Source organism: Lycium barbarum, chromosome 9 (genome assembly GCF_019175385.1).
Source record: "Lycium barbarum isolate Lr01 chromosome 9, ASM1917538v2, whole genome shotgun sequence".
NCBI lineage: Eukaryota > Viridiplantae > Streptophyta > Magnoliopsida > Solanales > Solanaceae > Lycium > Lycium barbarum.
Window position 1 is genome coordinate 81995636 of NC_083345.1, and position 72089 is coordinate 82067724.

The 72089-nt window shown below is 36.1% G+C and overlaps 2 protein-coding genes and 1 long non-coding RNA gene across 3 annotated transcripts; 1 reads left to right on the plus strand and 2 right to left on the minus strand.

The window, feature by feature from the left end:
* Window positions 1-25632: 25632 nt before the first annotated feature.
* LOC132611483 (uncharacterized) lies at window positions 25633-36363 on the minus strand. Its single transcript, XR_009571693.1, has 3 exons — window positions 36197-36363; window positions 26997-27047; window positions 25633-25972 (listed from the first exon to the last, which is right to left on the minus strand). It is a non-coding gene; the product is annotated as an uncharacterized LOC132611483 (long non-coding RNA).
* An 8391-nt stretch (window positions 36364-44754) lies between these two features.
* LOC132609006 (probable methyltransferase PMT23) lies at window positions 44755-50301 on the plus strand. The gene is made up of 8 exons (XM_060322835.1): window positions 44755-45804; window positions 47155-47304; window positions 48128-48398; window positions 48474-48584; window positions 48855-49029; window positions 49108-49350; window positions 49430-49624; window positions 49797-50301. Exons 1-8 carry the CDS (start codon window positions 45112-45114, stop codon window positions 49996-49998), a joined length of 2040 nt encoding a protein of 679 aa, XP_060178818.1. The 5' UTR covers window positions 44755-45111; the 3' UTR covers window positions 49999-50301.
* Window positions 50302-56174: 5873 nt separating this feature from the next.
* LOC132609007 (peptide-N4-(N-acetyl-beta-glucosaminyl)asparagine amidase A-like) lies at window positions 56175-58259 on the minus strand. The gene has a single exon (XM_060322836.1). The coding sequence runs from the start codon at window positions 58215-58217 to the stop codon at window positions 56412-56414; it is 1806 nt and encodes a 601-aa protein (XP_060178819.1). The 5' UTR covers window positions 58218-58259; the 3' UTR covers window positions 56175-56411.
* Between the last annotated feature and the right edge of the window lie 13830 nt (window positions 58260-72089).

A 72089-nucleotide genomic window follows, 5' to 3' on the forward strand; every position in this document is an offset into this window, starting at 1 on the left:
GTAGTTGTTGCAACAAGTTCTACACTTGTTGTAACAAGTAAACAATCTGTTGCAACAACTACAAATCTGTTGGACATAGCTTCAGTTATTTAGTTTTTTTGTTTTTTTTTGTTTTTTTTTGTTGAAGATATCCTATAGATTTGTAGTTGTTGCAACAAGTAGACAATCTGTTGCAACAACTACAAATCTGTTGGACATAACTTCAGTTATTTAGTTTTTTTTGTAGAAGATATCCTACAGATTTGTAGTTGTTGCAACAAGTTCTACACTTATTGCAACAAGTAGACAATCTATTGCAACAACTACAAATCTGTTGGACATAGCTTCAGTTATTTGGTTCTGTTGGTAGAAGATATCTAACAGATTTGTAGTTATTGCAACAAGTTCTACACTTGTTGCAACAACTAGACAATCTGTTGCAAGAACTACAAATTTGTTGGACATAGCTTCAGTTATTTGGTTCTGTTTGTAGAAGATATCCAATAGATTTGTAGTTGTTGCAACAATTTCTACACGTGTTGCAACAAGTAGACGATTTATTTATGAATCAGCAAATGTTGAGGAAAGATATAGTCAAATTGAACAGCCAAACTGACAATCAATCCTTAGAAAGAGATGAAGAACAGAGCAAAGAAGCAGTAGATACAAATGAAGAAAGTGAAGAAGAACTAGAAGATGAAGAAACTGATGATGGAAATAAAGGAGATGGAGTAGATCAAGGAAATCTTCTACACCTTAGAAGGAAGTTGCTGAACAAATTATTACTTAAGTTGTTGTATTTGGAGCCAAGGTTATTGTTGAACAATTTCTGTGTTTTTTATTTTATTTTGTCCTTTATGTTATTTGTGAATGATGTTTATGAAATTATTTATTTTGATTAGTTGTGGTATTTGCAACCAAGGTGGCTGTTGAACAATTTCTGTTTTGACACTACTAAAAAAAGGGGAAAAACCGACGACGAAAACCGATGGACCGCGTCGTTTTTTTTAATGAAACCGACGGGAAACCGACCCTTTACGGTCCGTCGGTTTACATAGCATCGCTTTTTGAAAACCGACGGACCACGTCGGTTTTTTCCGACGGACTGCGTTGGTTACGTGGTCCGTCGGGTTTTATCCAATAATTTTAAAAAATTAAAAAAAAATTAAAAACCGACGGACTGAGTCGGTTTTTTTAATTTTTGATTTTTGATCTTATATTAAAACAATATATATTTAATGAAAAAATCGACGCACTGCGTCGGTTTTTTATTTAATTTTTTTTTATTTTAAACTGTGTCGGTTTTTTCATAAAATTTAAGAATTAATTTCCAAAAAACCGACGGACTGAGTCGGTTTTCTAGAAAATTTCCAAAATTAATTTCCAGAAAACCGACGGACTGCATCGGTTTTCCGGAAAATTTCCTGCATGCAATTCATGCATTTTCTACAGCCACACCTGCACAGAAACCAGTACCAAAAGCTGCTCAAAACTAGCATTAAAATGCTCCAAATCAATTCTAAAAGAGCTACAACACATAAAATCACCTTAAGTAACAATCAAACACATCAAACACTATCTAAACACATTAAATACGATCTAAATAGACCTTCAAAGTTCAAAAATATTTAAATGTCCAACCAAAAGCACCATTAACTAGTTCCATAAAGCATAAAACATAAGTCCATTATGAAATCCAAACTAAAACATAAGCCCCACGACTATATAAATGAACCCTAAACGCTTCCGGTTTCAAATACTTCTTACACCGGCAACGAGAACAAGCACACCTAATTACCCCTTCATTTTGAAAAGGGTGAAGTGACATTGCATGTGTGTAAACTTGTCAACAAATTCATCGTGTACACCCACACAATCACTATTATTTATATTATACATCCACATACGATCCATCTACAAAAATATACCCACAAATTATTGAGGTTATAGAAATATATTTTAACTTAAGAATTCTAACTTAAAATATAACTTAAGAAAACACAATCCTAACCAATTCTAACTTTGAATTCTCAATAACAATTCTAACTTTAATAACTTATGGATTCTAACTTTAATATAACTTTTAAAAGCACAATCCCAACCAATTCTAACTTTGAATTCTCAATAACAAATCTAACTTTAATAACTTATGGATTTTAACTTTAATATAACTTTTAAAAGCACAATCCCAACCAATTCTAACTTTCAATTCTCAATAACAATTCTAACTTTAATAACTTATGGATTCTAACTTTAACAACTTATGGATTATAACTTCAATATAACTTTGAAAAGCACAATCCCAACCAATTCTAAAAATTAAAAAGTAAATCTAGTCAAATAAAGTCTACATTTTAGTTTTGAGGTTATAGAAATATTATGACTTAACAATTCTAACCTTGAAAAGCACAATCACAGCCAATTCTAACTTTGAATTCTCAATAACAATTCTAACTTTAATAACTTATGGATTCTAACTTTAATATAACTTGGAAAAGCACAATCCCAACCAATTCTAACTAAGCTAACACAAATACATTGACAATGAACATAAAAATTAGCACAATCTCAAGCAAATATATATATATATATATATATATATATATATATATATATATATGAAAAGTAAACTAGTCAAATAAAGTTTACATTTTTTCACAAATTTAACAATAATTTAAGAAAGCACAACACCAACTAATTCTAACTTTCAATTCTCAATAACAATTCTAACTTTAATAACTTATGGATTCTAACTTTAACAACTTATGGATTATAACTTCAATATAACTTTGAAAAGCACAATCCCAACCAATTCTAAAAATTGAAAAGCAAATCTAGCCAAATAAAGTCTACATTTTAGTTTTGAGGTTATAATATTGTTATAGAAATATTATAACTTAACATTCTAACCTTGAAAAGCACAATCCTAACTAATTTTAACTTTGAATTCTCAATACAATTCTAACTTTAATAACTTATGGATTCTAACTTTAATATAACTTTGAAAAGTACAATCCCAACCAATTCCAAAAATTGAAAAGTAAATCTAGTCAAATAAAGTCTACACTTTAGTTTTGAGGTTATAGAAATACTATAAATTAACAATTCTACTTTGAAAAGCACAATCTCAATTAATTCTAATTTTAAATGCTCAATAAAAATTCTACTAACTTATGGATTCTAACAAAAAGCACAACTCCAACCAAAAAAAAAAAAAAAAAAAACTAGTCAAATAAAGTATACATTTTTGCACGAATTCAACATCAATAATATTACAAACAATGATAACTAAGCTAACACAAATACATTGACAATGAACATAAAATATAGCACAATCTCAAGCAAAAAAAAAAAAATGAAAAGTAAACTAGTCAAATAGAGTTTACATTTTTTTCACAAATTCAACATTAATAACATTACAAATGATGTTTAACAAAGCTAAATAGACTAACATTAGGCCTAAAAGCTACAAATAAAACTAAAATTGAAAGAATTTTAAAAGCCCTAATTTAAAAGAAACTACCCCAAATTACAAGTTAAAAACGGGGCAGGGATAGGTGGGGTTGGGCTGCGTAGGTAGCGGCGGGTGTGCGGCAGGTAGCAGCAGGTGGCGGGCGTGGGCAGAAGGGGGTGGGCGGCGGGTTAGGGCTTTTTATTTTAGAGAGAAGTGGTTTTTTTTTTTTGGAAGATAGCAAATGATATGCCAAACCCGTTTCTATCATATTGTTAAAAGAAATCGACGGAAAAACCGACGCGGTCCGTCGGTTTTTTAAAAATGTTGACCAGCCTTTGACAAAAAAAAAAAAAAACCGACGTAGTCCGTCGGTTTCTTTAAAAAAAAAATCGTTTATTAATATTTTACAAAACAAAATGAATTATAAATTATTTAATATATTTTTTAAAAATTAATTTTTTTTTTAATAAAACCGACGTGGGACGTCGGTTTTTGTAAAAATAATTTGTCCATCGGTTTTTTAATTAAAAAATTAGAAATACACAAAACCGACGCATTGCGTCAGTTTTCCGTCGGTTTTTCAAAGCGACGCAGTCCGTCGATTTTTTGTCAGTCGAATTTTGCCATTTTTTTTAGTAGTGTGAACTTATTTATTTTGCTTACTAATTATTGCAACAGATGCATGCAGTTGTTGAAGAAGTTGTAATAAGTTACTAATTTGTTTCAATAAGTTACTAATCTGTTTCAACAAGTTACTAATCTTTTTAAGCAAGTTGCTTAGTTGTTGCAATAAATTATTCACCTTGTTGAAAAAAAATCAAACAATGGCTTAAATTATTGCAAAAACTAAAAAATTTGTCACAACATATGAGTTAATTGTTGCAACAGATCATACACTTGTTGAAGAAGTTGCAACAAGTTATTAATCTGTTTCAACAGATGGATCAGATGTTTAAGCAAGTTGCTTAGTTGTTGCAACAGATTTGAATTATTGCAACAACTTACTTATATGTTGCAGCAGATATCTCATATGTTGCAACAACTTACTCATATGTTGCAGCAGGTATCTCATATGTTGCAACAACTTACTTATATGTTACAGCAAATATCTCATATGTTGCAACAACTTACTCATATGTTGCAGCAAGTATCTCATATGTTGCAATAACTCCTCTATTGTTGCAACAAATTCACGATATTGATCACATTGAACTCCTTTGTTTATATTGAATAACATTGAATTCATTTGTTTATCACTAAATATGATTGAATTAAGTACTTCACATCAAAACACTCTAATGATCACTCGATTTAGGAAGAATACACTTAGAATTGCCCATCTAATCCATGAAATTACATGAAATTACTATCTAATCCATTAAGGCTATTAGTAGATATATATATTCATCACTAAATACCATTTATTTCCTTTGTTTAACACTAAATATGGGTGAATCAAGTAGTTCGCATCAAATTACTCTAATGATCACTCGATTTAGTGCATACTGACTTAGTAGATCATCTTTCCTGACTCAAAATACATCAAATTAATTAAGTATTATACATTGATCACTAGATATCATTGATTTCCTTTGTTTATCACTAAATATGTGTGAATTAAGTAGTTCACATCAATTCACTCTAATGATAACTCGATTTAGTGCATACTGACTTAGTATATCATATTTCCTGACTCAAAATACATCAATTTGATTAAGTATATACACTGATCACTAAATATCGCTGATTTCCTTTGTTTATCATTAACTATGGGTGAATCAAGTAGTTCACATTGCATACTGACTTAGTAGATCATCTTTCTGACTCAAAATACCATCAAATTGACTAAGTATTATATATTAATCACTAAATATCATTGATTTCATTTGTTTATCACTAAATATGGGTGAATCAAGTAGTTGATATCAATTCACTCCAATGATCATTGGATTTAGTGCTAACTGACTTAGTAGATCATCTTTCCTGACTCAAAATACCATCAAATTGATTAAGTATTATAAATTGATCACTACATATCGTTGATTTCCTTTGTTTATCACTAAATATCATTGATTTCCCTTTGTTGATCACTAAATATGGGTGAATCAAGTAGTATATGTTGCAACTACTGTAATATCTGTTGCAGCAAGTGTAGTATCTGTTGCAACAGCTGTAGTATCTGTTGTAGCAAGTGACATAGTTGTTGAACAAGTCCTTACTCTTGTTGGATAAACACAAGTTACCCAGTTTCTGTAACAAGTCACTCCACTTGTTGGAAAAACCCCAAAATGCAACTTAATTGCTGCAACAAGGCCTGTCAGTTGTTGCAACAGATTGCTTACTTGTTGAAAATCTTTTAGCAGTTGGATAAAACCCAACAAGATACTAGTTGCTGCAATAAGTCCTATTACTTGTTGGATAAAACACAACAAGTTACAGATCTGTTGCAACAGATTCATTAGTTGTTGGAAATTGTTCAGCAATTTATTAACAAGAATACACACATTTGTGATTGAACACGATCAACATATCATATAAACCAAGTTCACAAACACCAAGAACAGAAATTATCATTCTAAAAAAGAACAAACTTAAAATGTCATAAAGTTCCAACAAATAACTATTATTACAACACAGTGCAATTAACAACTATGGAGCATTTCGGTTTGGACATTTTGTTTTTTGTGCCAACTGTTTTGCATAAGGAGGATTTGTTTTTTCTCGTTCGCAATGATTCCCCGATTCCACGCCTCCTCTTTGTCCACCTTTTTCCGGGTTTGCTAGGATCAACATATGGAGGAGGTATCTCTCTCTCTAATTCAAAACTTCTTTTCAAGATTTTGTTTTGGTGGGGTGGTGCAAAAAACAAAAAACAAAAAACAAAAAATTTTCAAAATTTTTTTTTTAAACAATTTTTTTGGGGTAGGTGGGTGGAGTAAGAAACCAAAGAAAAAAAAAATCTTTTCAATTTTTTTTGCTGGGGGGGGGGGGAGGGTGGGGTGGGGGTGGTGCAAAAAATCAAAAACAAAAACTTTTCAAAACTTTTTTTAAAAATAAAATTATTTTTTTTGGGAGGTAGGGAGTGGGGGCGAGGGGGAGGGGGTTGGTGCCAAAAACCAAAACCAAAAACTTTTCAAAACTTTTTTTTTTAAAATAAAATTAATTTTTTTTGGGAGGGTGGAGGTAGGTGGTGCGAAAAAAACAAAAAAAAAAACTTTTAAGAATATTGTTTTTTAAAAATAGTTTTTTTGGTGGGGGTGGGGGTGAGGGCTAGAGAGGGGGCGTGGTGGGGCTGGGGGCAGGGGTGGGGTGGTGCAAAAAAAAAAAATTAAAAATCTTTTTAAAAAAAATATTTTTTTGGTAGGGGTAGGGGTGGGGGCCATGGGGGGGGGGGGGGCGTGGTGGGGGGCAGGGGGCAGGGGGTGGGGATTGTGCAAAAAAAAAACTTTTAAAAATCTTTATAAAAAAATATTTTTTTTGGTGGGGCGTGGGGGGTGGGGTGGGGGGCAAGGGAGGGGGCTGGGGGCAGGAGTGGGTGTGGTGCAAAAAAACAAATAAAAAAACTTTAAAAAAACATTTTTTTGGTGGGGGTGGGGGTAGGGGGCATGGTCGGGGGCTGGGGGCAGGGGTGGGGTTGGTGCAAAAAAACAAAAAAAAACTTTTCAAAATATTTTTCCAAAAAACATATATTTGTGGGGGGGGGGGGGGGGGGGGCAAGGGCAGGAGGCGGGGTGGAGGGATGGGGGCAGGGAGGGGGTGGGGGCGAGGGATAAAGTGTTAAAAATAAAACTTGAGGGCAAAGTGTTAAAAATAAAGTTGAGGGTCAAAGTGTCAAAAACAAAACTGTTGGGCAAGCTCAAAATCCCTTAATCACTAATCAAAAATCATCACTTCTACTCAATAATTAAAACTTAAATCACCTCCCCTCAATTTTAAAGCTTAAAGGTCACTTATATTTAAATGCCCCTACTAACTATTTCATCTGAAGCTAACAGCCGACGGAATAAACATACTTTGTTGCAAACATATTTTAATACTAGTGAAATCTACCGCGCTTCGCGCGAATTAGACTTTCGAATATAAATTTTCTATTTTTTTTTAAATATTTCAAGTTTAAACCAATTGTATTATTAACACTTCATTTATATAGTTTACTATGGTTTTTCGTTACTTAAAGGAGTTTTTAGTCTTCTAAAAAAACTTGTAGTATAATCTATGCAAGGGAAACAATATTTTTTTCCCTCTTAGAAAAAATAATCTTAAAATGACATAACCAAACATGGTTATGTCATTGTACATTTAATATATGCGTATAATAGGAAACAATATATGCTTTTATTAACTAATTTTGTATATTTTGTCTTGTTTTTTCTTTTCTTTTCCTCTTTTAACATCTTTATGTTTTATCCCTTTTATTCTTTTTCTTAATTTCTTACTTCCCGATATCAATTGCACATTTTCTTTTTAAAAAACATATCAAATCTTATTTTTCTTTCTTCCTTAACTTCCTAATATAAAAATAAGTAACCAAAAGATAATATTCTCAAGTGACAACATAAATAAATATATATAAAAGAAGATCATAAAGAAATAGTGCATAAGAACATATTATAGAATACAAAGAAGTATATATATTATTATCAATTAATTATTCAATTTACTTTGAGAATATGTAAAGAATCAATATAGTTCAGAACATGATTAAAAAAAAAAAGTGAACAAATTATTAGGAATACGAAAATTAAAGAACAAAAAAAAAAAATTATAAATAAAGTTAATAATTTTTCTTTTTTCTTTTTGGATCATGAAATATTTAAATTTAACCAATTTTTTAAAATTCCTAACATTAATCCGTAGCCTATTCTTTTCGTACCGGTAGTCACTTACTTTTTTTTTTTTAAGTTTTTGTTTTACTATAAGCTTTTGGTCCCTATAATTACGCATATTTCTTTTTTGGAAACTCCAGGAAAACCCGCAACCCTTCGGGTGCGCATTGGGTAAACCCCCCCATTGTGGAATAGCCTGCAAACCCCACAGGGGATGTAAACCACACTAGGCAGGCCCTGTGCGACAGGCTCGACTGAGAAGACATTAGGGAGGATTCGAACCCGCGACCTCCCTTAGGGAGGCCTCCCCTCAAACCAACTCAGCCACACCCGAAGGTGCTAATTACGCATATTGAATGTTGTGTTTGGTAGATGATTTTAGGGTGTGTAATAGTGAAGATAAATCTTTTAAAACGATTGGTCGCAATTTAATATTTTGTGAAAGATCATTGGATTAAGCTTTTCATGAACACAATATTTTTTGATTGGTCACCAAAATAATTATCAAGTAAAACGATTCACAAGATTTAAAAAAAAAATAAGAAGATGAAAAACAGCATAACTTAATATTAGCTAGATCTCAATCTCGAAAATCTTAGAGGTCTAATTGTTGGCTAACTGAACTTTCACCTTATTGGTAAGGATTCGATTCTCTTATGTCTGTCATTTCCCTTTCCCCACTTTTCTTACATATAATTATGTACATAAAAACAATCTTTGTCAACAAAAAGAAAAGGATAAGAAACAAATAGAAAGAAACTTTTCTTTGCAGACAAAACATTTTCTTTACTATCTTAATTGTTGTAGAAATATCAACAAAACATCTGTAGAAATATCAACAAAACAATCTTTTTGGCCTCCGATGTAAACTAAAACATAAAATCAAGAAATAATTATATATAGTTTTTGTTTGCTAAAGAAAGTTATAGTATTAAAGAACCTAAATAAGTAGAGCAATTGGGTAGAAATAATGCAAAAAAGAACTCATTTTAGTTTTTCAAGTTGAAATGAACTTAGGACAAAACATACTTCAAGTTTCCTCCAAACTAACATGTTTATCTTTAAGATTCCTTCAAATCAATATTTTTCTCCTAATCAACTTTTTTTCTTTACACCATAAGATCATCCTCCTACTTAAAAAACATAATTTCAAGTTCCTCTTTCATCAAAAGTTCATCCTTTTATCAATAAAAAATAGTAACTATAGTTAAAAATTAAGTTTATTTACATCAACCAAAGAAATGTCCTGTTCTACAGCTTATGTCCGATTTCACAGCAAATGCGAAGCAAATCATCATTTCTAGATTTTGCCTCTATTTTTTTGATCGTTAAGTTTCAAATAGTTTCCAACGTTCCGTGTCAATTTCTAAAACAAATCTAATCAAAAAAATTATGCATTGCAAAAGAAATTAAATTAAAATTAATAGGAGTGGACGAAAGTTTATGAATTTAGAGGGTGTATATAATTACCTTAAAAGAAATGCATCCAATGTTGAAGTAAATATCACCGAGTGTGCGAGGCTCTTTGGTGCTGATGACATAACATAAAACACCAAAATTTAGCAAATACTGAGTAAGAAATAAATATGAAACGTAAAAGTGTAAAGTTTTCAACCAAAACGTTGGTAAATAACGTTGTCAATTTTGCTATTAAAAAATGAATCTATTTGAATTTGCAGGCAAGATAGCACATATAAATAAATTCAACCGAGATAAATTATTCCCTAACACATAAATTTCACAAGATAAATTGTTACTATACAAAGTAAAAAGAAATATACCTGGATCTCATACTGGAGAATTTTCTAATGCAGCATTTGTGGAGCTAAAATGAATGAACCATATATGAATATGTTAAATTAGTTCATTGTCTTTTGATCTCCTATCTTAATTTGCACATTACTACACATTAATAAGAATCAATGAAAGGGAAAGGAAAGGAACTAACGTTTTTTATCTTCTGCCTTTAGGACATTATAACCATAATGTTTAGAGAGTTTAATAGAGACCTCTAGGCACAATAATTTCACTTGTCAAATAAATACCACATTCAACAAATATTAAATTCACAAAAATAGAGTGGAAAATTAAAAAAGAGTAATTAAAAGGAATAAGAAAGGAGAAGGCACGATTGAAGTACTTGAAAGCCGATGGTGGCTTTTCAAGTCTCTACTAATAATTATATAATTAATATAATAACTTATACACAATGAATTAATATGGTTGTTAAAGAATTTAATGAAACTTAATAAATATGGTAGAATATAGTTAATTCTTTAATAAAAACAATAAGAGAAAATTTTCAAAAAAAGGAGAAAAAAGATAAATATCAATAGAGGCCATAGAGAGGTGCCACATAGGATTGTCTATGCCTAGCTTTATATTATATAATTTTCGTATTCTTTTAAGTTTTCTTTATATCTCAAAAAACAATTAACGAAATTTTTAATAATTCTACATACATAATTTATATTTGAAATAAAATTGGAGAAACAACACAATTGCCCACTACAAGCAAAATAATTACATATATTTGCCCCTAATGGTTTTATTTACACGTAATGCTCCTTCGCTTGAAAATATTTACCCGAGATTATTTGCTTGTATGGTCCCAGCAACCTTTATTTGCAGCGGACAATGGGTTTTAGGAGCCGTTTGGACATAGTTGGAAACCATGGTTTGAAATAATGAGATGAAATCATGTTTAGACATGCAATTTGAATTTCTTAAGTTGTATTTTTTCTTATAGACAAAAAAAAAAAAAAAACACACACACACACACACAAGTTGTGAAAACTATCAAAATATTCTTAATTCTTATACAATCTTACCAAATGAGCAAGTTAGTTCATAACAAAATCGATACGCTACTAAAAGACCTTTCTAAAAAATATAACATCAATTGATCAAACTTTAATTTAATAAAAAAGAAAATTTAACATGAATAATGATTTAACTACTTTAATTTTAATATAATCCTCCCACATGGTAGACATAAATAAAGGTTGGTAAATGATTGGTGGGAGTAATAGTTAGAAATATTTACCAACTTATGGGTCTTTTTTTACAAATATAAACTTATGGGTCAAGTTTTATATTTAAAAATTTTGAAACCATAGTTTGAAACCCCCAAATCAGACCTTTTTGGATGATTTAGAACTTCAAATCATGGTTTGAAACCATGAGATGAAATGTATGTCCAAACGCTGATTTTATCTCATGATTTCAAATCGCATATCTGAACGCTTACTTAGTTTCCTATTTATACGGCTCCAATCCTCAAATCCTAATCTATGGTATTTTTTCCTTTTCGTCCCTTTTCTCTTAATTTCTTTTCCTTTTTTTGGTCGTTCGTCTTCCTCACTTTTTGTCCTTTTCCTATGTTTATGTTTTCTCTTCTTCTTTTGTCTTTTAGTTTTTGTTTTATAGATAAATATAAAATACAAAAAATAATAATGTTATCTATTATTTTTAGACTAATAAAAATATATGAAATTAATTAATTATATTACAATAAGACGTAATTAAGAAAGATACTAAAGTCATTTTGGTTGTTCGTCTTCCTCACTTTTTGTCCTTTTCCTATGTTTATGTTTTCTCTTCTTTTTTTGTCTTTTAGTTTTTGTTTTATAGATAAATATAAAATACAAAAAATAATAATATTATCTATTATTTTTAGACTAATAAAAATATATGAAATTAATTAATTAGATTACAATAAGACGTAATTAAGAAAGATACTAAAGTCACTAGCTTAATTATTAAAATCTAAACTAATAAAAAAAATATTTTTATGAAATTTTCTATTTTGCAAATAAAAACAAAATTTATATCTAAAATATGTCTCTATTTTTTTGTCACTTTTTTATGATAATTAATCACTAAAAATGATATAAAATTGAAATAGCAAACACTACTCGATCTTCTATGATACCCACATAGTATATCATTTACTGACAGGGTATCATAGAGGACTCACAGTTCATTACATCAAGAAAACCTCAGTCTTCTATGCTACCCACATGGTATATATCATATACTGATAGGATATCATAGAAGATGGTTCAGTACATGATATATACCAGGCTGGTATCATTGAGGATTGAGCTCTTTTTTAAAGGAATGAACATGTCCTTTATGATACCGTATCAGTATAGATATATACCATGTAGATATCATAAATTTTTTTGAAGGAATGAACCAGTCCTCTATGATACCTTGACAGTATATGAATATACCGATTGGGTGTCATAGAGGACCGAGGAGTGTTTTTTTTCCGAAGAAATGAACTAGTCCTTATGATACCCTGAAAGTATATGAATATAACGTGTGGAGTATCATAGAGGACCGAAGAGTGTTTTTTTTCTTTTTAAGAAATGAACCAGTCCTCTATGATACCCTGGCAGTACATGAAGATACCGCATGGGTATCATAGAGGAGCGAGGAGTGTTTTTTTTTTTTTTGAAGAAATGAATCAGTCCTCTATAATACCCTGACAGTATATGAATATACCGTGTAGATATCATAGAGGACTGAAGAGTGCTTTTTTTCGAAGAAATGAGTCAGTCCTCTATGATACCTTGGCAGTATATGAATATACTGTGTGGGCATCATAGAGGACCGAGGGTTTCCCCCCCCCCCCCTCCCCCCCCCCCCCCCCCCGAAGAAATGAATCAGTCCTCTATGATACCCTGGCAGTATATGAATATACCCTGTGGGCATCATAGAGAATTGAGCAGTGTTGAAATGAATCTGCTATCTACGATACCTTGTCACTACATGATATACTAGGTTGGTATCATAAAGAACTCAATGTTTTCTTGAAGGAATGGACTGTCAGTCATGTATGATACCATGTCAGTATATGATATACCATGTGGGTATAATTGAAGACTGAGTAGTATTTTTTTGAAGGAATGATCCAACGTTCTATGATACTTTATTTGTATATAATATATACCATGTGGGTCTCATAGAGGACTGAGTGTTTTTCTTGAAGGAATGAACTGACAGTCTCCTACGATACCATGCTAGTATATGGTATATACCACGTGGGTATCATAGTATACTGCAATAGTATACTTCAACTGCTATTGATTTGGTATACTATATGCTAAAATATGTTATATTTTGAGATATAGAAAAAACAAAAAAATAATATATCAGTTATCCTTCTTATTGATATAAAAAAAAAACCAAAAGGTAGAATTAGATTATGAGAAAAAATAGGAACTAAAGATTTTTTTTTTTTTTTGAAAAAATGAAATAAAAAAAGAGAAAAAATAAATAAAAATCACCAGAAATAAAAAAAAATATAAAACCAACAAAATAGATGAATGAGATTATATTATGGAGATAAAAAAGAAATAGGTGAAATTAAAAAGGAACAAGAAATTTAAAAAATAGAGCAAAAATAAAAATAAAGGAGCTGGAATTTAATATGGAATCAAATTATGGTGAAAAAGAAAATAAAAATAGTCTGATTTGGGAAAGAAATAAATGAACAAAAAAAGGGGTGGTGGGGGGGGGGGGGGGGGGGGAGATGAAAAAAAGAAGAAGTAAAGAAGATAAGAAGTAGAGAAACAAAAAAGAAGAAGAAAAAATAGACAATTACCCACAAAAGCTACAATGGGTAGAAAGGGTACATAGTTTTATATTAGGTCACTTCGTCTCTTGGTGCATGCTAGCTCTTGGCGCACTTTAGTGGTGCAACCAACGCCGCCATGGCCAAGGGCAGGGGTCGACCACAAAAATACGAACAACTCAATGATCCACAGTTGATCAAACCAATTACCAACAACAAGGAGAATAGTGTTGCAGCCAAGGGTAATTGTGCTCTAACTTCTATGAACAAGGAGTTGGAGTAGAAAATTCGAGCTTTGGCTCGGGCGGAAATGGTGCGACTAGGGTTTATGGTTACTCCTCCGAACTTAGCCATGGCGAAGGGTGGACAGAAAACTGTAGCGAAACAAACAAATCTACCGGTAAAAACCCCTCTGCCAGGTATTTTAATGAAGTCCGAAACTCTGGGAACTAATAGGAATGTGGATCTAGCTCCTCCTCCTGCACCTGCACCGAAAACTGAAGTGAATAAACAAGATGATCCAGTGCCAGCAGTTGAGAAGAAATGGGCTACTTTGTTTACAGGTAATAACATGGCTTCTAAGGGTGTGAGTCTTCAATTTATTACCCCAACTATTAAAAATGGTGTTAAAGTAGCTCAGCTTGAAAAGTTAGAGATTGAAAAGGAAACAGTACCTTGGAAGAATGCAGTGATATAGTATGTTGTTGGGGACTCTACTACTATTGGGGCAATTTACAGATTTCTTAACTAGTGGTCCTTCGGATACAAACCTAATGTCTTCTATCAGGAGGACAATTGTTTTGTTATACAACAACAAAACCCTATTGATAGAGAACAGATATTGGCATATGGGCCGCACATGATTAACAGGAAGCCTGCCATGGTAAAGCCTTGGAGTGAAACTTTTAATTTTAGTGAGGAGATCCTGAAGATTATCCCCATTTGGGTGTTGGTCCCTAGCCTTCCATCAAACTGTTGGAGCCCAAATTCATTGAGTAGGATTGCTAGCAACCTTGGAGTGCCTCTGTGTGCAGATGAATGAACTACTAGGAGACATAGAGTAACCTATGCTTGTGTGTTGGTAGAAATGGATGTGACTAGACCACCTCCTGAAGTGGTAAAGGTGATGGATCCTTGTGGCACTATTTTTGATCAGTTTGTTAGTGTAACACCTCGTAAACTTGAACTAGGTGTGAATGTGTAACAATCTAGTATTAAGATGATATTATATCTATATGAATCCATTCTTGATGAATTCGGGTGGAGGATGGTCATTTTGAAGTCAAACCAACTAGTGAAATTCTTAAGGGCTCATAAATTCGCTTAAGTTTTGGTAGGTCTGTCTTCTGGGCGATTTTCATGAAAATGTGTTGCGAATTTGGAAAAACTTCCTTCATGAAAGTTGTATATATTTGAAATAGATTTCCAACGGCAGGTCTCCCAGCCCAAACAAAGCTGCGTACAAAAGGTTATGCCCATTTTACTGAAGCCTGTCTTCGCTGGAAATTTTACCTGTGTTACGGTGAGACGTTACGGACTGTAACACGTGTTACGGGCCGTAACATGAACCGTAACGTCTCAAAATTTTCCAAAAACTCTCTGGAAATTTCCACCAAGGGACGGTCCGTCCTTCAGAGGCGTCCTTTGGCCCGTTTTCACTAGAAAAATATAAATAAGACCCTTGTTTTGTTTATTCCTCCACTTCCTAAACAACCCTAAGGACGAAAATCATTCTCCCAGGTCTTTAAATCAAAGGTAAGGGCATCCTTAACATTACTAAATTATTCTAACATCAAACCCATGATTCTTAACATGATTTGTGTGATCAAAACCTAGGGTTTGCAACATAATTCTTCCCAAAGTGATTCAAGCTGGTTTGGGTGTTCTTCATTAGAAAAGTGAATTGTTAAACCTTGTTTAACAAATTAAGGTATGTCTCTCTTTTAAAAACTTATTTTGAATGAAAGTAACTTTTGAAACCATTGTTGGAAGTATAAATTTTATTCAAGATTCTTTAATGAATGAAAGTAAAAGTAGTCTTTTCATGTTTCTTGGACTCTAATTCATGTCTAAATGGTGGTTAATGTGTGTGAGGGGACAAACCCACATTAAACCTAGATTGTAACAAACCCTATATATGTATAAGATATTATGAATGTTTTCATCTATGAGAGATGCTTAATAATGATGGTTAAGAGTTGGTGATGACATTCTCATTGATGAATTGGGACATGGAAATCATTGGTAAAGAAGTTATACATTTTCAAAACTTTGATTGGAATGACTTATTCTTTCGATATGGCATAATGAACTTTAATGTTATTGATGGTGTGACTACTTTGAGACAAATTATGAATCGGCTTCTATGCAATGGACTTTGTTGTTGTGTTTGCCTTGCTTTTCGGGAGGAAGAGTAGCCACTATGGATCCTAGTGTATTAATTGCCTTGCCATTCGGGAGGAAGAGTGGCCACTTCCGGGTTCGCTACCTGGGGTGTATTAATTGCCTTGCTATTCGGGAGGAAGAGTAGCCACCGTGAATCCATATTCTGGTGAATTGCGCAGTGTGCTTTGCTATTCGGGAGGAAGAGTAGCCACCGTGAATCCATATTCCGGTGTATTACGCAATGTTGTTGATATTGAGTTGGGCCTATATGGGCGATTGTGATATCCATCTTTATTATGGAACTGATATTTATGTCTGATCGATTTAAAGCATAATTGAAACCGGGATTTTGGAATGGCTTTATAAACTGTTCAACAAACGATATTAAGAATCATAAAATGGAATGACAGTTTTTATACTATCTTTTCAGAACTGATTTCTGTATGTATTATTATATTTTATTTTTATATTACTTATTTTCCCCGAGGCACTCACTGAGTACGAAGTACTCAGGCATACCATTGTTGTTTTTTATGGTATGTTAGGTAACAGAGAAGAGCAGGTTCTTGATACTTCAGGCGCTTAGGAAGGACTTGCTGTTGCTGCTGATTTGGTGAGCCCACACGTTCATTCGTGGGACACCCTATTATGTTGCTCATTTATTATTAGTTTTTGGGCTGCGTCCTGATGAGTCGAACTATTACCTCTTTATCCTAAAAGCTCCATAGTATATATTCTTGTGGGTAGTTGTTGAGTTTTGTTAACTCTTGGGCGTTGTCACATTTTGATTAACTTTTATGATATTAAAGATTTCCGCTGATTTAGTTCATGTATTCAGGATTTGTTACATTTAATTTATAAACTGTTAGAGGCGAATGTTGAACCTGGCGGGTTCAAGTATTATTATTGTGTTGTTTAGGTTCTTCCGATGTTGTTCATGACGTCGGATGCCGGTCACGTCTAGGGTGGGTTTGGGGCGTGACAAGCTTGGTATCAGAGCCTAGGTTTAAATATGTCCTAGGATTATTGTCGGTGTCTGTGGAGCTGTGTCTAGTGGAGTTTTCCTTGTGCAGCCTGATCACCTACATGACCGAGAAACTCCCAGGACATTTATAGGTGTTTCTTATTCTTCTTGATTCTAGATTGTGCTGTAGAGCTTAAAGTCCTTTTTAGGATCGTTCTAATTCGCTCGTTAATTCGTGCCTTGCAGAAATGACTCTGATGCGATCCAAAAATGGTAAACGAGGACGTCCCGCGAAAGTTAACAGAAATCTTGGGGGCGCGAATGCTGGTAATGAAAATGATCCTGGAAATCAAGCACCACCCCCAGCACCGCCTGCTCCTGCTGTTCCTGTTGCGGGTGTGCCTGAGATTGGTACTATGCAAACAACTATTCAAATGTTGACTGCTTTGGTTGTGGCTCAACAGCAGCGTGGAGGTGTGGGACCTCATGGTGGAGGCAGATTTAAGCAGTTCCTAGACTTAAAGCCACCAGAGTTCTTTGGGTCACGAGAGGTGGACGACCCCCAACACTTTGTAGATGAGACCTTTAAGGCATTGAGGGCAATGGATGCCCAGGATTCAGAAGCTGTGAGGCTTGCTTCGTATCAGTTGAAAGATGTTGGTCACGTATGGTTTGAGATGTGGGAATCTGAGAGAGGTGACGCTGCTTTAGCTCCGACATGGGCTGAATTTGAAAAGGCGTTCATGGAAAGGTTCTTGTCCGATGAGGAAAGAATTGCTATGGCTACGAAGTTTGAAAAGCTAGAGCAGGGTAACAAGTCAGTTCGTGAGTATAGTTTGGAGTTCACTCGACTATCAAAGTATGCTTTATACATGATTCCGACTGAAAAGCATAAGTTGACTCGTTTTGTGAAGGGCTTGGTACCACGTATCAAGTCTGCATGTGCTGTTGTTGCTATGTCTCCTACTTGCACTTTCTCATCTCTGGTTGGGTTTGCTGAACAACAAGAAAGTTGGAAAAATGAAGAGAGGGTGGATCGAGATCAGCACAAGAAGTCCCGATCTACGGGTGGTTTTAGTGGTAGTAATTATAGGGGAGGGCAAAGTAAAGGGTATTCTGCACCTGCTCAGTCTGGCGCTTATTCCCATGCTAATGTGTCTTTTGGTAGGCAAGGCCAGAATAATAATAATAATAATGGTAAGTTTTCGCAGGGAAGTAGTCGTCTGCCAGTGTGGGAGGATCATATCTATCATCACTGTGGTGTTAGGGGGCATCTTAAAAGGGACTGCAGAAAGTGGCTACGTGAGATTGCTGCTATGAATAACCAGAAGAATGATTCGTCTGCTTCTGCATCTGCTAAAAATACGCCTGTTGGTAATGCTATCAATAATTATCAGAATGCTCGTAATAATGGCAAAGGAAAGGAAGTTGCTAATACTTCTGATTGAGGGACAGCTCGGCTTTATGGGCTGACTCGTAGGGAGGCAGCTGAGGCTTCTGACGCTGTGGTTGCAGGTATCCTTACCATCTATTCTCATGATGTTTACTCATTGATTGATCCGGGTTCAAATTTATCCTATGTGACTCCTTATTTTGCTCTTGATATGGGTATGAAACCCGAACCTTTGTTGGAACCCTTTGTTGTTGATACGCCTTCGGGTGTTCCTGTTATTGCTTCTAGAGTGTATAGAAATTGTGTTGTTGTGATTAAAGGCCGTGAGACCGTGGCTGATTTGTATGAACTTGAGATGGTGGATTTTGATGTAATGATGGGGATGGACTGGTTGTCTGGGTGTTATGCTAATGTGGATTGTCGCCATAAGTTAGTTCGTTTCGCCTTTCCCGATGAGCTTGTTATTGTGTGGAAGGGTGAAATTGCTAAGCCAAAGGGTAGATTTATTTCCTATCTTAAGGCTCATAAGATGATTACTAAGGGGTGTATTTACCATTTGGTTGTTGTTAATGATACAAAAGCCGTAGTACCCGAATTTGCATCTGTTCCCATAGTCAGGGATTATCCCAAAGTATTTCCTGAAGATCTTCCTGGTATTCCTCCTGATAGAGTTATTGATTTTGGGATTGATGTTATCCCCGACACCCAACCTATTTCTATTCCACCTTATCGTATGGCTCCAGCGGAGCTAAGGGAATTGAAGGATCAATTGAAGGACTTGTTGGATAAGGGTTTCATCCGACCAAGTTCCTCACCTTGGGGTGCTCCAGTCTTGTTTGTTAGGAAGACGGATGGTTCCCTGAGAATGTGTGTTGACTACCGTCAGCTTAATAAAGTGACCATTAAGAATAAGTATCCCTTGCCTAGAATAGATGATTTGTTTGACCAACTTCAGGGTGCTAAGTTCTTTTCAAATATTGACCTGAGGTCTGGGTATCATCAGTTGAAGATAAAAGAGGAGGATATCCCGAAAAATGCCTTCCGTACGCGTTATGGGCACTTTGAGTTTCTAGTCATGTCTTTTGGGTTGACTAATGCGCCTGCTGCATTCATGGATTTAATGAACCGTGTGTTTAAGCCGTATCTAGACCGCTTCATTATTGTGTTTATTGATGACATTTTGGTGTACTCTAAGGATCGTGAGGATCATGCTAATCATTTGAGGATAACTTTGACAACACTTGAGGAGAACGAGCTGTATGCAAAATTCTCTAAGTGTGAATTCTGGCTTGATTCTGTGGCTTTCTTGGGCCATGTGGTGACCGGGGACGGCATTAAAGTAGACCCTCAGAACATTGCAGCGGTGAAGGATTGGCCTAGACCCACTAGTGCGACTGAAATTCGTAGTTTCTTGGGTTTGGCAAACTATTACCGAAAGTTTGTGGAAGGTTTTTCATCAATAGCCTCTCCACTGACTAAATTGACACAGAAGACAGCTAAGTTTCAGTGTTCTAAAGCTTGTGAAAGGAGTTTCCAAGAACTTAAGACAAGGTTGACTTCGGCTCCTATTTTGATGTTACCTTTGGGGTCTGGTGGATATGTGGTGTATTGTGATGCTTCTAGAATTGGTTTGGGTTGTGTATTGATGCAGAACGGTAAGGTGATTGCTTATGCTTCGCGTCAGTTGAAGAAGCATGAGAAGAACTATCCGACTCATGACTTGGAGTTGGCTGCTGTGGTATTTGCTTTGAAAATTTGGCGTCATTACCTGTATGGTGAGCATTGTGATGTTTTTACTGATCACAAGAGTCTACAATATATCTTCAAGCAACGAGAGTTGAACCTCAGGCAGAGGAGGTGGTTGGAGTTGTTAAAAGACTACGACTTGAATATTCTGTATCATCCTGGTAAGGCTAATGTGGTTGCTGATGCTTTGAGTAGAAAATCTATGGGCGTGTTGGCTTATTTGCGTGCTCGTGACATGCCCATGGGGAAAAAGATTCGAAGGCTCGCCAGTCTTGGGGTTAGGCTTGATGAAACTGAAGATGGAGAGTTAGTGGGAATCACTCCATCACGGTCTGACATTGTAGAAAGGATTAAATTCAAGCAATATGATGATGAACTTTTGGCAAAGCTGAGAGATGGAGTGGAAAGGGGCGAGTAAACTTCGTTTACGGTTGGGACTGGCGATAGTGTTCTGCGATTGCAAGGACGATTGTGTGTTCCCGATGTTGATGGTCTTCGACAAGAACTAATGATGGAAGCTCATAGTTCCAAGTATTCGGTTCATCCGAGATCCACCAAGATGTATAAGGATTTGAAACAACACTATTGGTGGAAGAGCATGAAGGTTGATATTTCTAACTTTGTGGCTAAGTGTTTGAACTGTCAACAGGTGAAAGCTGAACATCAAAGGCCTGGTGGCTTGGCTCAAAACATTGATATTCCTCAATGGAAGTGGGAGATGATAAATATGGACTTTGTTGCAGGTTTACCTCGCACAAGGGCCAAGTATGATTCAATTTGGGTGATCGTGGATAGGCTCACGAAGTCTGCCCATTTTCTTCCTGTAAAGACGTCATATGCCGCTGCAGGGTACGCCAAGTTATATTTGAAGGAGATTGTTAGGTTGCATGGTGTTCCGACATCTATCATATCTGACAAAGGCACGCAATTTACTGTCCATTTTTGGCAGACGTTTCAAGAAGGTTTGGGGACTAGAGTGAAACTGAGCACGGCCTTTCATCCTCAAACTGACGGGCAAGCAGAGAGAACTATTCAAAGTTTGGAAGATATGTTGCGTGCTTGTGCAATCGATTTTGGAGGAAGTTGGGATGAACACCTACCTTTGGTGGAATTCGCTTACAATAATAGCTATCAAACTAGTATTCATATGGCTCTTTATGAGGCTCTTTATGGGAGGCGTTGTCGGTCTCCAATTGGCTGGTTTGAACCAACGGAATTAGAGTTGTTGGGTCCTGATTCAATTCATGAGGCGATCGAAAAGGTAAATCTTATTGTGCAACGACTAAAGACCGCTCAGAGTAGACAAAAGTCTTATACGGACATGAGGCGTAGGGAATTGTAATTTGTTGTTGGTGACAAGGTTTTCTTGAAGGTGTCACCTATAAAGGGGGTAATGCGTTTTGGCAGAAAGGGCAAGCTTAGTCCTCGCTACATTGGTCCTTATGAGATTATTAGAAGAGTTGGGAAGGTAGCTTATAAGTTGAGGTTAGCGGCTGAGATGTCCATGGTTCATCCGGTGTTTCACATTTCGATGTTGAGGTTGTATAAACTTGACCCTTCTCATGTGTTGAACTATGAAGAGGTTGACATTGATGAATCCTTGTCTTATGAAGAAGAACCAGTTCAGATTTTAGATCAACAAGTTAGAAGGTTGAGAATAAAGGATGTTGCGTCGGTCAAAGTGTTATGGCGAAATCATAATACTGAGGAAACTACTTGGGAAGCGGAAGATGACATGAAGAAGAGATATCCGCACTTGTTCCCTATTTCGGGTATGAGTTAAGTTTTGAAACATTCGTGCACAAGGTGATTGTGTGGTTAAATTCGTGTTGATTAATTACCTTCCTAGAATACTATCGTCATTCGAGGACGAATGATCTTAAGGGGGGATAATGTAACACCTCGTACACTTGAACTAGGTGTGAATGTGTAAAATCTAGTATTAAGATGATATTATATCTATATGAATCCATTCTTGATGAATTCGGGTGGAGGATGGTCGTTTTGAAGTCAAACCAACTAGTGAAGTTCTTAAGGGCTCATAAATTCGCCTAAGTTTTGGTAGGTCTGTCTTCTGGGCGATTTTCATGAAAATGTGTTGCGAATTTGGAAAAACTTCCTTCATGAACGTTGTAGATCTTTGAAATATTTTTCCAACGGCAGGTCTCCCAGCCCAAACAAATCTGCGTACAAAACGTTATGCCCGTTTTACTGAAGCCTATCTTCGCTGGAAATTTTACCTGTGTTACGGTGAGACGTTACGGACCGTAACACGTGTTACGGGCCGTAACAAGAGCCGTAACGTCTCAAAAATTTCCAGAACCTCTCTGGAAATTTCCACCAAGGGACGGTCCAAAGGACGGTCCGTAACACGAAGGACGGTCCGTCCTTCAGAGGCGTCCTTTGGCCCGTTTTCACTAGAAAAATATAAATAAGACCCTTGTTTTGTTTATTCCTCCACTTCCTAAACAACCCTAAGGACGAAAATCATTCCCCCAGGTCTTCAAATCAAAGGCAAGGGCATCCTTAACATTACTAAATCATTCTAACATCAAACCCATGATTCTTAACATGATTTGTGTGATCAAAACCTAAGGTTTGCAACATAATTCTTCCCAAAGTGATTCAAGCTGGTTTGGGTGTTCTTCATTAGAAAAGTGAATTGTTAAACCTTGTTTAACAAATTAAGGTATGTCTCTCTTTTAAAAACTTATTTTGAATGAAAGTAACTTTTGAAACCATTGTTGGAAGTATAAATTTTATTCAAGATTTTTTAATGAATGAAAGTAAAAGTAATCTTTTCATGTTTCTTGGACTCTAATTCATGTCTAAATGGTGGTTAATGTGTGTGAGGGGACAAACCCACATTAAACCTAGATTGTAACAAACCCTATATATGTATAAGATATTATGAATGTTTTCATCTATGAGAGATGCTTAATAATGATGGTTAAGAGTTGGTGATGACATTCTCATTGATGAATTGGGACATGGAAATCATTGGTAAAGAAGTTATACGTTTTCAAAACTTTGATTGGAATGACTTATTCTTTCGATATGGCATAATGAACTTTAATGTTATTGATGGTGTGACTACTTTGAGACAAATTGTGAATCGACTTCTATGCCATGGACTTTGTTGTTGTGTTTGCCTTGCTATTCGGGAGGAAGAGTAGCCACTATGGATCCTAGTGTATTAATTGCCTTGCCATTCGTGAGGAAGAGTGGCCACTTCCGGGTTCGCTACCTGGGGTGTATTAATTGCCTTGCTATTCGGGAGGAAGAGTAGCCACCGTGAATCCATATTCCGGTGAATTGCGCAGTGTGCCTTGCTATTCGGGAGGAAGAGTAGCCACCGTGAATCCATATTCCGGTGTATTACGCAATGTTGTTGATATTGAGTTGGGCCTATATGGGCGATTGTGATATCCATCTTTATTATGGAACTGATATTTATGTCTGATCGATTTAAAGCATAATTGAAACCGGGATTTTGGAATGGCTTTATAAACTGTTCAACAAACGATATTAAGAATCATAAAATGGAATGACAGTTTTTATACTATCTTTTCAGAACTGATTTCTGTATGTATTATTATATTTTATTTTTATATTACTTATTTTCCCCGAGGCACTCACTGAGTACGAAGTACTCAGGCATACCATTGTTGTTTTTTATGGTATGTTAGGTAACAGAGAAGAGCAGGTTCTTGATACTTCAGGCGCTTAGGAAGGACTTGCTGTTGCTGCTGATTTGGTGAGCCCACACGTTCATTCGTGGGACACCCTATTATGTTGCTCATTTATTATTAGTTTTTGGGCTGCGTCTTGATGAGTCGAACTATTACCTCTTTATCCTAAAAGCTCCATAGTATATATTCTTGTGGGTAGTTGTTGAGTTTTGTTAACTCTTGGGCGTTGTCACATTTTGATTAACTTTTATGATATTAAAGATTTCCGCTGATTTAGTTCATGTATTCAGGATTTGTTACATTCAATTTATGAACTATTGGAGGCGAATGTTGAACCTGGCGGGTTCAAGTATTATTATTGTGTTGTTTAGGTTCTTCCGATGTTGTTCATGACGTCGGATGCCGGTCACGTCTAGGGTGGGTTTTGGGGCGTGACAGTTAGCTATGAATGGTGGCCTCAATATTGCCCCTCATGTTGTCAGATTGGTCATATATGTCAAGAACCAAAGCCTAAACAGCACCAGAAGCCACACAAGCCCAGAGTAGAAAACAAGGGGCCTAAAGGAGCTGCTAAGAAGGCTAAGCAAACTTGGCAGAAGAAGGATGGGACTGTTCAGATTACTGGAGAAACATGCTCTGGGAATACTCAAACAGATGACAACCAAGATAATGCAAATGAAGGGTGGCAACAAGTAAAAGGGAAAACAACTAGTAGAATCCCATTGCCTCAAGAACAAGTTGTGGAAACTGCAAATGGGTTTATTCCCCTCAAAGACGCTACATTCCAACAGATATTTCTAGCTGCAATGAATAGTCATGATGCTGGACAAGGTAGTAATAGTACTAGGGAAAAGGCCCTTGATCCATCTAAGCCATCTCAATGATCATAACAACCTGGAATGTAAGGGGTTTTAATAAGCTTTTCAAGCACGAGGAGTTTAGTAGAATAGTGAATAAAGACAGAATTACAGTTATAGCTGTCATAGAACATAGAGTAGCAAAGCAGAAGGCATTAAAAATTATGAAGCTGGTACTTCCAAATTGGAGATGGCATGACAACTATGATCATAATAATAGGGGAAGGATTTGGCTAACATGGGATCCTAGTAAGGTAGACTTGGGTCTGATTAATGCAGCCTCAGTTTATGCAATGTTCACTGAGGGATCTCACAATTAATTTGGGGATTGAGTTCACGGCTGTATATGGAATGCATACCATTATAGATAGGAAACCACTTTGGCAAGCCTTAGAGAGTATGGAAGCAAGTATACAGCCTCCATGGCTTATCATGAGGGATTTCAATGCTGTTCTAGGAGAGAAGGATAGGATGGGGGGATGTCAAGTCCAAGATGCTGAAGTAAGAGATTTTACTGAGATGCTGGACAATATTGGCCTTATCATCATGAAGTCAGTTGGCAGATTCTTCATGTCACGACCCAACCCCGTGGGCCGTGACTAGTGCCCTAGCTGGACACCCATACACACTCACTTACCAAATCGATATATCAAGGACTTATCTGTATTCAGCATACATTAAGTTATGCAGATATTGAAATCAGATGTCGTCTTAAGCGGTCATATATAGCAAAATATCATACAGAAGCCGGCGAGGCTGACGGAAAACACATCGCCCAAAATATATACGTCCAGACACACACATATGGGCCGTATCGGCCATCACAGCAAACGGACCGCTTAAGACACCGATCACAGACATAAACGAACAATAATGACCCATGACCCACATATAAGTCTACAGGCCTCTACAAACCACAACAGAAACATATGACGGGACAGGGCCCCGCCGTACCCCAAATAGTCATATATATACAGAAACATGTACAACAAAGATATGTACCAAAAATATGGGCTCCGGATCAAAGGGAGCGCTCCAAAGTAGCAGAATAGGTATCCTACACTGGCGGGTCACCAGAACGAACGTCTGCACCTACGGGCATGAAACGCAGCCCCCGAAGAAAGTGGGTCAGTACGAAATAGGTACTGAGTATGTAAAGCATGAAATATACTAATTCAAATCATAACTGAAATAAGGAGTATGGAAAATGATTACAGAATCAGTATATCAAAGCTTGTTCTGAAAACATAGATAATGCAAATAAAAAAAATCATGCATATGTCTCAGGAACGTGGTCGCCACTCCGACGCTGGCGCCACAACACATCATACTCCAGAAGGCTTCAAATCTCCGTACAACCCCGACACATATCGTAACATCATAACACATCATACGCCATAACACATCATAACATCATATATAGGCGGTACCCGGCCCTTTAATAAGTGGCTCTGCGAACCGTAACACATCATACTGCCGAATATAACATAGTGCGCACGACGACAAAACCGGCCCGGGACCCGGCGAACAATGTCATAGTAGTATGCACGAGCAGAGTAGTGAGAAACCACATGCACATAAATCAAGACTCAATGGATATACATACTTACCGACCCCTGAAGGCTCAGAAACAAGTTTCGGGTCGATCCGACCTAGTATGAGAAAGTTACGAACGTTTAAAGTACAGAACGTTCTATAAACGTTTCAGAAGCCATTTATGGAAAATCAAAGCCATAATCATGTCAAAAATCTTTTGGATATTGTTATGGATCAAATCAAATAGAACTTTTGGAGTCTTATGTACGTATCGAAACATATCAAAGGCTCGATGGAGCAATCGAATGTGTTAACATTTGGAAGGTCAAAACTATAGTCATATCATTTGTTCCTCAAATGCTATTCGGAAACATATTGGCCAAACTCCGGACATCATAGATACACGTCATCGGACATCATGGATACATATCAAAACCATACGGAACAACTTATGAGAAATCAAGAACGTTAGCCATCCTAGTGGCTCTAAGAATAAGAATCTTTCTGAAATCGTTCATATGCGTCATATATTTATTTCATAAGGATCATGCCAAAGAAGAAAAGGTTAAGCCTTACATACCTCGCTCGCCTCCTAAGCTAATCGCAACTCAAGTCTCGAGCTCCCCAAGATCTACAATGACGTCATTAATTACCAAACGTTAGCTACAAGTACTTAGAACTTCAATTCTAACTAGTACTTATCTACAGAAATTTCGGCAGCATCTCCCCTGTAAATACAACAACCCCGAGAATTCAACTCGCCAAATTTATCAACAACCATACCAACAATCATTTCAACAATACCAACAATCAATTTGGAACATATTTTAACATTAGTAACCCGAACAACATTCAAAACTATCCAACCAACTATATTCCACCCGAAACTCTACAAATGCAACAAAAGCTATAACAACACATTTCCTTCTTTCAAATTCATAAACTACAACATAAATTCATACTTTAGCAACTTCATTCTCACAACTACATAAATCATACTAAAATCACATAATTTCCTACAACAACCTACAACCAATTTCCATGCCAACCTGAACCATTAAACCTTCATTTACATCATAACGGCCACAACAACACAACTAACATGCTAAATAAGAATTAATTCACCTCTCCTCCACCATTCAATAACCACACGGCCACCATTCAACACACACACCCACACGGCCACACACAACACACATCATTTCCATGATTTGCATTCAATTCTACTTACTACAACATATATAAACCTTCCATAACATATAAAAGAATATGAATTCTTACCTTTTTCCTTAAATTTCCACTTGACTAGAATTTTGAACTTGCCACAAAAGTAGTTTTCTTGCTCTAATAATTGTACCACGTTGAAGAGGACCCTTGAATTAGCAAGAATACTAGAAAAATATAATTTTTGGATCAAAGATTGATGGCTTGAAATTTTTTCTTTCTTTTTCTCCTCTAGCCGAACCCTTGTCTCTCTCTCTCTCTCAAGTTCTTGTTTTTCTTGAATGTTCTAAAATGTGATGACAAAATAATAGGCCCTCTCTTTTATTACTTAATTTGGCTTCTACATGGGCCTTGGCCCATCCCCTATGGCCGGCCCCCTTTGGGCCTCTTTTTTTTTTTTTGATTTTCCAAGCCCAATTACTGATGACTAATATTTTGTAGTTCATGAGACTATTTTCCAAATTTCCAATTTTGCCCTTAGCCTTCCTCAATATTTCCGCATCAATATTTTTCACGAACACTTATATATTAAATAAAATCAAAATATTGCCTTATCTCTTACTAGTCACAATTATTTCGATTTATCCAAATGTTCAAAATACGGGATATAACACTTCACCTAGACCAACTCACATGTCCATGGCAGAATTGACAGGGCACTGGTCAATCCTGCTTGGATGAGCACTTGGCCACAGGTGGAAGTTGAAGTTAAAGATATTCATTTTTCATATCATGCCCTGCTTAATGTTACTATTCGCCCTATTCACCCTTCAGATTCTTGAACCACCTCTTCAACTTTAAGGATTTTTTTAGCATTGTTCAGGAGTCTTGGGACAAACCAGCACACAACATTGGCATGGTTAGAATTTGGAACAAGCTCAAAGTAATGAAGGAAGAAATAAAGAACCTAAATACTCAGGATTTTTCTAAAGTGGAAACTAGAATACAGGGCACTAGACATCAATTGGAAGAGCTACAAGAGAAGCTTAGAGTGAATCTCAATGATCCCAGCTTGTTTGCTCAAGAGAAAATGTTGAAACATGAGTTAGAGAAGTGGATTATTGTGGAGGAAAGTATCCTCAAGCAGAAGTCAAGGGCGTAGTGGTTGAAACTAGGAGACACTAATTCTGCTTATTTCTATGCTAGCATCCAAAGCAGGATAGCACAGAACCATAATACCAGGTTAGTGTCAAGTACAGGAGAGGTGTTGACCTCTGATAAAGAAATAGAAAATGAAGCAATTGGTTTCTACAAGAACCTGCTGGGGACATGTGCAGAGCAACTACCTTCAATCAATCCTAGAGTGATGAATTCTGGGAAAATCCTTCATAGGGATCAGCAGGTCAAACTTATAGCTCCCGTTACAAGAGAAGAGGTGTATATGGTACTACATGATATTTCTGAGCCAAAAGCACCAGGTTGTGATGGCTTTAATGCCTTTTTTTCAAGAACACCTGGTCTATTATAGGAGAGGAAATCACTAATGCAGTACTGCAGTTCTTTCAAGATTCCAAGTTGTTCAATTCAATTAACTGCACCACTGTCACTTTAATACCCAAGGTACAAAATCCCTCTTCTATTAAAGAGTTTAGTCCAATTTCCTATTGTACAATGCTCTATAAGATTATATCTAAAGTTCTGACTAAGAGAATGCAAAATGTAATGGATTGCCTAGTCGACTATAGCCAAGCAGGTTTTGTGCCAGGAAAAGTCATTACTGATAATATACTTCTAAGCCATAAGCTGGTGAAGGGGTATGGGAGGAGAGGTATGTCACCCAGATGCATGCTCAAAATTGACATGCAAAAGGCATATGACTTAGTTGAATGGCCATACCTAGAACAAATTTTGCACAATCTCAATTTCCCTGGTATATTTGTGGGCTAGATAATGAGCTGTGTGACTTCTGTTTCTTATTCCATCATTATAAATAGTAAACCATCTCAACCCTTTGATGCTAAAAAAGGATTAAGACAGGGGGATCCCCTGTCCCCTTTCCTTTTTGTTTTGAGTATGGAATATCTCAGTAGGTTGTTAAAATAGTTGCAACATGTCCCTGACTTCAACTATCATCCCAAGTGTGCCAAGTTGAACATAGTTCAGTTAGCTTTTGCAGATGATCTGCTTCTTTTCCGTAGAGGGGATAGTAGCTCATTGCAACTGCTTTATGACCAATTTCAGTGTTTTTCTCAAACCTCTGATCTGATTGCCAATCCTACAAAAAGTTCAGTGTATTGTTGTGGGATAGAAAGAGATACTCAAGAGGAAATTACGATAATTTTGGGCTTTAGTGGGGGGGACTTCCTTTTAGATACTTAGGGGTGCCCCTAAGTACTAAGAGAGTCTCAATTGTTCAGTGTAAGCCTTTAATAGACAAGATTCTGGGAAGAATCAAGTCTTGGACCACAAAGTTTCTCTCCTATACATGAAGAGCCCAATTGATTAAATCAGTTCTGTTTTCCATACAAGTCTTCTGTGCTTAAGTTTTTGTGCTACATAAGAAAGTGATAAAGGTCATTGAATCTACTCGTAGGAGTTTCTTGTGGACAGGAGATGCTGATTTGTCCAAGAAGGCACTTATATCTTGGGAAAAAGTATGCCAGTCTAAGAAAACAGGGGGTCTTAATATCTTGAACATTAACATATGGAACAAAGCAGCTACAATCAAGCTTCTACGGAGCCTTAGGCCTAAGAAAGACAAGCTATGGGTGAGAGGGATACACTGTTACTATGGGAAGAATAGAAACATATATATGAGGATGTCCCTAAGCAAGCATCCTGGATTGTTAAAAAAAAATTGAAGGCAACAAAGTATGTAGAGTCTGCAGGGTATAATATGGGGCAATTTCATCAGATGCAACAACTGTTTATCAAGCAAATTTACCTAAAAATTAGAGGTGACTTTCCAAAAGTGGGGTGGAGAAGGCTGACCTGCAACAACATAGGATTACCAAAGTGGATCTTTATATTAAGAGTTGCTGCACAATCCAGAATGTATACAAGAGATAGGTTGGTAAAGTGGGGGATTACTGCAAGTACAGGCTGTCTACTTTGTGAACAAGCTGATGATAGTCACTCTCATCTATTCTTCTCATGCCAATTCTCTTCGTGGGTCTGGTCAAAACTGTTAAAGTGGCAGAATGTTAATAGAACTCCCACCTGCTAGGAACTGGAAATACAATGGGCTAGTAGGTATGCAAAGGGGAAAAGTGCAGAAGTAGAGGTCTACAGAATGACAATGGCAGTTAGAGGGAAAAGAACCTGAGGGTGTTTCAGAACTAAAGACATACGGTAGATAGCATTGTCAAAGTGATAGTCCAAGCAGTACACTTTAGAGGCTATGGTTCTACGAGGATAGCCAAATGGTTGGATCAACATAACTTTTATCCTTAGTATTAGTTGTTTTTTTGTTCATGAAGTGGGATAAATTTTTTTAGTGTTTATTTTAGCTTCTAGTTGAAAAAGTGTAACTGAAGCACTGGGGCTCAGTTGTCCAGTGCTCAGTTTTCTCTTCTGCATTGTACTGATCATATCCTTTTGGTAATATAAAAGTTCTTATTTACCAAAAAAAAAAAAAGGGTAAATGGAGGTATGAAAGTAAAAGGGGGGTATGAAAGGATAATTATTTTGTGTGTAGTGGGCATTGATGTTCTTTCCCCAATAAAATTTACATTTTGGGCTCGTGCTGAGCACGACCGTCCTTCCATCTAGTTGGTAACATATATACCACTCATTTCTAAATAAATCTAGTATACTACCAACTTGCAGAAAAGTCCAAAAAATCAAATCCTTGGACTCGGTGACAAATGTTAGTCCATAAAACAATAGTTTGCTAAAGGCAAAAACTATACTCTGAATACAACTCATTTAAGGGCCTGTTTGTCCATGAGAATTATTCATTTTTTTTTTGGAATTTTTTTTCATGGTATTTGGCCATAAAAATTTCAAATAAAGTTGTACTTGGAATTTGGAAAACAACCAAAACTTATTTTTCTTCACTTTTTTCACTTTCAATACATTCAAACAATCAAATATTCTTTGCAAAAACTATAACCAAACACAACTCCATCTTCAACTCCAACTCCAAAATACCAAATAAAGTGAAAAATATTTGGTTTAATGGCCAAACTCCTACTTAATGAAAACTCGGATATTAAGAAATACGTATAATAAAATCTATATATATAAAATAGGAGAGGTACAAGCAACGTAGTTAAGCCAAGTGGCAAGCTAATAACTGTTATGATTTGCTTTTACGCGGGTAAGGCATAAAAGTTACTACGAGGTTGTTGGTGCTCTAATTGGATTTAGTATTTTTTTTTTTAGAGTCGCCACCTAATTTATTATGGAAAACTAGGAAAACCGGGTTTAAAGATTTTTTCAAAAATAAGTAAAAATCTTTTGGACCAAAGTTGAGGTAAGGGTTCTGGTGATCCCCTAGGGAAGGTTTTACGCACCCTAGTATTAAAGATCTGTAGAATACGGTTGACCTACGAGCTTCAATATGTGATTAATGTACTTATTTGTTTACAAATGTTTTAGTTTTCCGCAAAAGATGTCATTTTTATATCATATCATAATTTCAAGGAAAAATTTAGCAAAAATGAATATTTGCTTCCCTTCCTATGCTTTAGTGGACTCGATCAAAGAGAGGGAGGTTGGGCCTTAAGCCCATCAGTGCCATTTTCACTCATTGGCTGGGCCTTTCAAAATGAATATTTGCTTCCCTTCCTACGCTTTAGCGGACTCGATCAAAGAGAGGGAGGTCGGGCCTTAAGCCCAACACATAATGATGCAAGAGACGGCCAGAAGGGCCCAAAGTTGGTTCCCATGAAACATACAAAAGACTAGGATTAGTATTTGGCCAAAGTAAGGATACTAAATCACAAAGAAAACAATTTATATTCAGGCCGAACAAATGCATAAACTTAAACAAATAGGTCGTTAAATGGTCACATAACTTCTGGCAGAAAAAAAAAGTGTAAGCCGCAAAATGATAAAGTAAATCTCAAAGCCCACATGGACTATTTCCTCACGAAAGAGAAATATTCAGCCCAAGTATACTAACTCATTTAAAATGCTAGAAGAGCCCAAACAAAAACAAAACAGTCGACCCAAGAGACTTAACTGACACAGTACAGGCCCATATTCATGAAGGGTAGGAATGATATATCTTAAGTATACTAAATATATTCACTTCTATACACCTGTGAGGGTATAGAGGTGAATATACTCTGTATATTTTGGTATATCACCTAGTGTACATGGAAGAAAATTAATGTATTGTGAGGAGATGAGGAGAAATAAACTATTCCGAGTTCCCTTTAACTTATATAAGCCTATAGTAACAGATTCAAAGCCCAGAAATAAAGGGTAAATATAACAAACACATAAGGCTACTTCTCTAAGCAAAAAGTGAATAATGTTAATCAAACAAACATACACCACCACCAACCAACATACTATGGATTTACACACCCATGGAGAGATTAGAACAGCCCAAAAGGGAAAGCTCTTACCCTCTTGTTCCTGATGCCACACAAGATCCAAGGGGTTTCTAGGAACCCCAGGCATGGTAGACACCAGGGAAGGTCTGAGCTTCATCCCCAAGTGTTGTTTTGCCTCTCCAATTATGTGTTAGGCTCACAGTATTATGGGAGATGAAGTATACATGAATGGTGTCAACAAACAGCCTTCTAATCAATATGTCTAAGTGTGCATTTTAACAGACTTGGTTATCTTATCAGACATTAACATCCTATTAAGCTCAAGTAGGATTGATGAAAGGTTTAAGCACTTCTATCACACAGTCATGATAAAAGAAAGAGATAAGACACAGTTACAGAAACAATACATCTAATAGCATCAACACTTAACCAATTCAAGGAGATATTCTTTAAGCAAGTAACACAAGCTATGAACTTAAGTAATGAGTGACTAGATTCCAAAGAGAAACAATTAACAGCCATTAGGTGTCAAACACAAGTCATCAAGTTAGTAACAGTTCCCAGAACTTGTCCAACTCCCCAAAGAAGCCAAGTTTTAAATCCCCTATCACTTGTCAATATGACAAAAAAATAGGACTGCTATACTCATTTGATAGACTTTAGCATACTTGAGTGCACTGCGTAGAACTCTTCTTTAGTTATCTTTAAGGTGAAACAACACAGTATAGCTCAAACCAATATTTCATAAGGGACAAGTATTGTTCTTCACCTTAGTGAATAGGTGAAACCATTTAAGCCAAAACAAAGTGACTAAACAAGCCAAAACAAAATAACTAAGCAAGCCAAAACAAAATGACTAAACAGCCACCTATCAAGTTATCAACTACTTAAGTTAGATTATTTTAAAATCAACATAGCAAATAAACTTTGCCAGAAAAAGAGGTTTGACAGTTCTCCAACAATTCAAAATGTTCCAGTTGTAAAGTCTCATAGACCAATTACAAATTGAGCATTTTTTGCCAAAACAAAGATCCCTAACACAGGAGAACAACTAGGAATCCCAAAGCAATTTCAAAATCCAAACAGGTCATCTTTCAGCAAAAAAAAATGTTTAACTCTTCTGACAGGAAAAATGCAACCAGGCACAAAATCTAAACAAAGAAGACTGACCAAGTAAATCAAGCCTGAGTGTTTCATTCTTAAACAGTGTCCCAAATAAAAGAAAGAGTAAAATGGATTCAGTTTAAAGCATAGCTTTTCACTAGTCTTTGAAAACCTTTTTGAAACAGAACTCAACAAAAAAAAGAGGAAGTATTGCATACTCACTTAGCTTCACATTTTGAGTGGATCATGTAAAAGCACAAGGCTGGACTCAAACAGGGAAAATAGTGGCTATTCATGGGCCAAGTTGAATCAAAACATCAAACAGAATTGGTTTTTAAACATGATAAAAGACTCCTAAAACATTAACTGAGACTCATTAAAAACCAAGTAAGGGTGATGAACTTTACAAGCATGTTGTGACCAACAATTTTGAAACTATCAGATGCTTAAACTTATCTATTACCATTTTCTAATCACTTAGTTTAAGTAGTAAACCTTACTCTCATTTAAAATATCATGTGACAGTACCAAACTTCTTCTTTTAAATGAATGATTTGAAATCAGATGTATTCCAGAGTCACAACACCCATCATGCCACTCAACCATATTAGGAGATGATATACATGAACTAACTAAGGAGAGAATACTAATGATACTCCTCAGATTAACTAAGACTTCACATTAGCATGCCTTTTCAGGTTCATAAGGGGACAAGTGACTAAAACCCAACCCTTCAAAACATTCTCAAATAACTCAGTTACATTAAAAGCCAACAAATCCATAAACTGGGATAACAACAGGTTAATCATGGCACATTACTTTTATTCAAAATGTAGATGATTCAAACTTCGTTAAGTAAACCCAGATTTCATGAATGATTCCACTTAGAGCAGACCTAATCCTATGAAATAAGCAAGAAGACTATAAACCAAATCATTACTTTCTAATCATAGAGGCATACTAGCTAGTTAGCATGGCCATTATCCACACACATATACTTAGTGAACTTATAACAATATATAGACAGGAAACCAAGTAGGAGAAAACAAGATCAAACAGACTCTAGGTTATGTCACATATGACTGACCAGGGTTAACTAGATATAATTAAAAAAAGACTCTTAACTAACTAATTCTTGAACACATAGGTCATACTCAAAGCCATCATAAACCAGAAGAGGCATGGTTTAACAAGAAAACTCAAACCACTGATCATGAAGAAGTTAGACACATATTTACATGACTAATAGGTTATTTACCTAAAACTAATTCATTAATTAATCATAGGATATGTAAATTAGTTCTTAAAATCTACATAACTATCTTCTAAGTGCACATAAGACTAAACCATTACAGAACTAAGTAAAACAAGATTAAGCTAAAACAAAACTAGAATTTATAAGACTAAAGGCATCACAAATAACCCGAGCATTAAGCTATACAAGTATTAGAATATATAAATGACTAAAAATAAACTAAAAATAACTAAGGGAAAAGAAAGGTCACCTCTTTGATGCGCAACCTAGCCAAGAATAAACTTGAAGAAATTTTTTTCTCCACCCTCAGCCACACAGCATGCACAAGTATTTAAATTTTTTAACTAAATAAAAAAATAAAGGTTTCCAAACAAACTGCTGAAACCCTAGCTATTCAATTTTTATATGTAAATATGTATTTTTTTCAATCGCCTCCTCTTTAAATGGTGGATTGGGGGTTCTTTATATAGAATCCCAAGAACCCTATAATTGAATCCCAAATCGATGTGAGACCTTCACAAATATTTGAGAATCAGCCTTCGTTTCAACATTCAAAGGTTAGGATTTACTCACAAAACATATCAATGGTCGAGATCGACCTAAAATTGGGTCGATCCCTTCGGTTTATCATGGACCAATCAATACCCACGATTTCAAAAAAATGCAAACAAAAATAATTAAAGATTTACAGAGTTTTGACTGTTGATACTCAGAAAAAGCAAAGAAATAGAGAGAAGGAGAGGGTTATACCGTGTTTCTGGTTGAATCGCGGTGGAAAGTGGGCAAGAATTAATTGCTTTGCCCCAAAAAACCATACTAAGACTGCACAAGCCTTGTTGGCCCACAAACATTGCTATTTCCGGCATGAATGACACGAAGAGAGAGAAATCTCTCGAGGCGGCGCCTAGGGTTTTTAGGAAAAGAAAGGGGTAAGGGATTAAGGGGATGTCTGGCGTGAAATGAATACATATATTGGTGTAGCCATAATTAACACATCATAAGCAATTTACAAATATAACCAAATTAGTTATCTAAAACAATTATGATTAATTTAAAAATTGTCAATATAACTTGATTATGCAGAAATTGAAATTTGAGAGGCAAAAGTATTATTTATTTTAATTAATCAATTTCCTTGAAAATAGAGTGAAAACAATTGACAATTTAAACAATTAAATAAATAATTGTTGTAAATTATTTTCTCTTGGTTAATTTTAGCAGAACATCATAGTTGTAAAATACTTAAATTAATTTATAATATTATGGAAATTACTTCATCAAGAAATAAATTGGTAAAATATTACCTAAATAATTTTATAAAATTATTTTGACTTCTAAAATCACATATTTCACTCTGTTTGATATTCAAGAACTCTGGGTAATCAAAGCAAGTTATGGGAGGTCAAAAATTAGGTGTCAACTGTCACGACCCAACCGAAGGGCCATGACGGGCACCCGGAACTACCCTACTGAGCACCTGTTATCATACTCTCATAATCACATCTAGGTGAGTCGCATGGCTAATTCATAATTACCATAAACCAAATGACACAAGTTCCATCAAACTTAGGCACATCTATATAAACATCATTAATTATGCCCATATATATACAAGCCGACAAGGCCATAAAAAATGATATACAAAATGTGAACCGATAAGGCTATGGGATATCTAGATATACACATCTGTCTACGAGCCTCTACGAAGAGTATGTAATATCATATAGACGGGACAGGACCCCGCTATGCCCATATATGTACACAAAAAGAATAATACCAACTATTGCAACTCCGGATCAAATGGAGCACTTCTATGCAATCACTGATGAAGCAGCCTAACGGTCTGGTTTGTCTCCCTGTCTACCTGCGAGCATGAATGCAGCGTCCATAAACAAAAGGACGTCAGTACGAATAATGTACTGAGTATGTAAGACATGAATAGTAATATGATGAAAGCATGAAGCTAACATAAGATAAGGAGAACATTTTATACCTCATAATACCTCTTAAGACGATTGCCATGTATACTTAACCTTTCTCTAAGGGAAACATTTCATACATATACATATAATGATACCATACCCGACCATGTAGGTTCGGTGTCACCCATACCCGGCCATAGCAAGGCTCGGTATTGTCCGTACCAGACCATAACAAGGCTCGGTGTTGTCCGTACTCGACCATAACAAGGCTCGGTGTTGTCTATACCCAACTGCAGTGGTGTGCGCGCAATAGATATCATACCCAGCTATATAAGCTCGGTGTCACAAAATAGCTATACACACAATGACATACATGCGTATCCAAAGGAAACCTTACAACTCTATCGGGGTGACATAATGTCGGTAAACCCTCGATTTCTATTATGGAATAACCACCATCATCATCATCATCATTATCATTATCATTATCATTATGAAGGACTCTTATCAATAATCTCTTAAGAACCTTGAAAGTCATGAGCTTCTAGCATTTTGTAGGAATAGGGCATTACAGATATCTTAGATGGATTCACAATAAGGAAATCATGCCTTTGGAAAGAAAGGGTTAGCCTTAACATACCTTTACGACTCGTTATTTTCTTAACGTTCTCCTCTAAAGCCCGCAAAATCTACATTCAAGAGGATTCATTCTAAGGTTAAGTCTTAAAAACACGCTTAAGTTCAAACTAGAATAATTGACGAGCTAACGAAATTTGGGCAGCACTTCCTCTATTTTATCGACTTCCACCATATTATAAAACAACTCCAAACAACAATAACAACATCCACAATATCATAATCAAGTAGTTATATTCAATTTAATCTCAAAACACATTCTCATAATCAATTTATATCAACAACTTCGACACAACCCCTTGTACACTTGTATACAACACTCCCTCATCATCACTATTACCCCTCATAACAAGATTATACTCAAAACATTCTAACAATTATAACCCATGTTAATTTACTACTCAAAATATCATCAAATCCATATTTGAACTTCCTCTTCCACTTTCTTCCCTCAATCAAGTTGTTCAACAACCAAGCATTCTCAATAACATGAAATAGATGGGAAAACTAACCTTTTATCACATAAGGATAAGCTTTGGATTAAATTGTTCACTTGAGTAAAACCTCCAACTTCAACACCAAAGGAATTCTTGGACTCTACAAACCCTAGTGAGCCTTTCAACACTTGAATCCCTTGATTCTCACCTTTTGATCTTTGATTTCACTTAGGTTTGGTTGGATATGCTTAGGAGAAGGTTCTAGAGCTTTCATGGGATGTGGGAAATGTTGAAATGAAATAAAATGAACATGGGTCGAAATTATATATAAAAAAAACGGAAAAGGGCCAAAATTACCCCTGAACTTTGAAAAATAGTTCATCCATACCCTTCGTTATACTTTTGGGCCAATTATACCCTTACAGTTATACTATGGGGTCAATTATACCCTTATGTCTAACGGCTGCCACGTGACATCATCTCAGCCCTTCAAAATTATTTTATCCTCAAATAATTTTTTATCCACTAAAATATCTCAAAACGACCCGAATTTTTTTTTTCCAGCAAAAATAATACGGAATTATTTTTATATTTTTTCTGGAAAAATAATTCTGTATTATTTTTGCTGGAAAAACAAATTCGGGTCGTTTTGAGTTATTTTAGTGGGTAAAAAATTATTTGAGGATAAAATAATTTTGAAGGGCTAAGATGATGCCACGTGGCAGCCGTTAGACATAAGGGTATAATTGACTCCATAGTATAACTGTAAGGGTATAATTAGCCCTAAAGTATAACGAAGGGTATGGATGAACTATTTTTCAAAGTTCAGGGGTAATTTTGGCCCTTTTCCGTAAAAAAAAACCTAGCACCAACCAAGATTTACGGTCCACTTTACGGACCGTAAAAATTATACGATCCGTATAATTGGACCGTAAATCCTGACCACTGGTTCACCCCTTTCTGGAATCAATTTACAATGGGAGTCAGCCAGATATACGGTCCGTAAAAATTATACGGTCCATATATCTAATCGTAAAACCCACTTTTTTCTAAAACGTATTCTTGTCGATTTGTTCAACCTTTAATCCTTCCAATACCTGTTAAACATGAACTTAACCCCTTATAACTATAAGATAAACTTGTCTAATCTCATTTAACCTTGATAACCCCCGTATCGAAGACTAGAACCACTAACGCACGACGAATCTCAATGTACGAAACCACGAGGTATAACATCAACAATAACAAGCCACTTGACAATTTTAAGACAAAGTTAATGAGAATTAGGACAAAGCAAGTTTGAAAGATAATTTTTAAAAATTGAAAGATAAAGTTATCAAATTTGAATTGAAAGATAATCACTAACAACACTAAATTCAAAATCAACAAATTTTCATTTCATGCTTTTACTTATTGAAATTGCAATTATTTTAAATTTTTAAAATTTAAGTTAGAGTTATCCAAATCCAATTTAATAAGTGATAAGATCCTATATATATATATATATATATATATATATATATATGAACGTTATTTTTAAATCAACTCAATACTTATCTAATATTTTGAATTCAAAAACAAAATTCCAAATTTTAATCCTGTGGTTAGATTTTTTAATTGAAAAAATGGAACTCCAAGCCTTTCTGCATTTAGATTTTAAAATAAGCTAACGATTTTTGTTGTGAACCATACGGGGGACCTATATAAAGATTATAAGCTGCACATTAGTGTTCTAATAATAAAATGCCACTTGCTAATTTTAGGACAATATTTACTAGATTGTGTAATACCAATTAATAATTTAATATCCACTTTATTAAACGGCAGAAAAAGAGAAACATAAAAAGAAAAGTTCAAAATTTAAATATTTGCTTATTTAGCGTAGAGATATAGCTAAAGCAAACCCACCAGAATTTGATTCTATCTGCAAATCTTTGAATGTTAAGATTCAAATTTAAATCTAACAATAAAGATATAGATAGAATCATTTAAATCTAAAATCTACTATAGAGACATAGATAGAGCCAAACAATTAGAGAAATTTAAACTTGAGGTGATCCAAATAGTATCACCAATATAATCGGCACAAATATCCTTAAAATTTGAATCATGTGGTTAATTTGAACTTGATTTAAAGATAAATATCTCTTTTTAAATTCTCTATTCTTAGCTTGAAAAATCTCATAACTTCATTACCTATAATACGGAGTACCTTTTTCTTAACCAATAAAATGAGGGTAACCAAGATGGCATACTACTTGACAAACGAAGTTTTTCAGGTTCAGCATAATTTAGAATGCGTTTATTTCCATTAGCCCTTTTCTTTTACGAATGAAATTCTATCAATTTCGGCTTTCACACTCTCTGTTAAGGCTTTAGGCAAATAGATCTTTACTCATATCTTGTGATATTATTTTCTTCGTACAATTATTTATTCAATCTCGCATAATGGATAAGTTATTAATCAAAAGTAACCTATTAAAAAGTTTTTTTTTAATCTTGTATTATTTCTGATTTAGCAGCGGCCTACTGATCTATTTCTCATGGATGAATAACTGCAGCAATTAAAAGCTCTGAAAGGGATGAAACTCAAATAATCGGACTCAGTGTGAAGGGTCATCGCACGGAGAGATTTCTTTAGTGGTATAGTTCACACATTTACTTTTTTTTTTTTTTTTTTTTTGTGCTCTTCTATTTAAAGATGTTTCTTTTTTTATGATCCAATTTTTTTCATATCTTTAAAGCATAGTTCTGATTAACAAGATTTTCTGCTGGCTTCTTACATCTATAATGTCGAGAGAACTGTAAGTCGGTAGAGTATTTCCTTTGAAGAAACAACAACAACAACACCCAGTGAAATCCCACATCGTGGGATCTGGGGAGGGTAGAGTGTACGCAGACCTTACTCCTACCAAGGTAGGATGGCTGTTTCCGAAAGACCCTCGGCTCAAGAAAAGCATAAAAGCATAAAAAAGTCAGATAAGGCTAAGAGATTCAAAGCGATATGGAAATGAAATAATATAAAATAAAATAATGCAAGCGACACCGATACCACAGGATAATTAAAGCACAGGAAATAGCAGATTATAGCATAAATCGGAGCACAAGAAATTAAATTGCGATACTGCGACTACTAATAAGAACGGATAACGAGACTATCTACTAGCCTTCTACCCTAATTTGGGTCCTCCAAACCCTCCTATCTAAGGTCATGTCCTCGGTAAGCTGTAATTGCGCCATGTCGTGTCTAATTACCTCTCCCCAATACTTCTTCGGCCTACCCCTACCTCATCTGAAACCATCCATGGCCAACCTCTCACACCTCCGTACTGGGGCATCTGTGTCTCTCCTCTTCACATGCCCAAACCATCTCAATCTCGCTTCTCGCATCTTGTCTTCCACCGAGGCCACCCCCACCTTATCCCGAATATCCTCATTCCTAATCCTGTCACTCCTGGTGTGGCCACACATCCATCTCAACATTCTCATCTCGGCAACTTTCATCTTTTGAACGTGAGAGATCTTAACTGGCCAACATTCCGCCCCATACAACATAGTCGGCCTAACCACCGCTTTGTAGAACTTGCCCTTAAGTTTTGGTGGCCCCTTCTTGTCTCTTTTTCCTCTTATTGTCGATCATGAGTACTAAGGTTATTCTAGAATTTTATAAGTATCATTTATGGTTGGTCGGATTTTATAAATGAACATACTTTTATTTTTTCACAAGCATACTATTTTAGAGATCTCTCTTCATAAATGCCTTACGCAAGAGGCGTTATTGTGAAGAAAAACTTTGAAAACGTCAATATTTGTATAATCCGATCCACCTTATTATTTGTGTTTTCAAAGGAAGGTATGTTTTCAGAATTGCTTTCTTTCTTAAAGTTGTTGTTGATCCATTTGTAATCTTCTCTCCTTTTCATTTTAATTTCTTCATTAGAAATAATATACTTTCAACAAATTCGAGATCACAATTGTACTTTGAATAAAAAAAGATTCTGTTTATCTGAATTAGAGGTAAAACACTAAAGGAAAAATATTGATTTAAAATATCATAGCAGGAACAATAGTATATAAAATAGGTGAATAGAGTCCTGTAAGTATAGTTTGATTAATTTAAAGGATAAAATCCAGTAAAATAGTACTCAAAATTATTATTAATGATAGATTTAAATAAAAGAATACCGAGTAAAAAAAAAAAGACACCCCGGTACACTAAGCTCCCGCTATGCGCTAAATAAAAGAATTCCGAGTAATGGAAGAAAACGTTTAAAAATAAATAAAATTTTGAGGCGTATAAAAATAAAATTTGCCTATATTATCTATTAAAAAGAGAGTACTGATCAAGATTATTAAGTTAACAGGCAAGCTAATAAAAAGTGGTACCACACTATAATTATACCCAAAATATGAACAAAACCATTATTGATTACAAGGAACAAACAAGAGCAAAAAATAAAAGTAGTCAAAACTTTCACCGTCAAATTATCAAAGAATAAGAGTTCAATATTTAAATTTGATACTAAAAGTTCTTTTGATTTATGTTGAGAAAAATAAAAACTATGGATAGCACCAAGCAACTAAGAAAAGAGAGGAAATGCGCAAAAAAGCCCTCCCCGTTTTAAATATTCTCTTTAATGCGAAATAAAATCTTAGTTATTGTTAGTATCATTGGTAATGTACTGTCAAATTTGACTGTTAAAGTTCTAAAATATTATTTTACGTAATCATAGTCTTTTTTATTTTTTGCTCTTTTCTTGCTATAGTCCAACTTAAAGCTAGAAAACGAACATCTGGATGATCTTCAATTCAGTTAGTTTTCATGAGTCTTTTCGCAATTGAATGTCATATAAATATTGGATAGATGGTAATCCACAATTTGTTTAATTGTGAATTGATAAAGCTCAAAATTGGATTTTGTAATGCTTTGTTGATGAAATGATTAATTTGTTGATTAATTCTTCTCTAACATGCTTAAATTGGTTGCAGGCGAGCATCAATTTGGAGAAAGATTAATTTTTAATATAAGTTTGATGTACATATAAAGAGATTGTATGACGATCGTTGAAATCGTTGAGTGATTTATTGAGATATTGAGTTAAGGATGGGGTGTAAAGTATTAGAGAGCGTACTGTCATTTAACTTACAATAGATTTGGCTAAGATTTTGTTTTTTTAAAACCTTTGAATGCATGTAATATGCATGGTTTCGTGATTAAGAACTATGAATAGACAGTTTGAAAAGCTGTTAGGAGAGTAAATTTTATGTTTATCTCTGTGCATTTTCGGAAGAGATACTCAACTCTATGCATTTTATATGTACTCTATATATTATTTCTCCTTATTCGGAAATCAGAAAAATAATGATGAGGTTAAGTAATACGAATAGAAAGTATAGTAGCTAAATTTCAATTCAAAGCATATCAATACATTTTTTTGGGAATCGATACATAATAAATACAAGGCACCATTCTTGAAAGCAGAAGGATTTTTAAGTATTAAAATTTCTTTGAATAAATATTGCAAGGACAATATTTGGATTTTCTTCTATAGTTAAATTTAATTAGCATGATATCTTAAGAAATTTAAGATTAGTTTTTCTTTGTACATGGAGTTTATGTATAAATATAAACAATAGAAGCCTATTTTAACAATTGCATAAGTAACTTTTTAATTACATAAGATATCAATTGCATAAGTAACTTTTTAATGATTGAAGATAATTTAGTATTAATTATAATCAAGTGTATTTATTAAGTGAGTCTTTGATGGTTTATCCGCATTTGATGCTTACAATAAAGTATATTAATTTATAATGTTAATTGTTAGGTTATAATTAAGGTGGAAATGAATATTAATTAATTATAATTTACAAATAAGAATGCATGTGAAGGTATGTGTCATGCATTCATTAGATTGGTAATAATATTAACCGCGTTTCGCGCGGATACGAATACTAGTAAAAACAAATAAAACTAAGGAGAATCGGGTAAGCTCCAAACCCCACGGCTCTGTTTAGTGTTTTATTTATTAATTTACTTTTACTCCCTCAGTCACATATTAGTTGTCAAGATTGCTAAAAATATTTATCCCAATTTTCTTGTTATTTTACAAAATCTAGATGAAATTAATTATTTTTGTCTCGTTATAAATAAAGTGCAATTTATTATAGAGAGACAAGGGTAAAATAATAACAAATATTTTTTTTTTCTTTTTTTTTTTTTCATTCGTGTCCGATAGCCGAGAGTTCGACTATTTCCGAATTGACATCAGGTAAGGCCCGTTTCTAGGGAAAGACTCGGTACCAATGAAAATATTACAACTAATATATGGGATGAAGGGATTACTGTTTAGCGTTTACATAATCCCCTCGCCATGAAAACAATAATTCCAATGTCCTATTAAACAGATTTCCCTCCTTCGTGTGGCCCACTCCACACCCCAGATCCTCCTAATCTCTAGCCATATTTCAAACTCAACAGTTTTCCTCGTCCCCAAATAATGTGACAATTGTGAAATGATGACCATCTGTTTCCTTTTTTTCGCCTATGCACTTTTGACTCTCTTTTCTTTTCTCGAATTCCATCATTCTTCTCCTTCCTCTGAATGAGCACAAAGAGACGACAACAACAACAAAATAATAGAATTTCAATCCCCCAGTAAAAAAGAAAATGGCTATATCCTCATCATCATCGTCCTCAATGCAAGATATCTTTAAACAACGCAAATACCCATTCATCTTCTCTTTTTTCCTTTTACTAATCTTCGTAACTTTCCTCCTGATTTCTAACTCCCAAAAATCCCCCATATTCGTTGCCATAGACTTTGCTCAAAGCACGGCTCAATCCAAATCAATAATCCCTGAGTTTAATAATAATCGTAACACTAGCTCAACTTCAACCCCACCTTTACACCAGTCCAATGAAATCGATAATACTACGATCAACCCTGATTCGTCTAACGCCCCCCTGAATAATTTTACGATCGTTCCTGAGTCGTCTACCGTGCCCCTGAATAATTTTACGATCGATCCTGAGTCGTCTACCGTGCCCCTGAATAATTTTACGATGGACCCTGAGTCGTCTAATGCTCCATTGAATAATGTTACGATTAAACATGAGAACGATACAATGATCAAGAACGATGGGTTGGAAACATTCTCTTATGATTGGAAGCTATGTCCAGGTCCGGTGGCGGTTGATTACATACCGTGTCTCGATAACTGGCAAGCAATCAAGAAAATAAGATCAAGAAGGCATATGGAGCATAGGGAAAGGCATTGTCCAGTTCCTAGTCCAAGGTGTTTGATTCCGTTGCCGGTTGGTTATAAGTTGCCGGTTGCGTGGCCTAAGAGTAGGGACATGGTGAGATTTTCACTTCTTTGGTGGTAAGATTTTGTTTTCTTTAATTCTCCGGTTTGTTTTAAATGTGACATGGTGATTATGGTTAAATGGATATGGGATTCGTAGTTGAAAGCGTTAGAGATATGATTTTTTGATTTCATTTATCAGTTGCATTAATTTTAGAGCCTGTTTGAATAGGCTTATTTTGAGCAGCTTATAAATTGCAAACAACTTATAAGCTAAAAAAAAAATAAGTTGGGTAACTCAACTTATTTTTTTTTTGGCTTATAATCTGCTGCTTTAGATAAGCTAAGTCAAACGGACCAAATTATTTTTTTTAGCTTATTTTAAGCAGAAAATGACTTTAACCTAGCTAGTCAAACACTCCAAAAAGCTGAAAACAGCTTATAAGCAACTTATAAGTCAATCCAAACGGGCTCTTAAATTCTTTTCTTTCATTAATGCGGAATGATTCGAGAAGCAATTTTCTTCTTGAGAAAATTACACTCTACGTCCATTGGAGGAAAATATTTACATGCTTTAGCCCATATTATGAGTTTGTTACCCAGTTTAGCCCATATTTGTGTATAAACACCTTTTATACACTTTTATACAAGGTTGATACATTATGTATAATGTTTTCCCCTGATATAATGTTGTATAATATTGTATTAACTGAAAATATGCGTAATATTTTATGTTGGGTGGTATATTTTGAAAATTTCCCCTTTTTCTTTTCTATTCTTGTCCTCTGTTTTTCTTCTCGTGATGTTAAATTACAAAAGCGAATTTTTCATTTTTGGCCCATCAGCCGAAATTAATCACAGGCGCTAACCAAAATATACAAGATCTATACACTGATTATGTATATTATATGTATATATACTTGATATACAAAACCTGAACATTGCTGGCTATTATTCTTTTGAGCGTTCCAAAAATGTAATTATCCCATTACAAAAGGCTAATATACAGTTGAATTCTCTTTTTCTACCCTTTTTTAGTTTCTTGGGATGCTTTACCTTCATCTATAATTTTTTTCAGGCCACCATCCTTGTGTTTCTTGGATTTTGATATGTTTTTCTGAGTTACAGGTTTTCGTTTGTCATCTGCTTGCTTAATAGGCTTACCAATTAGTAGTAATTCTTTTGAAGCACCTTATTGAATAAGACTAGAAGTGTCACCAGCTAATATTTGAATGGAACTAGCTAGATATGATTTAGTTTGTTTTTTGAACGTTATAGATCTGAAGAAATTGCTGTACATAGATCAGTCTCTGCGAAGTCATTTTGGATTCATGATATTCTGCTTGTAAAAAAATAGCCATGCCTAATCTGCTTCTTGATTTCTTTTCTTTGTTCCTCTGGATAGATATGGTATAACAATGTTCCTCATCCTAAGCTTGTGGAATATAAGAAAGACCAGAACTGGGTGAAAAAGTACGGCAATTATTTTGTTTTCCCTGGTGGTGGAACACAGTTCAAGGATGGAGTGAATCACTATATCGAATTCATTGAAGAGGTACAAAGTCTATTTTTAGCATTCTTGTCCTTCTATCACCCCAAGCAATGATCATCTATAATGTATGTCTGTTTCTGTTGAACTGTGTTGCTGTAACTCCTGTGTAAGTCTCTCAATTTCATGTTATTGGATATTATTCCTTGTTATGAAATATGAATTCTGATCATATTCTTTTTATGTAAACTGTTGATAGTTTGAAGGATATGTGACGAGTCTAATTGATGCGATTTTCATTTTGGTGCCTTTGCATTGTTGTCTTTCAAAAATCTTGATCATCACTTTGAGAAATATTTTGTGCAATTAAGTTAGGAGGGGCTCATCTTGAGGAAGAGATATCTTGCACTTTCAAGAGACAACTTCTAGACGTGTCAGACCAATATATTTCCATGCCTAATCATAGTATTTGTAATGGGTGCCTGCAGTTTAATCTCTGATGAACGGATAGATTAAAGTTTCCTTTGATTTTCTGAGTAGTTCAACAGTTTGTACTAATTACTAACAAATTCACTCAGTTCGTAACCATAAAAAGTTAAGATCCATACAGATCTTCGTTATCTGGTGGAGTCTCTAATTTGCTTTGTTAATTGGGCTATGATCATCCAGGAAGTATGCGGAAAATCGAGTAGTTTGTATTCATTTTCATTTTCCTCCTGTTTTTGGCCCTTTACTTTCTTTGTGCATGTGGGGGTTGGGTGGAGGGAATGCTGTTTGTTTATGTTTTTTCGATTGAGCAGTTCGTTCAGCTGGACACTGATAAACATGCCTGCAGTATTAATGTTCTTATAGTATATTTAATCTGAGTTCCTTCTTGTGTTTTATTCAGACTTTTCCAACAATTGAATGGGGAAAGAGTATAAGGGTCGTTTTAGATGTTGGATGTGGTGTTGCCAGCTTCGGTGGTTATTTGCTGGATAAAAATGTGATTACCATGTCATTTGCTCCAAAGGATGAACATGAGGCTCAGATACAGTTTGCCCTCGAGCGTGGAATCCCTGCTACTCTCTCAGTTATTGCTACTAAAAAGCTTGCATTTCCAGACAATGCATATGATATGATTCATTGTGCAAGATGCAGGGTTCACTGGCATGCGGATGGTAAATGACTATTCTCAAATTTCTAGTCCTTCTATCAGCTACATTGTTCAACATGTTGACTAATTAAAACTGCAGGAGGAAAACCATTAATGGAGCTCAACAGGATTCTTAGGCCAGGAGGGTACTTCATATGGTCTGCAACGCCAGTTTATAAGAAGGATGAAGGACATAAGAATGTTTGGAAAGGTTCTAACTCATGGACACTTAGTTCTATGAATTGACATTTACTAACGCTTTCTGTTTAAAGTTTAACTTCGATGAGAATGATAATTAGGCAGTATTGCTAGTTTTTTCCCCTTTTTTTTTTTTCTGTTTGTTGTCAATAAATTTTGTAGAAAATGACTGCAAGAGTCAAGATTAACAAAATGAAATACAGAGTTGTAATGGCGAAATTAATTTGGAACTAAGTAATTTGTTATGCTTGATAGCACATAATTTTCGGTCTTGTTCTTGCAGTTATGGTTAATCTGACTGAAGCAATGTGCTGGAAGATGGTGGCGAGGACCTACTTTAAAAGAGCTAGAGTCGGGCTAGTTATATATCAAAAACCAGATACATCTTCCTGTTATGAGAATCGCAAAGTAAATAATCCCCCTATGTGCGAGCAGAAGCATAGGCTGAATAGTTCATGGTATGCTTGAAACACTCTGATGACAATAATGATCTATATCTTCATTCTAATCATCATGAATTTCACTCCAATATACAGGTACACGCCACTGGACAGCTGCCTTCTACCAATCCCCCCGAGTAGCTACAAGTGGCCTGCACCCTGGCCCCAGCGGCTCAACGATAAACCTCTAAGTCTATCCGTCGAAACAGATGCTGAAGAAATATTCAATGAGGATACAAGCCACTGGGCAGCACTGGTATCAGATGTGTACCTAGGAGGCCTTGCTATAAATTGGTCAACTGTGAGGAATGTGATGGACATGAATGCAGGCTATGGAGGGTAAGACAAATTTATTTTTTAAACTTTTCTGCTTCCATTCTCCGATCATTCTCTTACTGATACTCATATGGTAATATAGATTTGCTACAGCACTCATTGATCGACCACTGTGGGTAATGAACGTCGTTCCTATCAGTGGACCAGATACTCTACCCATTATCTTTGATAGGGGGTTGGTTGGCACATACCATGACTGGTGCGAGTCCTTCAATACCTATCCTCGGACATATGATCTTCTACATTCCAGCTTCCTCTTTGGAAATTTAAGTCAAAGGTTCAGTCTACTTCCTAATTACTAGTTTGATTTGTTATTAATCTGAATAACGAAAGATAGAAGCTTGCTCTATGTTTAGCTTGATTTGCTTTAACAAGAATTGTGAGTCTTTTAACAGGTGTAGGCACATGTTTCTTGAGATGAATTTCTAGTTTTTTTTTTCCGTCTGCAGATGTGACCTAGTGGAAGTCGCTGTGGAGATGGACAGAATGGTGAGACCAGGTGGATACGTTTTAGTTCAGGACGCTATTCAGATGATTAAACAACTAGGCTCAATTCTGCGTTCACTTCATTGGTCAGTAACTCTGCATCAAGAGCAATTTCTTGTTGGTAAGAAAGACTTTTGGCGCCCCAAAGACACTGCAAGAGAATGAAAGTCCCATCAGTGTTGTATATTTTACAGTGATGTCTCCAGTTTATGAGGAGATAAAGAAAACAAAACATAGTTCTCAACGAGTTAGAGAAAATTTTCTTCTGAATGTATCATTCATTCCCCCTCAAGGAAGTACTGAAATTAGTACAAATACATACTTCCTAAGGGAAAAGTGATTGTCTTCTCTCAAAATGAAAAGATAAATTGCTCCTTGGCGTACTTATCTACCGTGGTAATTTTCCATGCTTGTTTTTCGGTAGGGATTATTAACCTACGCAAATTTGAGCCACCCTTTACTGTAGAGCGTGAAGCTAAAAGAGTATAGTGTCAGCTATCTAAGGCTATGCGTCTTTGTGCAATATCAATTGCCACGTCTCAATCCTAAGTTAATTGTGACCAATTGCATGAATTCTCACTATCTATTTAAATTCTTAGATCCAATATTCAGTAATTTAGGTTCCTTGGCCCTAAAAATTCTTTACATTTTATTGACACCCAAAATCTCTACAACAACATACCAGTGAGTCCCACAATGTGGGGGTTTGACACCCAAAATCTCTACAACATTAAACAACTCCTAGTGATAGTGACTTCAAGTACACGTTACACGTACCAAGATCACAAGTAATTGGACTGTTCCAATCTTTTCTTTCATTGTACCCATCTTGCTGCTAAGTCTACATGAATTTCAAAAGCTTAAAGGTTTTTCGAGACACTTACTGTCAATGTAATTTTAGATCTTTCTGTTAGGATTTGAATCCCAAATCCGACCTTTGTAAGCAGGTTCCCAGAAAAGATTGGAGGGTCACAGCTGGACCGCTTAAATACCAACCTCTTTAGACAGAACCTACTTACGCCGTGATGTAAGCGAAGAATAAATAACACACACAGATTTATAGTGGTTCACCCTCAATGTGAGAGCTACGTCCACGTTGCTGCTGCAGATCTTATTAAAGAAGAAATATTACAAGTGTTTACAACACTCAACCTCACAACCCCAATCCCAATTACACTCAAGAATTTTACCACAGAAAATTCTCTCAAAGACCTTCTCTTACTTAGGCCTTTCACTAAGAGTATTTCTCTTAGATTTTTTCTCTCTTGGGATGTGTATAGCAAATGATCTTAATGATATCTTACAAATGAACCATAAGCTACCTATTTATAGGAATGAATTTCCTATGATGAGGTAAGCACTTACATCACGACTATTATGAGGTAAGCGCTTACATCACGACTATGTGAACAAAAGAATTGACTTGTTTGGCCAATTCCACACCTAACAAATCTCCCACTTGAAGACTAATTTTAATTTGTCTTCACACTTTGATCGATGCAGCAGCTCTTTCCTACTTTCATACTTCGTGCAGGCCAACTGAAGTTGAGCATAGCTTCAGTTTGTCTATCGTCACTGCCTTTGTCAGCATGTCTGCTGGATTCTGACTCCCTGCGATCTTCTCAAGCACCAGCGCGACATCTTCCAAAGCTGATCTAATGAAATGGTACCGGAGTTGTATGTGCTTCGTTCGAGCATGGTAAACCGGGTTCTTTGCCAAATGAATGGCGCTTTGGCTATCACAATATAGCACACTTCCCTCGTGGTCCTGATCCAATTCCCGCAGAAAAGATTGTAGCCACATCATTTCCTTTGTGGCCTCCGTCACAGCAACGTACTCAGCCTCACAACTAGAGAGAGCTACTATCTTTTGCAACTTGGAAACCCAAGAGATTGCAGTACCTCCGAAGGTGTAAACATACCCGGATGTGCTCTTTCTGCTATCAATATCACCACCGTTGTCAGCATCAACATACCCTTGCAATCCTGTTTTTAATTTTCGGAAATACAGAGCTGAACTCGAGCTGCCTTTCAGATATCTGAATATCCACTTCACAGCCTCCCAGTGTTGCTTTCCCGGATTGCTCATAAATCGGCTGACAACTCCCACTGCATGTGCAATGTCTGGCCTTGTACATATCATTGCATACATAAGACTACCGATTGCAGATGCATAAGGTATCTTGTCCATCTGCTTCTTCTCATCCTCGGTTGTCGGCGACTGATCCTTTGACAACCGAAAGTGTCCAGCCAAGGGAGTGCTGACTGGCTTGGCATCATGCATGTTAAACCTTTTGATAACTTTCCTCACATATTCTTCTTGTGAGAGTTTGATGCCCTCCTTGCTTCGGTCGATTCTCATCCCAAGGATTTGCTTTGCAGCTCCCAAATCCTTCATTGCAAACTCTTCCGATAACCCTTTTTTCAACCGATCAATCTCCTGTAGGTTTGCTCCTACGATTAGCATGTCGTCGACATAGAGTAGCAGTATCATGTACGAGTCTTCAAATTTTTTGAAGTAACAGCAGTGATCTGCCTCGCACCTTGAAAAATCAGCTTTCTTCATAAAGCTGTCAAACTTTAAATACCACTGTCTTGGAGCCTGTTTTAGTCCGTACAGACTCTTTTGAAGTTTGCACACCAGATTCTCCTTTCCTTTGATTTTGAATCCCTCCGGCTGTCGCATGTAGATTTCCTCGTCTAGATCACCGTGAAGAAATGCAGTTTTCACGTCCATCTGTTGCAGATGTAGATTTTCCTTTGCTACCAGCCCAAGAACAGTTCTGATAGTCACCATCTTGACTACGGGAGAGAAGATCTCTGTATAGTCAATGCCTTCTTTCTGTTGAAATCCCTTTGCAACCAGCCTTGCTTTATAACGCTTGCTTCCATTGGGTTCTTCCTTTATCCGATAAACCCATTTGTTTTGCAATGCCTTTTTATCCTTTGGCAACTCGGATAATTCCCATGTATGATTTGCCGATAGTGAATCCATTTCATCCTTCATTGCCAGCTCCCACTTAGTCGATTCATCGACTTGCATTGCTTCTTCATAACATTCTGGCTCCCCTCTATCAGTGAGTAGAATGTAGTTGAGGGATGGAGAGTACCTGTGAAGCGGCTTCCTGATCCTGGATGATCTACGCAGCTCTGTGATTGGCGTCTGTTCATTTGTTTCAGAATCAGCACCTTCTCGGATTGTTTGTTCCTCTGCCTCGGTTGTACCTGGCTGCGGCTCAGGTGCCGGAAAGTCCCTCAAATCGACTATTTCCGATTCCTTGTCCTGACATTCTGAATTCTTTTGCAGCTTGTCTTTGTACAGTACCTCTTCGTTAAAGACAACATTCCTGCTTCGGATGATCTTCCGATTTTGTTCATCCCAAAATCGGTACCCAAGCTCGGTGTCACCATAGCCAATAAAGTAACACTTCTTTGATTTTGGATCAAGCTTTCTTCTAGCCGTATCATCATTATGAACATATGATAAGCAACCGAACACTTTCAGAAATGAAAGATTTACCTTCTTGCCACTCCAGACTTCTTCTGGAATTCTGAAATCCAAGGGAACTGACGGTCCTCGGTTAATTAAGAAGGCCGCGGTATTGACTGCATCTGCCCAGAATGTCTTGGGCAGTCCAGAGTGTATTCTCATACTCCGAGCACGCTCGTTCAACGTTCGGTTCATTCTTTCGGCTACTCCATTCTGTTGCGGCGTTCCAGGAATAGTCTTCATCATCTTGATCCCATTATCGGCACAGTACCGTTTGAAATCACCATCAGTGTATTCTCCGCCGTTGTCGGACCTCAAACACTTCAACTTGAGGTTTGTTTCATTCTCAACCATGGCTTTCCATCTTTTGAATACACTAAACACATCGGATTTATTTTTCATAAAATAAACCCATACCTTCCTGGTTGAATCATCAATGAAGGTCACGTAGTAGTGTGATCCTCCAAGGGAGGGTACAGTGGTAGGTCCCCACACGTCTGTGTGCACCAATTCCAGCTTTTCGACCTTCAACTCTCTGCCTGCACTTGAGAAGCTTACTCGCTTTTGTTTTCCGAGAATGCAGCTCTCACACGTATGAAGGTCCACCGTCTTCAGCTCCGGAATTAAGCCATTTGTCACCAACAGCTTCATCCCCTTCTGGCTGATATGCCCAAGCCGACAATGCCACAAATCTGTCTTCTTTGTGTTGTCAACCACAGCAACAATATCACGACAGCTATCCGTCATGTAGAGAGTGCCAATCTTCTTTCCTCGGCCAACTACCATAGCACCTTTCGCCACCTTCCAAGACCCATTACCAAAGTTGAGATCATATCCCTCATCATCAAGCTGACCTACTGAAATCAGGTTTCGCATCAGCTTTGGAACATGTCTAACTTTTGTAATCTTCCACGAGGATCCATTTGACATCTTCAAATTAATGTCTCCCGTGCCAACAACGTCTAGCGGCTCTCCATCGGCTAAATAAACTTTGCCGAGATTCCCAGCCACGTAGTTTGTCATTATATCATGATGTGGGGTGGTATGAAAGGACGCTCCTGAGTCAAGCACCCAAGAGTCTATCGGGCTGTCAACCGATAGCAACAACGCATCGCCAATGTCTTCCGTAGCAGCGTTGATTCCAGCCCCCTTGTTGTCCTCCTTCTTTGGCGCCCTGCAGGTCTTCTTGAAGTGACCTGGTTTTCCACAGTTCCAACACTCATGTGTTCGTCCTGGTCTGGATTGACCCCTGCCATTCCTTGACTTCGATCTGCCCCTATTTCGGTTGTAGTTTCTGTCATAATTTCTGCTTCCGTTTTCAACATTAAAAGAAGAACTCGTCGATGCCTCTCCCGAATCTGTCCTGCGCACCTCCTCAGCAAGGATACGATCCCTAACATCGTTGAACTTTAGTTTGTCACTGCCGACAGAATTACTAACCGCTGCTCTCATTGGCTCCCAACTATTTGGTAGGGATGCCAACAAAATTAGAGCTTGTACTTCATCATCGAAATCAATTTTTACCGATGACAATTGATTTACAATGGTATTGAATTCATTTACGTGTGCAGCAACATGAGCATTTTCCATCATCTTTAGATGAAATAGTTTCTTCATGAGAAATACCTTATTATTTGCCGAAGGTTTCTCATACATGTCAGACAATACCTTCATCATATCTGCAGTGGTCTTCTCCTTTGCCACATTGTGAGCAACGTTCTTTGACAGCGTCAGCCGAATGACTCCCAGAACTTGTCTGTCGAGGAGATTCCAATCTGCTTGCTTCATCTCCTCTGGTTTCGGACTCAGAGGTTCATGAAGCTTTCTGCCATATAAATAATCTTCAATTTGCATTCTCCAGAACGCAAAGTCTGTACCATCGAATTTACCGATGCCGTGCGTCGTACCATCTTCACCTCCCATCGTTTCTAAATCACAACACAACCTGTTGCTCTGATACCAGTTGTTAGGATTTGAATCCCAAATCCGACCTTTGTAAGCAGGTTCCCAGGATATATTGGAGGGTCACAGCTGGACCGCTTAAATACCAACCTCCTTAGACAGAACCTACTTACGCCGTGATGTAAGCGAAGAATAAATAACACACACAGATTTATAATGGTTCACCCTCAATGTGAGAGCTACGTCCACGTTGCTGCTGCAGATCTTATTAAAGAAGAAATATTACAAGTGTTTACAACACTCAACCTCACAACCCCAATCCCAATTACACTCAAGAATTTTACCACAGAAAATTCTCTCAAAGACCTTCTCTTACTTAGGCCTTTCACTAAGAGTATTTCTCTTAGATTTTTTCTCTCTTGGGATGTGTATAGCAAATGATCTTAATGATATCTTACAAATGAACCATAAGCTACCTATTTATAGGAATGAATTTCCTATGATGAGGTAAGCACTTACATCACGACTATTATGAGGTAAGCGCTTACATCACGACTATGTGAACAAAAGAATTGACTTGTTTGGCCAATTCCACACCTAACACTTTCTGCAATCTATTGGCAACCAAAAAAAAGAAAAAAGTTTGCTCCATCTCTGAATGCTAAACTCCCATAATGATACAGCAGCAACCGGTAGCCCATAGTAATAAAACCACTAACTGTTTTAAGTGAAACTCGATGGCACTTCAAGTTGAACTGATGATGATATGAGTTGAGCTTAAATGAAGAATTCAAAATTCATATAACCAATTTGGGACCGAAGAATAGTGCTTGTATTTTATTTTATTAATGTTGTTATTACCGTTATTCAGAGCTCATTATGAAAACAGAAATGCAAGAAACAAGATCCACTTCAGTGACTCCTCCAGGCTCCCGCATCCCCAAGACAATGAAGGCTCAATACTCAGGTTCATATCAAACACAAAGACAAGAAAAAGCATTACATCCAGCAAATCATTAAAAAAAGTGAATTTCCTAACACTTCACATCCTTATTGAAGCCTGCACCTTTGACACAAAAACATAAATTGTACAGGCAAACTAAATTTGGCAAGAAATTAGGAATCAAAATTTCCTACAGTGTTTGGGATGCTTGTAGGACAAAAGGCGGATTCTTCAAACAGGGGGTCACAAAGCAGAAAATGAACCATACTTCAAAGGAGCTGCTGCACAAAGACTGTTTGCAGTGTCATTCATAAGCTTGCCATTGACAGCTGAAACGACTCGAGAATAGCAATCAGCTTCACCAGAGTAAGAATAAGTTTGTTGAGTGGTTGCTCCACCGTACAAAACATTGCGATCTTGAACAACCATCCACCCATTGCATTGCTGCCTGTTTGTCAAAGTACTTGAAGAACCTCCGTCCGACTTCTTCTTCTCCTTCCATTCATGGTCTAAATCAGATTGTATCAAGCTTGTACCATTCTCCTTCGCTGGCAAAGTCTTAGTGGTTATAGTTAGCGGAAATTTCCTCTTCACTTTGGTCTTAGAGATTGTGCTACCACTATCAGACAGCACTTCAACTTCAATCTCTTCTTTCACTTTTTGCTTAATATGTTTCTCAGTTCCGTTTAGATAAAAGTATATTTTGTTCCTGAACTTCAATTCTCGCTTAGTTATGGTAGTCAAATTCCCTGCTGTTGAGTTCACCCAAGAAGAAATCTCGCTCTCTCTCTTCAACTCAACCTCAAATGACCCATCCAGGCCTAGAAAACTCGATTTCCGCTCAATCTTGAACTTAGGGGTACCCAAATCAAGAGCGTTAGCCTGCACTTGACAGGGCAATGTGCAATTGTTATCCACCCAAAGGTGCAAATTGGCATCCACAAGCCAGAATGGGATACTGTCATTCACCCCAAGCCCAAGAAAATGGGCTTGACCGTCGAGTAGAAGCCCCAAATATGGCGTTAAGTCAATGTCGTAAGAAGGAAGATCAAATGCCCCAATTGAAACCAGTGGTTCCCAGTACAACGGATTAATTCCACCTGTGAAAATAACAGGAAAAGGAACCACAGATCCTACCAAATTCTCATCTATATTCACCAAAACTTCCCTGTAAGCTCCATGGCCTCTCTTGGTAGTTAAATTATTCATTTGAAAATACGAATCAGGAGGATTCGAATACCAAAACTGATCATACCCGTGTGATGATACGTAAATCTCGATCACAGCTTTGTATGTATTCTTAGGAATAGTAACTCTCTTCCCATGCAACTCCGATTCGTTTAGAACTAGGAACCAAAATCCTTCACTCCCATTTCTTGATATTGGTATTATCAAATCTGCTGGTTTTTCATACTCAGTACTTCTCAAATCGTTCACTCCCATTTTTATCGGACTATCCACAACCATATCATTAGGATCCATTTTCTTAACATCATAGTACAGGAAACTAATGTTGACATTATAAGCACCTGTATAAATGTCGTTGACCATATTTTCCAGCATGACAGAAAGAGATATATTCTGTTTGACCAGAATAGATGAGTACTTTGTAACATCCTTTGTTACAGTCCAGTAAACGCCGCCGTCATTAGGCTGGGCGGTGCTGGTACGTAGGAGCTCAGCACCGCCAAGCCAGACGGCGGCGATACGTTCATATTGTACACCTTTGGAAGAAGCATTGAACTGAAGTGCCACGTGTGTCCAAGAACAGTTGGTTGGAGGTGAGTAAGTGGTGGAGACAGGTGGAAGACCTATTGTATTGCTGAAGTTGTGCTTGAGGATATGATAAGTGCATGAAGGAGGGAGTTTTGTGAATGGCAATGGATGAGTTATTTCAAAGTATTGTTGTGGCTGTGAAGAAGTATTGTTGTGGTGAAGAGTGTGTTTGGTGAAGTGGGAATGGTGTTCAGGTAATGAAAAGGAAAATGGGGCAATAAAGGTTAGGAAGAAGATGAGAATAGCAATGAGAGGAGGAGGAAGTACACTCATTTTGGGGGATGTAGGGAGCAATGTTGAGATTAGATCATTGGATAGATACATTTAAGGAGTGTAGGGGACCCAGCAGGGTGGGCGGTATAAAGCTGGGATCACATCCCATGTGTGCTTTTGACTAAACGTATTAGGAAAACGAGTGGGGAAGACATGGGCATGTTGTGGAAATGTAAAATACTTAGCCGCGTTCACTTCAGTATATAAATCTAATTAAATAATTTGACCTTACTAAGGGTGTGTTTGGTATGACAGAAAATATTTTCCAAGAAAGATATTTTCTCGGAGAATACGAGATTTTCCTATTTATTTTTTTATCATCAAGTTAAAAAATATCATTTTAAGAACATTTATATATATTCAAAGCAAAAGCACTATGAAGATTTTGATTCGGAGTGTAACTTTTGGTGGTGGGAAAGAATTTTTTTTCTTCATGTTTTATAATTTTTTTTATAAAAGTAAAGTAAAATATAGAAAAAATAATAATTCAAAGGGGGCTGGTGGAAGGTAGGGTGGCTGGGTGGTTTGGGCTGTGGGGGTGAGGGGTAGGGAGGTTTGGGCTGTGGTGAACGTGGGGTGGGTTTGGGTTTGTGGGTGTAGGGCATGGAGTTGGGGGTGGTGGTGGGGGCGGGGTTGGTTGGGGACAGGGGCGGTCCTATGTGGTTACCCACTTCGTTGAAATATAATATTGTATATATATGTATATTTAATCTGTTTTTAAAATATATATATGTATATACAGTGTTATTTATATATTTTTCATATATTGAACCCACTTGATAAAAATTTTAGGTCCGTCACTGGTTGGGGAATGAATTAATGTGTTTTTATTAATCCAAAAAATATTTTCCCTCAAATTTTTATGGAAAACATTTTCTCCTATTTTTAGTAGAACATTTTTTAAGATCTTAAGTGCAACCAAACAAGAGAAAATAGAAAAACATTTTCCATCATACCAAACACACCCTAAGTACTCCCTTCGTCTCAAAGTAAATACTGTTTTCAGTTATTAAGAACTAACAATAATAACATACCTAGCGTAATTCACAAGTAGGATCTGATAAGGATAGTGTGTACACAAAGCTTTACCGAAAGGACTAGTGTGAATGGTGTTGGATCTCGGGTCATTGTTGTAATATTTCTAAAATGACTGTTATTTTGAGATAATGCTTTTATTAAAGCCGCACTTATTTTGGAGAGGAGGAAGTAATAGAATATGTAATTATGTAATTAAGTCAGAAAGGTATATATATAAAAGATGTGGGAGATGGCAATTTTCATGTCGACTGTACACAACGTAGTAGAGGAATGATCTCGACTTTGAATGTGTAAACAATTATAGAAAAGTCAATGAAATAATGGTGCTTACTAGAACACGGCAACAAATGGCAGATTAAAAGAGGTCATGGTTCCCGACTATTTCGAGACACTGACGTTTTCTGATTTTTCTCACTTATCTAAAGTTTCCAGTCTCTTTCTTTGCAAAATTTTCCAAAACAAAATACACATCGTTTCTGGAAAAGATTATCAAAAATGGTCCCTAATATATTAAAGTTACTTTATTTTGGTCCTTATTATATGCTCTTTTCCTTTTGTATTACTTGTTCACATTATTAAAAATATCTATTGAAAAATTATTTGTCATTTTATAAAATTAATATAGAATTGATGACATTTTTTTCATCCTACCCTTAATATTAAGTGTTCTTGAAAATAATTAATAGTGATTAGAATGCATTTATTGGAGAGAGATAATTAAAATATATCTTTATTTATAATTTCATAAGGGGCGTCTAAAGATGAAAGCAGACAAGTAATATGGGACTCAGGAAGTATTTCTTTCAATGTGTATAAAAAGGTTACAGATACAATTAGTCCAAAGCCATAAATCTAATAAGCTTTCGAAAAAGTATTTTAAGTTAACTCTCTCTCAACCTTAAACTTAAACAACCTCTAAAGACTATTATTCCTGGTAAAACACTTATCTAATAATCGTAGCTAATAAAATTACCATAACAACCACACTTTGTTAGATAAACTCCCTGTCCTAATTTTCTAGAGAAACTCTCTCTCGGTCGCTTTCTTCTTGATTACCAAATAATTTAATCAAAAGAACTAGCCCCATGTTATGGTAAGAATATTTTGTTTGGGTTTCAGAATTCGGGTAAATTTTACTGTTTGCTGATGTTATTGTTTGCCAATTCCAAGGAAAATGGTACTTGACATTTGTCAGTTTAAGTTAAAGGTGTTAACCGGTTCCAACCGGAACCGGACCGGTAACCGGCCGGTTCCGGTTAAAAAACCGAAACCGCTTAACCGGTTCCGGTTTATCGGTTTTAAACTCCAAACCGGAACCGGTCCGGTTTGGAGTGCTTAAAATAATATATATATTATAGTATTTATTTGTATATTGTAGGTATATTTACATATGTTATACAACTTTATAATTAAAGTTTAAATATTTACTGACTAACAGCCTAACAACAAGTCAGCAATACAGAATAGTGTTTTTCGTATACATATATATGTATAACTTACATATACTTATATATATGTATAACTTAATATATATACTAAATATATGTATATACATATATACTATATATACTTAATATATATACTATATATATTTATATATAATATATATACTATATATACTTATATATGTGTATAACTTAATATATATACTATATATACTATATATACTTATATATATGTACTATATACTATATATACTATATATACTATATATACTATATATACTTATATATATGTACTATATACTATATATACTTACTTATATACTATATATACTTATATACTATATATACTATTTTTTCTATATATACTATATATACTTATATATGTTTAAGTATACTATATAACTTAATATACTTATAAGTATATTCTTAGTATATTTTAGGTATATTCCTAACTCAATAAAAGTAAAAATATGAACACAAGTAAATAGAAGAAATGAGCCATATATTTTATTCATTCTTGGATAACATTTATTTGCAAGTTGTATTTTTTTTTAACTTGCAAATAATACATGAGTTGTACAAAAATAGTAGAATAATAAAATCACTAATTTTGAACCATTTCGTTAATTTCCCCCACATCATATTCGGTCATGGAAATATCTTCAAAGTCTTCCATTTGGTCCGGTCCACTAGCTATCAAATCTTCAATTTCTTCCTCTTCGCCTTCCTCCGCTTCTGAGTTTTGGTTGCGTCGCTCCAATCTAATCCAATCTCGAATGCACACTAGTACTTGCAAGCTAAAGCCGGATAATGAATGTCTATGGTCTCCAATTTGCTGTCTTCCTTGGCTAAATGCGCTCTCCGAAGCCACGGTTGATACTTGAACCGTAAGGATATCTCGAGTCATTCTTGAAAGTACCGGATAGCTTGCCTTGTACTTCTTCCACCATGCTAAGACGTCCACCTCATCCAGTTGGTTGATATCCACATTTGGCTACATCAAATAAAAGTTATATTCATCAAAGTTTGCAGTAGAAGAAGAAGTTGACTGTGAATGTAAAACATTTAAACCCGACAAGCCCTTTTTGCTACTCTGAGAAGTAGTAGGGCGTGGAGCAACGGGTGTAGCACGTTCTTCCAAACTAGAATAATGAGTAAAAACTTTTCTAAACTCATCATCAATAGCGAGATCGGCTTCAGCTAAAGATGGTTGAACTCCCTCTTCAATTTCTAAAAATGTATAAATTTGACTAACCAAATTTTTAGTATAAGACACTTTTAAACAAGAATTTAAAAGGGAACCCAATATAAATAAAGTTGGGATGGGAAAAAAATACTTCTTAAATTTGATTATCATTTCAAAAATAGCCACTTGATAATCGGGTTTATATTTATACTCTTGTAAAACTCTAGCTATTTCCGCTAAGTAGGCTAAAATTTCGGTTACCGTGGGATAGAATTGTCTAGAAAAAGCAAGAGTTGCATTATAAAAAAATTTTAAGAGTTCAATACATTCTTTAACATTTTCCCAATGCCTAAAAGTTAACCAATCCTCACTATCAATATTATATTTGTTGTGAACTTGTTGTATGGGAATCCTATACTCATATGCTTGTTGTAGCATAATGTAAGTGTAGTTCCACCTAGTCTCAATTTCTACTTGAATTTTCCTAGGTCTAAGGTTATTTTCCACACAAGCATTCTTAAAATCTCTAATTCTTCCCCTATTAGCATTACAAAAAAGAAACGCAACAACATTTCTAACTTTTTGAACAGAATCATCAAAATGCACAAGACCATCTTTAACAATTAAATTTAAAATGTGACAATTACATCTTACATGAAAAATATTTCTTAGAGGAGGGTTTATTTCTCTTTTTAAAAGACCAATTACCTTTGTATTATTAGAAGCATTATCTAAAGCAATACAAAGTGTTTTTCTATAAATGTTAAAAAATCTCACTATAGTAGACATTGAATCGGCTAAAAATTTTCCATCGTGACGACCTTTTCCTTCGTCATATAAAAAAGCTATAATTCTTTTTTGCATAACCCAGTTGTCATCAACCCAATGACATGTAATAGCAAAAAAATCTAAATGGTTAATACTAAGACCCAAATCAGCGGTAAGACAAACATTACAATTTAAAGAATTAAATACATGGCGCAAATAAAATCTATATTTTTTAAACAAATCTATAACATCGGCTCTACAAGTACTTCTAGGAATACCCTCAAATAACGGGTTATAACAACGTTGAATGTAAGTAACAAACTCCAAACCCGAGGGAAAGGAAAATGGTAAACAATCATAAGCTACCATTTTAGCTATTTCTACGCGTTCTTTTTTCTTGTCATACTTAAAATTTCTACCGGTTCGTGGGTCTATCATCATTTGAATCCCCCCCCCCCCCCCCCTCCCCCCCACATTTGAACCCGTTTGTTCTCCCCAAATATCCATATGTTTGGTTCTCATATGACCATTTAGTGTACCCGTTCCACCATCCTTACCAGTTCCTTGCTTAAAACTAAATACTTGTCCACATAGGGTACACGTAGCTGTTTGGTTTTCCCTATTCTTAGTCATAAATTTCCAAACTTTAGCTGTTGGCTTACGAGTTCTAGGCGGGTTGTCTTGTGTATGTGATTGTGCAGGACATGTATCTCCTATGGAATTTTCGGGGGGTTGTGTTTCATCATCATCATCTAAGTCTTCATTAAAAGTGTCGGTAAAATGTTGTTGCATTGCCTCATGACCTAAAAGTGGATTATTTCCACCAACATCAATACCTAAATTAGGTGTTTCTTCCAAAAATGTTTCCTCATTAAGCTCACCCCTAACAGTACGACTATTACTACCGGCACCACGTCTTAATCTCTTTGACATTATTAAATAGAATTAATTTAAATCACAATCAAATAAATCACAAGAAAATAAATTACAACAAATTAAATTGCGTAAATTAAATTGCGAAAAATAAATTTCTAGAATTAAATTGCGAAAAATAAAGATAGAGTTGGAACGAAGGTACCAAATTGCCGGATTAATTTCCAACAAAGTGAAGGCGGCTAGAATTGCAAATCCACCAAAGCTACTTCGGATTATTGCAAAATCACCAACTCCACCAACAATATTATAATTGCAAAATTAATAATTGAAAGTTGAAACTATAATAAGACTTTGTGGCTAATTATTGCAAAGAAATTATAATTGAGAGATTGAAATTTGAGAGAAAGATGAAGAAGAGTGAATTGATGTGAATTAAAATGAAAATGAAGAAGGGTTTATATAGGGGTGGGGATGGGTTAAAGTGTTAAAAAAAAAAATTTGGGGGCCAAAAATTAAAAACTGACCGTTTGGCAACGGCCATTTTTGCAAATGGACCGTTGCCAACGGTCCATTAAGGGCCAACGGCTCTTTCCTTTTTTTTTTTTTTTTTTTTTTAATTTTCACCGGTTAAACCGGTCCGGTTCCGATTTTACCGGTTTAACCGGTTCCGATTTTACCGGTTTAACCGGTTCCGGTTTCCAAAATATTGGATCCGGACCGATAAACAATTACACGGTTAACCAGTTCTACCGGTTTCGGTTCCGGTTTAACCGGTCTGATTACCGATTAAAACCAGTTAGCCCGAACCGGTTGCCACCTTTAGTTTAAATTTTCCAATACTAAAAATTGCATACAGTACTTTGATAGTGGTGCCAAAATTGACGCCTTTTGTCTCTAATGAAGTGTTGAATAATGGTACTTAGAAGTAGATGCATATTGCGTAAAATATACAATTTAACAAATATCTAGAATAGCGATCCTTGTTTTGTTTGTTTGTTGATGGAACTTAAATGACCCACATTTGTGTCTCTGTAACAAAAGTAACCAAAAAAAAAAAAAAAAAGAACACTAGTAACTTTTGCGCACAAATTTTGTGTGTAATTATTGCACACTAATTTTGTGCTTAACAGAGATTAGTTTTATTTTCTCACACTAATTCACGTTTTTTTCATATTTTGACAAAAAATTAGTTATGTTTTAAAATTCCGAAATATCGATATTTTATATAGAACCTGATGTCTTTTTCTGCCAACAATAATGTAGGCTCAATACATCAGGTATACATAAACGTTTGGATTGTCGTTTTAGGGGTTGTAAAGTGCCCCGAAGTAAGTTTTGTTTGGAAACTTGTTATCGTTAGGTTTAAGTGTTTTATTTTATAAGGTTTTGATTTAAGCGTTTTATTATTTAGTCAAGACATTACTTTATTTCAAATATATCTAGATTTTTTTCATAATTAATTTATGACGTCGCATATTATTAATAAACAATAATAAAGACAAATATAACTAATTATCATTAAGAAAATAATACTAAAAAATATAATATTAACATAAAATATATTCATACAGTGTTTGGTGTCTGCCTTAGAACTTCAACTAATTCGAATTTGCCAGTATAATGCATTAATGCAGAAATCGCTCTCTCCTAAAAAAAATCAACCCACATCCGAAGTCTCTAATTAAGAATGGAGAGATTCATTCATCCTTCAATGGCCATATTGGTACTTGATGTGTTTACTTGAGAATGAGTATAGGGAAGTTAACAGATTTTAGGAAGCATTATTGCATAAACACTAAATGGGATGTATATATTTAGTAAATCAAAGAGGTCCCTATAATATAGCAATTCTCTAAATTCCATGGTAGATTATTATCTATATAGTCTAAATTCTTATTTTAATTCTAATCGTTTTTCACCTTTTAACTCTTGCTTGCGGATCATGGGTTATATTATTAAATTTTTGTCAAGCATTTTTTGCAACTTTTATATTATATGACATGAAGGTTCGACTTCAAAAAATGTTTAAAGATTTTATATTTTTTATATAAAATAAGTTAATGAAGGAATAGTGACATAATTATAATGTGACGAATATTATGCTAGTAGGCAAGTGCGCGGTACATTTTATATTAATATTATATTTTTTTGTATTATTTTCTTAATCATAATTAGTTATGTTAGTCTTTATTATCGTTTATTAATAAATCGTGCGACGTCCTAAATTAATTATGAAAAAATCTCGACATATTCGAAATAAAGTAATGCCTTGACTAAATAATAAAACGCTTTGAAAGAAGGTAAAAATCTGTGTGTCTTCTTCTTTGTCAACCGGTCCATATATACAAAGATCCCAGGCTATAATAAAGGTAACTAAATATACACGTAACAATAATGGTAACTAATATTCTCCTAACATATTTACAGAGATAATGATGGTAACTAAATATTTACATATTCTAACACACCCCCGCAGTCGAAGCGGGAGGTTTGTGGATGCTTAGGTTGTCGCGAAAATCTTCAAATAGAACCAAGGGAAGACCTTTAGTAAATATATCCGCGATCTGATAGCGCAATGGGACATGTAAGACACGTACATGACCGCGAGCAACTTGTTCACGGACCAAGTGAATATCCATCTCGATATGCTTAGTGCGTTGATGTTGAACAGGATTGCCGGATAGATATATAACACTATCACAGTACACCAACGTAGCCTTTCGTATTGGACAATGAATATCTAGAAGAAACTACATTGGCTACCCCTCGATATTCGGCCTCCGCACTAGATCGAGACATGGTGGCCTGCCGCTTGACAGACCAAGAGATGAGATTATCACCAAGAAAGACACAATAACCAGAAGTCGAACGCCTGGTATCCGGACAACCACCCCAATCTGCATCCGTATACGAAATGAGAGTGGTGGGTTTATATGGATAAAGATGCAAGCCATGATCAAGGGTGCCCTTAATATAGCGCACAATGCGTTTGAGAGCATTTATGTGGACCTCCATCAGGTTATGCATGAATAGAAAAATTTGTTGTATAACATACGAAATGTCCGATCTCGTGAAAGTGAGATATTGCAGTGCACCTACCAGGCTGCAATAAAGTGAAGGATCCTTAAATGGTGAGGTAGAAGTGGCACTTAACTTCGGTTTGGTGTCAACTGGAGTGGCACTTGTCCTATAAGACAACATGCTAGCTCGTTCTATGATCTCTTCGGCATACTTCTTTTGAGATAAAAATAAACAACCTGCATGACGAGTAACAATTATTCCCAAGAAATAACTGAGTGGTCCCAAATCCTTCATAGCAAATTCAGAGTTGAGAAACGTCATGATAGAATTTCTAAGATCATCAGAGGAGGTAGTCAAGATGATATCATCCACATACAAAAGAAGATACGCCATATCAATACCTTTTTGGTAGATGAACAAGGAATGATCAGACTTGCTGTGGGTGAAACCAATACTAGAAACGTAGTCGGCAAATCGTTTGTACCAGGCTCGGGGAGCTTGCTTGAGGCCATATAAGGACTTTTTTGGTAGGCAAACATAGTCAGGATGTGTGGGGTCTCGAAAACCCACGGGTCGATGCATGTAGACAGTTTCCTCAAGTGCACCATGTAAGAAAGCATTTTTTGCATCAAGTTGGTGAATAGGCCGAGCATTAGAGAGAGCTAGACTGAGAACAGTGCGGATGGTCGCTGATTTCACCACCGGGCTAAAAGTATCGCCACAATCCACGCCAACCTGTAGAGTTTTGGCATCACCTACAAGTCGGCCTTTATGCCTCTCAAAGGAACCGCAGAGTTTTTTTTATGTCTAAAAATCAACATAGATCGAATTACATTGACATTAGGTGGGTGGGGCACCAAATCCCACGTCTTATTTTTAATAAGAGCCTTATATTCATCTTCCATAGCCATTTTCCAATTCGGGTCACGTAGGGCAGACACGGGGTTACGAGGAAGAGGAGATTTGGAAGCATGAGTAATGAAGCTGTATTTTGGGTTAGGCTTGACAATACCATGTTGACTCCTAGTAACTGGTTTTTGGGCTGGAAGAGGATAGTGGACTGGTGGACTTGGGCCGGAGACAGTCGTGGGCTGGACAGTGGGGCTGGCGGTAGCATCTGAGGGTGAGGCAGATGTGGCCGTGGGTGGTGGACTGCTAGGACCAATGGGCAGTGGAGTATGGTTGCTGGAAGTTGGGCTTGTTTGCGAGGCTAAGTGGTGGATCACATAAGGAGAGGGTCCAGCATCCAGAAAGTCATAATGGTGACAATCTAAGGGAGTATGCAGCTTAGCAAATGGAATTTGGGTTTCATCGAACACGACATGATGACTTATGATGATTTTCTTGGATGATAAATCATAACATTTGTAACCACGATGATGGGATGGATAGCCTAAAAACACACATGGGGTAGAACGGGCTTGAAGCTTGTTAATGGTAGTAGATGGGAAAAGGGGATAACATAGGCAACCGAACATCCGAAGATAAGAATAGGATGGGTCTTTGTGATAGAGTACTTTGAGAGGAGATTGATAGGCTAATCCTTTATGAGGAAGAATGTTGAGGAGGTAGGTGGTCATTTATAATGCATGATGCCAAAACGAAGGAGGTAATGACACATGAGTGAGTAAAGTGCGAACCATGTTGTTGATTGTTCGAATTTTTCTTTCGGCCTTTCCATTTTGTGATGAGGTATGAGGACAGGAGAGGCGAAAAGACAAGCAATTAGATTTGCAAAACTCCCAGAATGGACCATTATCAAATTCTCGACCATTATCACATTGAATGTTCTTTATTTCCCATTCTAATTGAGTGCGAATGAAATTTCGAAAGACTAAGAAAGTGGATAACGTTTGAGACTTATTTGATAAGGGAAATGTCCACAAAAAATTAGAGTAATCATCCAAGAACAGAACATAATATTTGTGGCCCGAAGAGCTCAAAACGGGAGATGTCCAAAGATCCCTATGGATAATATCAAACGACATACATGTTTGTGAATGAGATGCAACAAATGGAAATTTAACCTGTTTTCCAAGAGTGTAGGAATGAAAAACATGATACTTAATCGGTCCATTACATTCAATAAATTTATTTAGCCTAAGGGAGTCAAAAACATGTGCTCCCGGATGACCCAAGCGATCATGCCACAAAGATGAAGTTAAAGCTGCAAAAGAAGATGGTGGTGTGGTGGTGATGGGATAAAGCTCGCCCCGACTATTACATCTCATTAGACGCATCCCCGTTTGGTAATCATTCACAGAAAAACCAAAAGGATCAAATTCAATAGAAACTAAGTTATCTATAGTGAATTTTCGAACTGAGACTAGGTTCTTGATAAGTTGAGGAACATGAAGGACATATTTTAAAGCTAAAGGTGGGTTGGGGAGAGCCAAGTTTGTATGACCATAACCACGAATTGGAATTGAATGACCATTTCCGACAATTATACCACAATTATTGCTCAAATTAAAATAAGACGAGAGATTACCTTGCGCGGATGTCATATGAGAAGTAGCTGCGGTATCCATATACCAATTTGCATCTGGAGGAGTGAACCCAAGTGTGTGCATCGCTGCCTCGATGTCGGTTGGAGTGGGCTGAACGTCGGTAGAGTAAGCTTGTGGTGGACGTGGCCCAAGTATGTCAGCCTGCCTCTGTTGAGTGTTAGTCCTGGGCCTTGGAGTGGTTGGATACGGACAAGGAGGCACAGGCCATGGCATGAAGGGCCATTGCCATTGTTGTGCATTTCCCATCCAAGGCTGCCATTGTTGCTGCTGGTCGTGGTGCTGCTACCAGCTGCCGCGTCCACGACCGAAACCACCACTGTTTCGGTTGCTACTGCCCCTATTGCCACCGCCTCTGCCACAGTTCTTTCCACCATTGTTGCTGCGGTTTTGATGTTTTTTACCATTGTTATTCTGACTGTTTGGGTGGTTATTTCCAGAAGATGGATTATCGCCGTAATCCCGAGCAAGCATGGCGGTAGTGGATCCCGTGGGAAGCTGTTTGGTAAAGCCTGTTTCTTCAAGAATGAGCATGGAACGGGCTTGATAAAAGAGGAATAGGATTGCTTTGACGGATGAGTATACCCACCCCTTTATAAGCTTCAGTGAGTCCGGCTACTATTTGAAGGACGAGACGGTTGTTGGAGACTGGAGCACTGACGTTCTTGAGTTGATCGGATAGAATCTTGAGTCGTTGACAATACGCGGAAGCATTAGGGAAGTCCTCCATATTGGTGTGAGAAAATTCATGCTCAAGAGTGACGGCTCGAGAATTTTTGTTGTCCTGGAATATGTCACGCAGCCTATTCCAAGCATCCATGGCCGTGGAGTCGCGTTCAAGGATAGTATGCAATAGGCCAGTAAAGATGGTGGCATAAATCCATTGAAGAACCGTGGCATCAATAGTCGACCATAACTCTTGTTCAACATCGGTTTTGGGCACCTTTTCTTTCCCGGACTCCGGTGGAATGATATGGTGGAGGACTCTGTGGGATTTGGCGTGGATTTTGAAGAGTTCCGCCCATGTCCCATATTGGATGTTTTCCATCTCGAGAGTAATGGAGATGTTGGAGACAACCAAAGCTGGGTAAAAGAAGGACTTGGTGGAATCAAAGGAGGAGGAATCAGTCATGGTGGCTGATTAAAGAAGAAAGAAGATGAGGATGACGCAGGGATGGCAAAAGAGAGAGGAGCAGAATCGTGCCGTAGTCTGATACCATGAAAGAAGGTAAAAATCAGCGTGTCTTCTTCTTTGTCAACCGGTCCATATATACAAAGATCCTAGGCTATAATAAAGGTAACTAAATATTCTCCTAACATATTTACAGAGATAACGATGGTAACTAAATATTTACATATTCTAACACGCTTAAATCAAAACCTTATAAAATAAAACACTTAAACCTAACGATAAAAAGTTTCCAAACAAAACGTACTTCAGGGCACTTTACAACCCTTAAAACGACGATCCAAACGTTTAGGTATACTTCATGTATTGAGCCTACAATATTGTTTGCAGAAAAAAATATCAGGTTCTATATAAAATATTGATATTCCGGAGTCTTGGGACATGACAAGTTTTTGGTTGAAGTATGAAAAAAATGTGAATTTCAAAACTTTTGAAATTATACAAAATGTGGGGAAAATAAAACTAACTCCTACTGTGCACAAAATTAGTGCGCAATAGGACTTAACGATGGCCGTCACATTTAAGTCCTATTGCGCACAAAATTTGTTGGCAAAAGGTATTAATTTTTTTTTTTGGTGGTTACTAAGCCCGTCAACCGGTCCGGTTTAACCGGTTCAAACCGGTAGAACAGGTTAACCGGTTCCGGTTAACCGTTTATTTATTACCGGTTCGGTTTCGATTTTTTTGAAACCGGAACCGGACCGGTTAAACCGGTGAAACTAAAAAAAATTTTTTTTTTTTTAGATATATCCGTTGCTGGGCTTAGCTGACCGTTATTGGACCGTTGGCAACAGTCCATTTGCAAAAATGGTCGTTGCCAAACGGCCATAAATTCATTCCCCCCCCCCCCCCCCCTCCTCCAACCCCTCAAACATTTTTTTAACACTTTAACCCATTCCCCACCCCTATATAAACCCTTCTTCATTTTCATTTTCATTTTAATCCACACCAATTCACTCTTCTCTTTCTCTCAAACCTCAATCTCTCAATTATAGTTACTTTGCAATAATTAGCCACTTTAAATTTCTCTCAAATAAATATTATAAAGTCTTATTTTAGTTTCAATTATTAATTTGCAATTATAATATTGTTGGTGGAGTTGGTGATTTTGCAACAATCCGAAGTAGTTTTGGTGGATTTGCAATTCTAGCCGCCTTCACTTTGTTGGAAATTAATCCGGCAATTTGGTACATTCGTTCCAACTCTATCTTAATTTTTCGCAATTTAATTTACGCAATTTAATTCTACCAATTTAATTTGTTGCAATTTATTTTCTTGTGATTTATTTGATTGTGATTTAAATTCATTCTATTTAATAATGGCAAAGAAATTTAGACGTGATGCCGGTAGTAGTAGCAGTATTGTTAGGGGTGGGCTTAATGAGGAAACATTTATGGAAGAAACACCTAATTTAGGTATTGATGTTGGTGGAAATAATCCACTTTTACGTCATGAGGCAATACAACAACATTTTACCGACACTTTTAATGAAATTGATGATGATGATGATGAAACACAACCCCCCGAAAATCCCATAGGAGATACATGTCCTGCACAATCACATACACAAGACAAACCGTCTAGAACTTGTAAGCCAACCGCTAAAATTTGGAAATTTATGACTAAGAATAGGGAAAACCAATCAGCTACATGTACCCTATGTGGACAACTATTTAGTTTTAAGCAAGGAACTAGTAAGGATGGTGGAACCGGTACACTAAATGGTCATATGAGAAACAAACATATGGATGTTTGGGGAGAGCAAACGGGTTCAAATGTGGGGGGGATTCAAATGATGATAGACCCACGAACCGGTAGAAATTTTAAGTATGGCAAGAAAAA

What these genes read in the sequence shown, in the direction of transcription:
- LOC132609006 (XM_060322835.1), top strand. Translation starts at nt 45,112, where the DNA reads ATGGCTATATCCTCATCATCATCGTCCTCAATGCAAGATATCTTTAAA. An exon ending in GGTTCACTGGCATGCGGATG is followed by an intron (nt 48,399 to 48,473) that starts GTAAATGACTAT and finishes TTAAAACTGCAG; the next exon opens with GAGGAAAACCATTAATGGAG. An exon ending in ATGAATGCAGGCTATGGAGG is followed by an intron (nt 49,351 to 49,429) that starts GTAAGACAAATT and finishes ATGGTAATATAG; the next exon opens with ATTTGCTACAGCACTCATTG.
- LOC132609007 (XM_060322836.1), bottom strand. Translation starts at nt 58,217, where the DNA reads ATGAGTGTACTTCCTCCTCCTCTCATTGCTATTCTCATCTTCTTCCTA.